Source organism: Gossypium raimondii, chromosome 10 (assembly GCF_025698545.1).
Source record: "Gossypium raimondii isolate GPD5lz chromosome 10, ASM2569854v1, whole genome shotgun sequence".
Lineage (NCBI taxonomy): Eukaryota > Viridiplantae > Streptophyta > Magnoliopsida > Malvales > Malvaceae > Gossypium > Gossypium raimondii.
In genome coordinates, this window is record NC_068574.1 from 9,954,953 (window position 1) to 10,026,037 (window position 71,085).

Sequence of the window (71,085 nt, forward strand, 5' to 3'; positions counted from 1 at the left end):
TGAGGAGGATCGAAGCATCGAGGGAAATCGCTGCAACTCTTGCGAGGTCACCGAATGTGGCATACCTGCCTGGTGGTCAGAACATGCTTCTTGCTATGAACCCATCGAGGCCTTGACAGCTGCTTGAGTGATGGTAATTTTCATACCCCATAAATGTTTTAAGTGTGTATTTGCTGACATTGTTGTCTTCATGTTGGTGGAAACCATCACTTGAACTTGCTGAAAATGTCTTGATGTTAAAACAAGGAGGTTACTTACTATTTGTCTTCCAATTTTTGTCGGAACTGTTGATTAGTTTGTTTGCTATATGACACTTTTCTGAATTGTCTCAAATCAACAAGTCTTCAGATAGACTGTTCAACAATAACTTTGCTGTGTATCAATGTCCAACCCCTACCCAAATATGATCTTCCAAAAACCACCTAAATGCATACTCACACCTACACCTAAGTCCAAGCAACATAGTTGTGCTTTATTCCTGCACATTTCAGCCTTTTTTATTATGTCATAGTGCAGAAACTAAGGTGTCATATTGATATGGTGTCTAACCAAACTTTTGAATGGCATTGCTGATTTAGCTGTTACTATGGAAAGGAATTAGATTATCTTTTATGAAGATTAATCTTAAAAAGAACTAGGCTAGAGGTCAGATCGGTGTGACCGTTAATTACCGATTCAATTGACTCAATTGGCTGTTTAAGTAAAATAATTTTAAATGTTAAATTAGTAGTGAATATAGATAATTGTTAAGAACATGCATCATCTTCGCTTGGTGGTATTGGTTTCTTATTTTTCTCCGACTTTTTACTTGCTTGAAACTAGTTCAAGCATCACCCAGTTCTGTGTTCGATTTAGGGTTTAATATTTAGATCTTTCGAGGGAAATCAATCCTAAAATTGTTTTCTATTTTGACTAAAAGTCCGAGACCCACGTCCAAACCTAAACTGATTGAAACACGAGTAAAACATTATTTTATTAATATTATTTTTTTGATAAACTATGCCTGAGGTCAACTAATAAGTATATGTTTTGATCACGAATTGAGGGGTAAAAGGTACATACTCATGTTCTACTTGATTTAACCATCAATGTTGAAGATTAGAAAAAATGATTGTTTGAATCTTGATTTATGATGTTTAAAACTGTTTCATAAAAAAAAAAGAATAGCTTACTATTGATGCAATTAATGAGACTAAATGAAAACTTGATTATTTTGTAATTTTTTTGAAATTTAGTGATCAACTAATGGCTAGTTTACCCTATCTATTTTTAATAAAACTTTGGTTATTCGGTTGTGAATTTTTATTAAAAAAATAGCAGAATTAGTATAGAATAGTGTTGACCCGCCCAAACCGAAGAAGTAATCAAAATATAGATCGCTCCTAACTATTGAAAGATGGTTTCAGTGTCATTCCTACTTTGTACCTCAATGGGACCTATAACTCCAAAAGATCCGCTAATTTTCATAATCATCAGATATCAGACTCTGCGGGTAGCAGAGCTGTCACACCAATGATGGGGTGACTCAAGGACAGTGATTCCAAAACTAAAAACTAACCTCTGGTTACTTGGTTTCATCCCCAGCTCTCCACAATAAAATGGAGTAAAATAAAATTGAATCAATCGTCCTGAAAATAAAATAAACAAAACAGTGAAAAAGCTCATGACGAGAACAATTAGATGTGCTCATTCGAGGTCCAAGGAGAGACATCCACAATCACATATCAACTCGTACAGATAAGACAATGGAGGCTGCAACTTAAAAATGATAATTGAAATTCAGTGCATAAACTAATTGAGTTTCACATGATACATCTTTTAATGAATTGCTTAATGAACCCCTTCCTCACGCGGCCGTTTCTTCTGTATATACTACTGATTTTCAAACTTCAGGCTTACACTTACTGAATATCATTTTTTCACTCACCGTCATTACATATCGGGAATTGACGTGACCCTCCAAATACAAATAAATCTTAGAAAAACAGAAACTAAACACATCCGTCTCTAACATATATCAATACACCAACGCCCAAATTTTAGTAACATAGATTTGTTACTTATATTAGACGGTTGCATTTGAAGCTCAGATAGAGAATTTTGACATCCGCATGCCAAATGCCTAAATATGAATAGAAATTTTGGTGTCTCATTGACCTACAATTGTAAGACCATTCCTCACATAAAACATTAAGGTGGTAACTAGTAACCAATCCAACCACCTCTAAAATGATTGTTGAACTTTGGCTAAAGCCCAGATATCCGGACATTGGTTTCAGCATGAAATTTTTACTCAGAGTTCCACGGGCTTGAAATATCGAAGCAAAAGGAAGCAATTATCAAACTGTAAAAAAAGAAGTTCAACAGAGCAAAACATTCACATCAAACTTTGTAGAAGTGTTAATATCCTTCACATAGAGTCACCTGTTAGTCACTGCCATTGAACAAACTTTATCATTTGATCTGACAATCAAGTTAACCGCTTCTCGAAATCTATTAATGTTGAGATCATGTGCCGAAGCTCACCTGCAGGATAAAGCTTTCAGAATCGCTGTGTAGACATGGACGGAAATCACACAGATTGAAAAAGGACAAAAAAGTGATATAAAAAGAATAAGAAGCTCACTTTTGCAGTTGTCAACTCACATTTTGAACCACTTTGGCTTGGCAGGTTTTTTCTCGGTAGGCTTGCTCTCGTGCACAGCAGGGGATGGCACTGCACTGGCAGAAGCAGGCTCAGGGGCAGATTGAAGTGACTCTGGCTGCTCAGCTCCAGCAATGACTTCCAAACCTTTCAAAGACATGATCTCTTCCTGAAGAAAGGGGCCTGAATTTGCAGCTGCAGCATCCTCACCTAAACATTTCAAAGAAAGGTGTCAGTTCAGGGATAAAAACTATGTATTCAACTATAAGAACTATGAAATTCAGTGAATATTCTCAGGGGACTTCTACAGAGTTGTATTTAGCATGTCTAGTAAGTATTTAGACAATTAGACAACCACCTTACTGTGTGGTTTATTACATGCTAAACATGAAATTAAGCCAATGTTAAATATGCCAATAACAGAAAAAATAGAAAATTTGAATGTTATACATGGTAATGACAACATAAATAAGTATTCATGGACACAACTCTGCACCAGCCAATCATAAGCTATGTTACTTGGACTTGAATGTTTGTATCGGAAAAATGTATTTGATACTATCTAATATGAGCATGTTCAATTTTTACAAGTTCTTCCATGTATTTGAAGGGTCCTATCCCCATGCCTATTCCATATATGTGTCAAACATGAGTGTAGTTCACGAAAAATGAAGTCAAGAGTAACATAAGTCATAAGTATGACAATAAGGTTAAGACTCAATGATGAGATATGACTTACTGCAGGATTAAACAATGCATACATGTGAAACCATGCACAAACCTTTTGGCAGATCATACGAAAAATACAGGATTGCACCAGGAATGAAACCGGCAGAGTAGAAATCCTGTGTCATGTCCTTTATTTGCTTCTTAGGAGGCGTAGTATCTGAAACATTAGATATTAGACGTCCAAGGTGTAGGCTTCACTCTGAAACATCCAGCTAGAATTTACATAACTGACCAAAAGTTCACTCCGAAATATGCTTACATAAGTAGAATGGCAAATCTGGTCGAGCAATCAATTTAGAAATAAGGTCAACCAAGCTTTGAAGTGTCTCGGATGGATGAAATGTAAGCTCTAATGTGTGGTTATCTGGAAAGCGAATCCTTACAACAGCCTGAACATGAACATATAAACTTAATGAAAAGTAAAGTACAACTACACCAACCCTACTCTAAGATTCACTACTCATCCTTGAAAAAGTTCTCTCATCATTGGGATCCAAGCACTCTTAACACATAAACAATGAAAAGATTCCAAAGGAGTAGCAAGTACCTTTGTTATTCTTGATCTTCGAGCAGCCTCTTCTGCTTCTCGGATTTTTCTTGTTTTCAAGTGCTTATCTGTTTATAATCATATCCACTAAGAAACATGTAAATATATTTCTAAACCCTTTCCAAAATATCCAGGTTACCATGAATTTTTACGAAATGGGAACCTTGTACAAAAAATTGTGCCTATACATGTCCTTTTCAAGACAAATACAAGCCATGGTTACTTTGACATAACTAAATCAAAACTCAATCAGTAAAAATAAATAAACCAAGTTGAGAGGATAAAACTGATTATGATTTAATATTCATCAACAAAGTACCTTCTTTTTTACTTGCCATTAGTCGATAATAATCTTCCGCGGTGAAATCATAGAAGTCATCTGGCTCCTCTGCTCAGAAAATAAATAAATAAAAACATTGCATTTATCAATTTACACAAACGAACAGGCACTTCTAGTTAATAGGAAAGTCAGAACTCCAGAAACATGTTTTGGTAGGTCATACCAGTGTTGGGCACTCCATCTTGTGTTGGAAGCAGACTAGCAGTTTCAAAAACACGAATTTCCCGTCCAAATTTCTCTTTTGCAGCAGCGAGCTTGGCCTAAAATCATTCAAAGGAAATCAGAAATAAATAACATTATACTGCATACCAAACAAGTTAAAGGAGCACAAAATCAGAAGTCATAAATAATGATATTTTCACCAATTATCAAAACCAATGACTTGGCATCTATGAAGACTATATATGATTCATAATATACAACAGTGTGTGGAGGTCGGACTTAAAATTCTCCTCTTAATGCAAGTATCATGAAGAAAAAAAATGATACAGTTGAGATCCTTTCCAATATCTACATATCTTTTCTACAAAGACCAAAAGGAGCACAAACGTGAAGTTGGACCAAATGAGAACAAGACTCCACAATTCCATGTGCACTTATATTCCTAAAATAAGGTTACTTCACTCAAAGAATTGAATCAAGTAGTAAAAATTTATAACTTCAAATTACTTGGTACTTATTCAAAGCAGTAATTGTTTTTTTTTTTTTACCCCAAGATTTCCCTTTTATCTAATTACTCATTAACTATTTAATTCAACTAAATACCAAAAAGTTATGTTGTTAAGACTAAGGGTAACTGTCGTGACTAATATGGGAATGCTCAATTTTTTCCTATGTTTTTCCAAATATTTGGATTTTGGACGATAATAACATAGCCAAAAAGGAATGATGCTACTGACCAACTATAGCTGTCCTCATCGATGCCATCATCAGTTTATGAACCCTAAACCATTCAAACTATTAATAAAGATGGCAAAAGAGACCAAATTGAAGCTTAATTCCATCACAATTTGGCTAATTTCAGTAATTTGTTTTGTTTAAGGACTTGAATTCAACTAGTACAACAGTGCGTCCTAACTAATTCACGCCACTAAAATTGCATCAGAGTGAAGCTAAATTCTCTCTCTTTTTTTCAGAGTTAAATCTTTCGTTCACTGTTCCGAAGCATCTAAATTCAAGAGATTAAAAAAAACCCAATCGAATAAATAACAAAAAGAACTAGACCCATCACACGAATCAATTATCATGGAAAAACCCAGATCGAAATATCATTAGAAACAAGATTTTGAACTCGAAAAATGAAATTAAAATCAATAAATTAATTCTTCTTTTTCATAAAAAGGAAATACCTTGGCCGATTCAGCCTCCATGGAATCAATGCTAGTGAATCTTCTCCTCTTCAAAGGCAGTGGCGACGAACCATCTACGATCATCAGCAGTGAGATAAAAGTTTTCAGATTTTGTTTTGGTGGATTGCTTCTGTATAAAGTCCTGCTTGCTTTATCTCTTACAAGTTCTTTCTGGTTTATTCCAATCCTCCTTTTATAAGCATAGCATACAATAGCATAACATAGGCATGAGACAGATCGAGAAATGAAAGGTTATTTGGGCTTTTAATTAGGATTGGGCCATTACAATTTTTTTCCTCTCATTGATTTTGGGGTATAAAAAATGGAGGCCGCCTGGTTTAGAGTTAAAATTATAGTGAAAAAGTGTTTTTCCGCTCAATTGTAATGTTGGGAGGTGATTTTGGGCTTTTAGCTTATGAAATACCCTTATTTTTATTAATTATTTAAAAGGTTTATAAAAATTAGATTAATTTATATTTTATATTAAATTATTTAAATATTTTGTTAAAAAATATTTAAAAATTCCCTTTTATCATTATATTAAAATATTTAAATATAATCTATCATTATAATAAATTATTTAAATATTATTTATTATTATATTTAAGTTTTAAAATATTTTATGTATTGTTAATTTTATAAATAATTTATATTCATTACTCAAAATGTATTTAAAATTATATACTTTTTTAGCACAATAACAAATTACTGATTTTCAGTTCAATCGGTTTAATTAATTTTTTATACAAAATACTTAAATCTACTCATAATCTCTCCTACATATATCAATGTCAATGTGCTAAACTCAATTTTTAAAATAATATACATACTTCTAAATTTTAACACTTCCATCAAATTTCAAATACAAAATATAACAACCCCCCAAATATAAGTTCGTTTACCTTTCCAAAATATTCCTCAAATATTACTTTTACCAAATCCAATATTTTTTTATCCCATCAATCTTCATTGTTTACATAGTTTATAATATTATATAAAATATTTAAATTTTGAAAAAAAATTACTTAAATATGTGGAAATGACATGATTAATTTTTGTCTACCACTTAACGGTAATTAATGGATTAGTGACTAAATTTTTATAAGTATTTAGATAGGAAAACAAATTGATATTCCGAACAAAATGATAACGAAAAACATGAGGTGTTCTAAAAACTTCCAACCAAAAGCAACCACATCTCCAAAAACAATCAATGCAAAAGAGCGATGGTTAGAGGAATAATAATGATGCTTCAAAACTCTATAGAATCCTTGTTAGTGGATTTTAGAAAGCATCACATGCTAATCAACTCAAGCTAGGCCACTTTGTAATTTATCTTTCTTTTAGAGGCAATTGCTATGCCGTCACCTTAAACCCCTCGCTAAATCATTTGATGGCTACAGAAACTTAAGAAACACAACCTCATACATGGTGAAGCTCGATCCCATGACTTTTTTAGAAGTGCAAAACATGTTTAGCTAAATATCATGTCATACTATACAAACTTACATAATTTATACATAATATATTGGTAAGGATTCCTAATGACATCTGTGAATCCATTACGTGTAAGCCTAGCAAGCGTTTTGTCCAACCCCATCAGGTTGACTCCAACAATGCCCTAAACTGACATTTGTCACCCTATCACGACACTCATGATATAGGGAATTCAATGGTTTGGACCCACGCCCAATCATTTTCCCATTATATATATCCCCTTTGCACCAAAGTAAATATAGAGACGAGCTGAATTGTATATACTCTACAAGGACTTAACCCCAAAGTAAAATCTTAGTGGATTTTTGCACCATCCACGATATGAATCGCCCCTATTTTAATGACTATCCACACCCCACATTGTGTGAATTGCCTTGTTATACCACCAAACACTTTTATATAACATTTTTTTTTGGTAGAAAAGAATAAACTTAAAAAAAGTTAAATTAGCAGCAGACTGAAGTGCTGGAAAATTTCCCAGCATCACTTGATTATCTTTTTCAAGAAACCTACGAATATAATACGGTGGAAACTCAAAGATCTGTAGCTGATTATAGCTAAGGGATCCCTTAGCAGCTTTAGCCAAGCCATCAACCCCTCTATTGTACTCGCTTGAGGAATGCTTGAAAACTACTCACCAGTTTCGCCTACACAATGAATGAATCAATCGCAGCTCCGGAACTCTGCTCTCCGCAGCAAATCCCTTGCAGATAAACTCAATTAGTATAGCATTGTCGTAGTCAACTTCAATTCGGCTAAAACCTCTCGACCACGCAAGCTTATGTCCCTCATATCAGACCCTCCAACCTTCATTGAAAAACCCGATACCCATCCACCATTCGATCCTCGAAATACCCCTCCTACAGTTGCTCAAGACAAGTGATTCAAAAAAGGCCCATCTGTATTCAGCTTAATCCAACCCTCTGTAAGCGATTCCCAAAATCCACGATTAACTTTGAAGCTTTCAAGATTTATCTTCAGCCTTGCAGACAGAAAGCTTCTAGCCCAAGCCACAACTAAACCTATTAAATCTCTACTATTACTATTCATATGATAAAAAATAGAAGCATTCCTATCTTTCCAACGAAAGCAAACAATGATGGAAAACAACGTTGGCCACTCTTCTGCAATGTCAATGTGGTCCTCATTTAGAACATTTCATCTCAACCATTCCTGAACCGAAGATGAAAATAAAAAAGCTCCAAGCACCTCTTGGGACAATGGATCTCCACACTCCTTTCGGAAAATAGCAGTCACGCATTGCATGCAAAATCGTCTCTCGTTTCCCCTCATCTTTCACAACGACTATCGTTACTAATACCTCGAACACACGTAATAACCTTTACTCGAGTTTCTACCTAAACCTGAGTAAAGAATGCTACAATTTTTAGTTAATCACTCTGCTAAAGTTTTAAATTAGTTATTCATGTTCTACTCTGCAAGAGTCACATTTTTATTCCTATTTCATTCTTTGGGATTGATAATAAAATTTCGTTTGAATTTCTTGAAACCAAACATCTCGTTATTAATATAAAAATTTTGGTAAAATTTTAAGTAGTCAATTAATATAATTTTTTCTTCAAATCTTCCCTTATTCTACTATTAAGCCGCTCTGACATTTCTCTACTAAAATTCATATAACATTGTTGCTTGTTCCTTTCGAAAATAGATGCATTAAGCTTTTATACATATAAAGTTAATCTCCTAAACATTTTGTACAATTTTTAATGATTTTTCAAAGTAAAAATAAGGAATCGAGATCAATTTCACCTTGTCTCACTTAAATTTATTTACCTCGTAATCTACAATTCTATTGTTTAAACAGTTTATTCTATAAAAAAACTAAACTCATTTAAGATTTAATATCATACTTGTTTTAAAATTTAACTCAATTTATACATTTTTTAGGAAATTTTTAAAGTTAAAACCTGATTAGAGGTGATCATGGGTTGGGCTACTCGGCCCGACTCGACGGCCCGCCTGAAAAATGAGAGGGTTCGGGTAAAAATATTGGCCCGAAATATGGGTTTGGGCAAAAAAACGAGGCCCGTTTTCCTCGAGTAAAACTTTTTTGACCTGGGCCCGGCCCAGCCCGAATCATATATTAAATATATATTTTTCATTTTTAATCAAATATACTTTTTAATCAAATATATATATTTTTTGGTGTTGTAAAATTTAATATGGGCCGGGCCGGGCTCAGACTTAGCAATTTTCTTTCGGGCCAGACTTGGACAAATTTTTAGGTCTATATTTCGGGCCGGTCTGGACCCGAGACTATAAAATGGGCATAAAATTTTGTTCGGGCCCGGCCCAAACCCAACCCGACCCGACCCATAATCACCTCTAAACCTGATAGCTGTCCAGAAAATTGTTTTAGCATAATTTCTAACATTTTAGTTTGTAGTTTCCTATCAACTTACTAACACTTATGAATCATGTACTTCCACATTATTTATCCTTTCAAGCCCTTATATGCATATAAACTTATTTATCTTTATTATTTTCTTCCTCTTCCTCTCCATTGCACATCCTATATGCATATATACATTAATTTTAGCTTCAAGCATAATATACATATATGTAATATTGAACGATAATAGATTAAAATCAAACATAGTAATTTCTTTCTCAAATAAAATCACTAAGGCTCTTACATTTCTTCAAATCTCATCTTCAAACTAATCTATTACTCCACTTCTTTTTACATCTATCTATTAATTTTTTACTTTTGATTTTCACTTTTACTCCAACACTTTTTACTTTCTTACAATTTAATCAATATCTGAAATACACATATCTTTTCAATATTTTCCGTATCCTTCTATCTTTTCTACTATCACAAATAATTCCTATTTTATTTCTTTTAAATATTCCAACACACATATTTTCTAAAATCATATTATTTACTACTAATGAGATTTTGAGATATTAAATCACATCTAACATCATTAGTACTGAGTAAACTTGAACGACATAACAACCATAGAAATGCTTTAACCTGTTGTGGATCTCTAGCCTTCCAAACTTTGAAGCCAATCCCATGAGAGCTATCATCATTATGAATAAGCAAATAGTTGTAAGTAGCAACAATAGAACACGGGCCACAAGACATCAGTCGCCATGCAAGTCGGTCCAAACCACCATCAGCCAAGGGTGGCAAGACACTAGCAATACGACTAACGATAACCTGTGGCACTCGAGATTCAAGTATATGCCAGTCCCACGTAATCTTGAGTTGTTATCAAATCAGATAATCGAAGAGTTTCATCTAATCATTCATCGCTAATATGGTACAACTTGAGAAGTTCAGCATCCGCGAGTCAATGATCATAAATAATTGACGATCGCATCCGGTCTATTGAGTTTAGCACCAACCTTATCCATAATAAACTGAAACGCTATTGTAATAATACATTTATGAAATATAAACATATCTAAGTACTTTCCTAGGTTCAGAATATACGCATACTTAGATACTTTCCCAGGTCCGTCACAATCGAGAACCCAAATCGACCACGAATATCTAATGCAACTGCTTTTGAAGTATTATGAGAGAAGAAAATTTGAGTTTTCTGTCTATTAATTTGATAGCCTGCAGCACAGCAAAAAAGTGGACAAAGCGTCGTTAGCCCACTGTGCGTGTGGGGAATTAGCCCGGCAAAGCAAAAGTAGATCATTTGCAAAAAAAAGAAGAAAAGAGATGAGAAAGAGGAGGTCCTCTATGAACAAGTGACAGGTTCCAACTTCCTCTCCTCAAAATATAACCTTTATTGTTATAACAAAAATATATAAATATTAATAAAAAAATCAAATTTTATTATTTTTAAATAATAAAACAAGGTACTAATATGCATGATTCAATTTTGGAAAAAATTACTAAAACTTTTTCCAAATTACCGCCGGTTCGATTTAATTTTTTATTCACCAGCAGACAAGCGCACATTAGCATCAACAACCCCTTTACTTGTGTCTTTCTCACTCTTAATCCCAAGTTCCAAACGGCCAAACTGACTTCCTTTGTCCCTACCCCCGGCTCTATTCCAAATTTTCAAGCCAACCCCAAATTTTCTCTAAATTAAAATCGGCCCCCGATTCAAAAAACCACCATTTCAACATTTCCACTTCTGATATTTTTCTCAAGAAAATAAATACATTTTTCCCGAGAGAGAGAGAGAGAGAGAGAGAGAGAGAGATGACAATGGACAGAGAGAAGGAGAGAGAGATAGAGCTCGAAAGCGCAATGTACACTAACTGTTTGCTATTAGGATTGGATCCGCCGATAATCGGGCTCGGAGCCTCTAACGTAACCCCTCGTGTCGGACTTTTCCGTCATTCTAACCCTAAATTAGGCGAACAGCTTCTTTACTTCATACTCTCTTCTCTTCGTGGCCCCGCTCAATCCGCCAGAGTAATAATCGTTTTCCGGTTCGGTTTACTTTCGATCTGGTCTGTATTGGTTTTGAATTTGGTTTTGGTTTTGGATCTTATAGGATTTCGATAGAGTTTGGCCAATTTTTGACTCAGCGCAATCTCGTGATTTTCGAAAGGTTGATTCTCCGATTTTTTTTTGTTTGTTTACGTTTTTCTGTTTTACTGTTTTGTCTGAATTATTGTTTGAATTTTATTTACTTGTTGATATTTTAGGTTGTCCAAGGCATAATCAGTGAGCTGGAAGCACAAGGAGCTCTACCTAGAAGTAATTCCAGGGTTTCTTCGCTTGCTACTTGCTGTGGGCCGAGGTTAGTTCTTAATTTCTGTTTGGCTGCCAAGAAAATTCTAGAAAGTTAAGCAAATGGAAAACTATGTTAGTTGGCTTTCTTAGTCCTATTTGCATTAGGCTCATTAGAGCGTATCTTTCACTGTATTTTGGCACCGATTGTCTGTGCAAGATCCAAAAAGTTAGAAGTTTTATTGAAGATCGCTGATGAAATTTGTTAATTCATCATCACATTATATTTTCTTATGTTTTTGCTTGTAGATTTGTTGAACTTCTATGGCAACTCTCATTGCATGCATTAAGAGAGGTTTATAGAAGGAATTTTGCAGCGGATGTTGCTTCTAACCCGTTGCCTGTGCCATTGACTGATGTTGCCTTTTCACATGCTGCTACATTACTTCCTATAACAAAGGTAGTGCTGCTCTGTACATTATTCATATGAAGTACAGTTATACCTATGTTAGTTGAACTTGCATGTGTGTCAGATACAGATATGTCCGACTTGGGTATACTTAATTTTGTCTAAGTTTTTCCATGCACTTGGTAGGTCTTTGTTTTCTCATGCATTTGATGGGTCTCTGGAAGATCATATCCCCATATCCACGACCTTTAAAGAAATTGAAGGGTTGGAGCAACATAGAATTATAGTCTCATATATTAGGTTCATGCTTCTTTTTCTGTGTTTCTATGTTCTATTTGCTTCTATCATAGTTCACTTCAAGCATGGTTTTGTTATTAGCTTCAAAATGTTTTTTTTTTGGTTAGACCTTCCATAGTGGTGGAGTAACATTTTTTTTGAACAGGCTAGAATAGCACTTGAACGGAGAAGATTTCTGAAAAATGCAGAAACAACAGTGCAGAGACAGGCTATGTGGTCAAATTTGGCTCATGAAATGACTGCAGAGTTTCGTGGTCTTTGTGCTGAGGAGGTAGGTAAAAACTATTTAATCACTCAATTGAACTCTTTTTGAGTATTTTTGTCATATTATCAAATATAATCCCCTTTCTCTTTTACCTTCTGCTAGGGATGACTTGATATCTTTAATGAATGACTTTCCTTGGAAAACCTTGTTAGCAGGCTTATTTGCAGCAAGAGCTGGAAAAACTACATGACTTGAGGAACAAAGTGAAGTTGGAAGGGGGGCTATGGGATGATCTTGTCTCTACTTCAAGTCAGAATTCTCATTTGGTTTCAAAGGCCACTTGCTTGTGGGAGTCTATACTATCTCGTAAAAGTAAGTACTGTACTAATGAATAAAGTGTTTTTCATTTATATCTTCATTAACTTATTTGATTTTCACACCCTTGATATTATCAACTTATTCATCCAGGTCAGCATGAAGTTCTTGCTTCAGGCCCTATTGAGGATTTGATAGCTCATCGGGAGCATAGGTGATTTGCCACCATATGTTATTTTGGATGGTAAATATGCCACACTTTGGCTCTCCTTTTTCATGTATATTCATTTTCAGGTACCGCATCTCTGGATCGTCTTTGCTTGCAGCCATGGATCAAAGTTCTCAAGCTCCTTACTCTGATGTCTTATCTGTTCAGTCTGGGGATTTGGCTAACAAAGACCAGAATGGTGGATGTAACACACAGGTCAATGAAGAGACATTCTCTCAGGTAGATGATAGAAGTGGAAGAGTAAACCAGACTGTTGATGTAGCAGAAATTATCAGACGTTGGACGCATGCGTTACAACGCATTCATAAACATTCGCTTCTGCTGGTATGCTGTTTTATGTTATTTTTGTTCACTCAGCTATGTTAGCTTGTATTAATAATTGGTCATTAGTGATATGCTGAATCTCTTATAGTTTAATGTCTATGTAGTGTATAATTATGAGTATGATATTTGTTTAAAGTTGTGGTATTGTAAATTGCATTGACCAGTTAGATATTATGCAACATGAGGTTTGACGTTGAGGCGTTGAAACTTGTATTGGGTGTTATTCTTTTTCTATGGACAAAATCTTTATTAGTCATAAACAAATCCGTTCACTTAAAAGTTTTCCATCCTTGGGAGATGTGAACAAGTTATTGGTTATGGTATAGAATCACAAACGAGCAATATTTTGTTCGCACTTTCTAAATTTTATTTAAAAAGTATTTGTAAATTCTAAATTGTGATTCACGGTTTTAAGGAACTGTGGATTGAATGTTGCTAATTATCGGTGTTCAAGTAAGGTGCTAGAATGCAATAATAGATATTACTATTGTTTTGCAGGCAAAAGCTAATGATGGAGAGGGTCCTGATATTTTACGAAGTGCACAAGATGGTAGCACAAGTGGCCATGCTGATTCATTGGCTACAACTCTTGCTGAGCATCAGCAACACCTGGCTAGCTTTCAGGTAATGTAATAGCCATTGGACATTAACTAGTTCCTTACAAATTCATACTGTTAATTTGATCATAATTTCGAGCAAATTTCAGATTTCTAGTCTGATTAACATCTGGGGCACTTGTGTCTATCTTGTTTTCTATACTCATCAGGTAGGTTCTTAATCTAGTTAATTGTTAGGCTGATGGTTATAGAAACATACTAGTACTTGGCAACATCAAGCAGGTTTTTGAAATCTTCAAGAACCTTAGATATTGCTCAGATTTCCTTAAGTTACCATTTGCTTGGTATTTGGTAAAGAATTTTGTGAGCACAAAGATGAAAATCTACCTTTCGACAGCCCCAAAATGGGAAATTCTCTTTCCAAACGCTAAAGGATGGTCAAATGTTGAAGATCTAGAACCTCAAAATCTGGAAATTTGGAGATTTGAGAACCCACTGAACAGCAATATATGAGGTTGTTCTCCTGTTTTGTGCTTTGCTTCGAACATGCATGGCTGTTGTGAGTTTACAAACATGCTACCACATATGCCTCTAGCCCTCTACTAAACCATAAATTTCTGCTATGATTTCTAAGTAATCTCTAAACAGTCACACTAAAGTATGTTCCTCATAAACCTTAATGCTGTTATAGATTCTAAGTTATCTCTAGAGGAATTCTTTTTTCAGCATCCTTGTTGATTCCTCATCGGGGATTTAAGTGGTAACCGTCACTTGACGATACAGTTGCTATTTTTCAGTTTCGGCTCTTTCTGTTGCCAATATTCATGGCCTATATTTACCCCAATTGCATTTATTATATCCACAGACTTGATAAATGTGGTAGACAATGCATTCGCGGCTACAATTTAAATCCTGCACCTGATACTAATCTTACTTTTTAGATGACATGTAGACATTTCTATTCTAATTTCTAGTACATTTCAAATGCACAGGTGCTTATTAACCAACTAAAGGAAGTTGCTCCAGCAATTCAGAAGTCAATATCGAACTGTACAGGGAAAGTAAATGGCATTTCCTCAAATTTGCCTTCCATGGCCAAGCATCATGGTCAAGCTACCTCACCTATTCAAGCTCAGAGCAGTGGAAGGACCTTGGTAAATGTTAAATTGGTGAATCATTTCTTGCAAACATTGAACACTTGTGCTTGTAGAATTTATGTCTCATTATTAAGGTATTTTCCTGGATAATGCAGGAAAGTAGCTCTGATGATGTTGGTGACATCACTCCAAAAATGTCAAAGGTTCAGCTTGACAAGATTTCACCTAGTTCTCCAGCTTTAAAGCTCCCGCAGTTATTCAGCTTAAGCCCAAATTCTTTGGTTAAAGGTGGAAACATGCAAAAGCAGCATACTTTAGCTCCGCAGACCAACCAAATTGGAACTTTGTCTGAAAGCAGCTCCCTGGACCAGCCTCTTGCAAACAACGGCCTTGATAACCCACCCCAAGGTTTGCTGCTTTTCATGTTCTGCAAACATTTAAATGAGTGCTAGTGACTCTGGTGATTTAACTCCTTTAGTGGAAGATTCTGATTCTCAAATTCACTTTGCAGATACCGATGATTCTTTCGTTCAGAACTTGAAGAGATCTGTTAGGCAAGCTGCACTATCTGTGCCATCCCACGATTCAGAGTCATCACGGGACAGTCAATCTGATGAAAGCTCGGAACATTTCTTTGTACCTGTTTCATCATTTAACTTTTATCATGGGGGACCAGAGAATAAAGTTGGCTCCATAAGGAGTAAGAAATTATTTTCAACTCAAAAAGACAATTCCTTGCTTGATAGTCGTGCAAGCGATGGTCGTATTAGGAGTAACTATGATGACGTATCACACATGTTGAACAAGTTGGATTCTCTTAATGATTATGATCCAGTAAACGTATTTCTGTCAGCTGCTGCTTCTAGTAGTTCAGCTTCTGATGGGCAGAGGTCTTTTTTTGACTTGGAAGAAGCACAGGATCAGGTCTTTTCTCCTTCTTTTCTGATGGGCGCATCCCTCTTATCCGATTCTTACGAGGATTTGCTCGGTATGTTGTTTTATTTGCAACCTATTATTATTATTATTATTATTATTATTATTCAGATATATCCACTTGCTGGGCTATTTGGCTGGCTTGACAGTCAATTTGAGCTGGACTTTGAGATAGCTTTTTAGTAATCCGAGTCAACCAATTCGGATTATCTTTTAAATAATAAATTCTTTTATGTAAATTAAAATTTGAAAATATATAAATATTAGATACAAAATTTTTAATGGTAAAATAGGTTTTGAAATTAGACTTGAGGAGGCAAATATTTTTTGTTTAGACGCCATAGATACCTCTCAGCTAAGTTAGTCGGACTTGGATATGAGTATTGGACATGGATGGGCTCTAGACCCTAAACTCTAAAGCTTTTTCATGAATTTAAAGTGATCTAGGAGTCATATATCCCTTCCCTTGGTACATGTTAGATATGAATATTTTAAAGAAAATGAAGAAGTACGAACAACTTAGCCAGCGTATAATAAGATTCTTTTAAGGGAATTTTTTCTTTTGTTTATCTATTAATTACCACATATCTGCCAAATGTATTATTATTATTTTTTGACAATTACTATTATTATTATTATTATTATTATTATTATTATTATTAAGAAGAGGGTATGTTTGTGCAGCTCCACTTTCAGAAACAGATACTGCCTTAATGGAGCATTGAGACTGGGGTTTGGACGATTTTGTTGGGATGGTTTTGCTTTCGGGTTCCCTCAGTTGGGATGTTATCTCCACCACTCTCCCATTGATCCCTAGGTTTGGAAGTAGGCCGCTGCCTCCACTGGAATCTTTGAAGTCTTCTCGGCATTATTTTGTAAGTGTAAGAAAAGTTTAATTTTGGTCACACTGAAATTATTTTAGTATCGTATTCTTTTAAATATTCTTCATAATATAGATCATTAGATTATTGATTTTTTTTTAAATTTTTAAAAAATATATATTAAAATGACCCTTTAAATAAATGAATTGAAATGTTAAAAAAAATATAAAAAGTATACCAAATTTAATTCTACAAAAAGAGTATACCAAAATTATTACTGTTGAAGGGAGTTGGGTCTCGGACCCTTAACGATGGAGGTATTATGCTCGAGATGTTTATACTCGGTTTTATTCTCGAGGTTTTGTCTTTTGATTTCGAGGATAACCCGAATAGGTTTACGGAGTTGATTGGGAATGCTTAGGGTCCACCAAGAAAATGTTGTATCATTTTGGCCTTGACGAGGTTCAAACTTGAGCCCTTAAAGGGTCTTAAAGAGTAAGAACACAACCACTTAAGGGCTTGGGTTTGAACCCCATCAAGGCCAATATGTTAAAACATTTCCTTGATGGACTTAGGTGTTCCTGATCAACTCCGTGAACCTGTTCGGGTTCTCCTTGGAGTTGGGAGACAAAATCCCAAGGCTAAAATCGAGCGTAGACAAGCACAATACCTTCATCATTGAGTGTCCTAGACCCAACTTCCCTTACCAATTACCATGAGAATACAACTATCAATAAAAGGTACTTGCTAAAAATTCAATCACAATCTTTTTATTCTGTGGTTGCATTAGATGATTAAAAGAAATTTAAGAAATGAACGTAAAATTTAATTTTGGTTACAAATGGGGGAGAATACTTAAAGTGTTGTATACAAATAAGCTATGTTACAAATGAGGGAGGGGTTGAAGACTTGAAGTCAAGTATATGGTTAAGTTGGTGTTTTTAAAATATCCCATATATCTTTATATTATACTAAAGTATTTTAGAGCTTTTTGAACAACCTGCTAGATCTTACAAGATACCAGAACAGTCAACCAATTCTACACTATCATATCACTTCTATATCACTTTTATTTTAGAGTTTTCCCACGCAATCCGTGCGGCCTTAGGCAGTTTCTCTGCTTAAAACGCCTAAGTCAGCCTAACTTGCAAAGAAAAAGGATTCAACAGCAAAAACGCCTAAGTCAACTTAACTCACAACAATAAAGGATTCAATAGAATTCCCTTCAGATTTTCGCTAAGAACAGCAGAAGAATGAAGTAAGAACGAGCCTTGAAAGATGAACAAAAGCAAGAACACTTGAGAGAAAAGTTTGAGGGAATACTCTCAAAATTCTTATTAATAACTGAGTGAATTACAATGAGTAAAGAGGTCTCTATTTATAGTTGAGCCTCAAAGTACATCAAAGGCTATAATTAAAAGCTGTATACAATTAGAACTCTAAGACATAATTAGAAACTGTATACAATTAGAACTCTAAGATTAAATAATCATATCTTCTTGGGTCTCTTCCATTATTTATCAGACTATTGGGATGGGCTTTTAATCTCTTCAGGCAACGGGCCAGTTTGGTTGGGCCAAATGACCTCCTTCAAATACGATGGATCGCACAAGTTCGTCATGGTTGCGTGTTCTCATGCGCAACCCATGACATTCTCCCCCACTTGTTGTAGCGACGCCCTCGTCGCATCTTCTTTATGGAACTGGTTAATCTTCTTTTGGAACTGCCATAATGCCTCGGCAGGTTCCCAACTTGCTTCACTATCAGGAAGTCCCTTCCATCGAACTAAGTACTCGTGCCGTGGTCGGTGGTACTTTTGTCTAATTATCCGATCTGCCTCAATGTTTTCAACTTTACGATCGTACGACACCTTTACCCCCATCGGTGCTCGTTCAGACTTGCCTTGATTTGGATCCTCTTGATCCCCATGAAACGGCTTAAGCATGCTTACATGGAAGACTGGGTGTACTTTAAGTTTTGGTGGCAACTCCAGCTTGTAGGCCACCTTGCCCACTCTCTTCACAACTTTAAACGACCCTTCATACCTTCGCACAAGACCCTTATGCAAGCCAGTATATCGTAAAATCAAGTGTAGTTTAGCAAGGACTGAGTCACCCACTTGAAATTGTACATCCCTTCGGTTCTGATCGGCCCACTTCTTGCTACGCTTACTTGCCTTATGTAAACAAGCTCTAGCCAAGTCATTCTTCTCTTGCCAATCTTTTGCGAATCGATAGGCTGCCGGATTTGGTCCTGTATAATGGGTCACAACAGCGTTGGGTGTGAGTGGCTATTGACCCGTCACTATTTCAAATGGACTTTGATTCGTGGCCCCACTTCGCTGCAAGTTGTATGAAAATTGGGCCACATCCAGCAACTTTGGCCAATCCCTTTGTGTGGCACTCACATAGTGTCGGAGATACGCCTCTAACAAAGGCATTTACTCGTTCGGTTTGCCCATCGGTTTGTGGATGCATGCTTGTGGAGAAGTTCAAATCTGAGCCCATTGACTTGAACAACTCGCCCGAACCGCCGATGAATCGCCCATCTCGATCGCTGATAATAGACAGTGGCACTCCCCAATATTTCACCACGTGTCTTAAGGAACAATCGAGCTGCTTCCTCAGCAGGGCACTCTTTGGTCGCCGGAATAAACATCGCATACTTTGAAAACCTGTCCACCACAACAAGAATACTAGCAAACCCGTCAAACTTAGGCAAACCAATAATAAAATCCATGGATAAACTCTCCCATGGCCTTTCTGGAACTGGCAAGGGTTGAAGCAAGCCGGCTGGAGTCTTTAATTCAACCTTGTCTTGTTGGCACACTAGACAAGTTTTCACATAGGTTTCTACATCAGCACCCATGTGAGGCCAGTAATAACGATCCTCCAAAAGGGCCAAAGTGCGATGCATCCCTGGATGGCCTGCCCATTTCGAGTCATAACACTCCTTCATTACTTCCTTACGGAGTTTCCCATAATGGGGCACATAGAGGCGGTGTCCATGAGTGTATAATAGCTCCCCATCAAGCTAAAATCTTCTCGTTTTTCCTTCCTTGGCAAGCTCACTCAAATTTTTGGCCGTGGGATCATAAGACAATCCCTCTCGAATGCGTTCCAGCAAAGAACCCTCAGGTTGACTAATTGCTGCAAATTCCATCTTGCGACTGAGTGCATCAGCCACAATGCTGGCACTTCCTGGTTTATATTCCATTGTAAAATCAAACTCCGCTAGTAAAACCTGCCAACGAGCCTGCTTGGGAGACAACTTTTTCTGGGTTAGGAAATAACTGTTGGCAACATTATCGGTAAGGACCACAAACCTGGAACCTAATAGATAGTGTCTCCATGTGCGCAAGCAGTGTACTACTGCAGTCATCTCTTTCTATTGGACCGTATATCTACGCTCCGTCTCATTAAGCTTTCGACTCTCGAAAGCAATTGGGTGCCCATCTTGCATCAGTACTCCCTCAATAGCATAATTTGATGCATCCGTACGTACCTCATAAGGCTTCGTAAAATCTGGCAAGGCAAGTACGGGCTCCCTCGTCATTTTTTGCTTCAATTGGTTGAAGGCCTTCTCACATTCTGGATTCCAATCCCATACCTTCCCCTTCTTCAACATGTCCGTCAAGGGAGTGGTAATTTTGGAGTAGCCTTCGACAAAGCGATGATAGTAATTTGCCAATCCAAGGAAAGATCTCAACTCTGTTACCTTGGTTGGAGGCTCCCTTTCTGAAATTGTTCGAATCTTATTCTTATCCATTCGGATCTTACTGTCTCCCACAATGTGGCCTAAGAATGACACCTCTTGTTGGGCAAATGAGCATTTCTCCTTCTTGACGAACAGCTCATTTTCCCTCAAAGTCTGGAACACCTCCCTCAAGTGTCTTATGTGCTCTTCGAGCGACTTGCTATACACCACAATATCGTCAAGGTAAACAACCACAAAACGATCAAGAAAGGGTTGAAGTACCTTATTCATTAGGGTGCAGAATGTAGCTGGAGCATTCGTGAGTCCGAAAGGCATCACAAGGAACTCATACGAACCGTACCTTGTCACACAAGCTGTCTTTGGTTCGTCCCCCTCGGCTATCCGAACTTGATGATACCCCGATCTCAAATCTAACTTGGTAAACCATCTTGCACTACCAAGCTGATCGAACAAATCTGCAATAAGAGGAATAGGGTACCTATTCTTCACAGTGATCTTGTTTAGAGCTCGATAATCAATGCACATTCTCAAAGACCCATCGTGTTTCTTTTGGAACAACACTGACGCACCATATGGGGATTTAGATGGTCTAATGAATCCCGCATCCAAAAGTTCCTTCAATTATTTTCGCAACTCTTCTAATTCTGGCGGAGACATACGATAGGGGGCCCTTGCTGGCGGCACCACATTGGACGCTAACTCGATTTTGTGGTCCACCTCCCTCTTGGGTGGCAAACGTTTAGGCAACTGAGCAGGCATTACATCTCGGAATGATTGCAACAATTGTCCCACTTCTTTCGGGGTCTCACTAACAGACTCAGCGGTCTCTTCGATCTTCAAGGTGGCTAAATATGAGACTTCATTTCTCCGTACACCTTTAGCAAACTGAATTGCGGACAGTGTTTTTCCCTCAAAGCTTCTCTTCCTTGTCACTTTCACCATGCATTGATGTTTCGCATCCGAGATCACCATGTAATTGCTCGAAGGGGCAATAAGAGCTTTAACCTGATCAAGGAAGCTTAGTCCCACCACAAAATCATAGTCATCAAGTGGTATTACCTTAATGGATACCTTCCCTGACCAATTACCGAGCTGGAGATCCACTCCCTTTGCAACCCCCTTGATTAGAACACTTTTCGAGTTCACTGTTTTGATCCGACCCCCTTCATTATCTATCTTGAGGCCCAGTTTACAAGCAGCCTCCTCAGACATGAATAAATCAGAAGTGCCTGTGTCAACAAGCGCATTCAATTTTTTGCTGGCCACAATGATGTCTACAAACATCAAATCATGGCTCATTCTATCTTCGACACCCCCTAGTATCGATCCAAGGTTATCCTCCTCATCGGACTCCCCCTTTGCTTCCATAGCCTTGAGAGCGGCCTTCTTTGGACAGTTCTTGATCATATGTGGACCCTCACAGTGGAAGCACCTTATAGGCCCATTCTTTCTCTTGTCCCAAGGCTTCTTACCGTCGCCGTTCCTAGTGGGCCTTTCTTTATCTCCCCCATTATTACCCTTTAATCTGGGTTTAGAAGAATTGGAATTGTCTTTCCTCCCACCAAATTCAAAGAAGTGATTCGCTCTCGACATAGCCTTGGTGAGTTCTTGAACTCCTCGGCGTTGCAACTCTTGCTTCGCCCACGGTTTTAATCCGTCCATAAAGGAAAAGAATGCCTCTTTCTCCCCCATATATGAGATTTGGAGCATAAGCTCGCTAAACTCCTGCACATACTCCCTCACAGTGCCTTGATGTGCAAGCCGACGCAACTTTGCCCGAGCCTTATCCTCAGCATACTCTGGGTAAAACTGTGCTTTGAACTCACATCGAAACTCCTCTCATGTTTCGATTTCAGGCCCACCACGTCTCACATCAGTGGACCTACGACGCCACCACAACAAAGCAACGTCAGATAAATACATCGCAGCAGTAGTTACCTTAGTGACATCCTCCGTGATGCCTTTGGCACAGAAGTATTGCTCGATTCCCCACAGAAAGTTGTCCACATCTCTTGCGGACCTTGTTCCCTTAAACTCCTTGGGCTTGGGAACATCAATATTGGGTTTAGGTGCGGCAGTCGCTAACCCACCATTGCCCAAGGCAACCTTGTAGATTGTGAGTTCACCCTTGAGCTCCGCAATCTCTCCCTTCAAGGCCACCACCATAGCCTCAATGGCATCATCTCTGCCAGTCAACTGTTTCATATTATCTGTCACATACTCTTTGAGTTGCTCCTGCATGGACTGCAATCCATCATGGAGCCTATCATCATCTTCAACCCTCTCCTTGATATCCCCCATGGAACTCTCGAGAGTGACGACGCGATCCTCTAAAGCTGACAATATGTCCCTTGAACGACTGGCTTTCCTAGCTCTCCCACGGGTCTCCATTCCCTCAACTTCTGTTGACATCTTTCAACGGTGGCTTTGAACCTTGGCTCGGATACCAACTGTCACGGACTTAGAGTTTTCCCATGCGATCCGTGCGGCCTTAGGCAGTTTCTCTGCTTAAAACGCCTAAGTCAGCCTAACTTGCAAAGAAAAAGGATTCAACAGCAAAAACGCCCAAGTCAACTTAACTCACAACAATAAATGATTCAATAGAATTTCCTTCAGATTTTCGCTAAGAACAGCAGAAGAATGAAGTAAGAACGAGCCTTGAAAGATGAACAAAAGCAAGAACACTTGAGAGAAAAGTTTGAGGGAATACTCTCAAAAGTCTTATTAATAACTGAGTGAATTACAATGAGTAAAGAGGTCTCTATTTATAGTTGAGCCTCAAAGTACATCAAAGGCTATAATTAAAAGCTGTATACAATTAGAACTCTAAGACATAATTAGAAACTGTATACAATTAGAACTCTAAGATTAAATAATCATATCTTCTTGGGTCTTTTCCCTTATTTATCAGACTCTTGGGATGGGCTTTTAATCTCTTCAGGCAACGGGCCAGTTTGGTTGGGCCAAATGACCTCCTTCAAATACGATGGATCGCACAAGTTCGTCATGGTTGCGTGTTCCCATGCGCAACCCATGACACTAGATCTTACAAGATACCAGAACAGTCAACCAATTCTACATTATCATATCACTTTTATATCATGATTTGAATTCTAGATAAGCAAGATAAATCTTAATATCAGTGGATATCTCCTTCTTATGTTCATGCAAAGAGTCGGTAATTTTCTGGTAAGGAGTAGACATGGTAACGTGGTCTATAAAATTGGGTTTATTGTTGGTGGTAACTAATTCATAAATCTCAGCCAAGAGTTTTCTTAATCTTTTTCGCAGCAGCCTGTGTGCATAAAAACATCCAGAAAATGAGAAAACGGAGGCAAGGCATGTAGGAACATAGGTACAACATCAAAGAAAACAGAAAATTTTCTAATTCTGGAGATGATATGTTGTGCGATAGCCAGGTTCCAGTGCGGGCACTGCAAGCCTTGTTTCAGGCTTGAACGCATCCATAATATCCTTGAATGATGATTTATCATCAGAGAAAGAATTTGCTCATTTTTATATTTGGTTTCTCCCAAAATTCGATTCTCGTGGTGGCAAAACATCAGTCGTGTAATAGAAGGAAAAACATATATATTCTATTATTTTTTATATATAAGCGTCAACTTTAAATTAGCTAATTAATATATATATATATATATAAGATTAATATATCATTTTCAAAAATAAATTTTTAGACCTCAATAATATAATGCCACAACATATTTTTTAGAATATATGAATAATATAATATATAAAAACACTAAGTAATATAATATATGAAAAACACTAACTTAACTCTTACTACTATTTTTTAACTCTAATAAACAAACTGTTGGGAATTAACCAAAATCACAGGCAAAAATATATTTCACTATAGTAAAGGAGAGTATAAAATATAGAGAGAATTAAAGGAAAACCCAAATCCTCCAAAATGAAAACCCTTCAAAACAAAAAAAACATAATTCTCTCAATCTGAATATTTCTGTTATGTGAAATTTAGAGTAACTAAGGCCAATTTATAGGTTGAAATTTGTAGCATATATGACTACAACAACCCTAGGTTAATCAAAGCTTAAGTGAGAAACTAAAAATAGAGTTTAATTGGGAGAAGAAAGCTTAGAAAACTTGGACTGCATGTTGCCACGTCATGACGTGGCTTAATGTGTTGCTGGGACGTGAAAGACTTTTGCGTCGTCGAGACAAAGTTTTGTTGCTTGTTGGGATGAGATGACCATTGCGTCGTCGGGACGAAAGAGTGCTGCTTGTCGGGATGTCACATACTGTTTGGTCAAAATAAGAGACATTTTCCAAAAGATCTTCACATTGACTCATATTTAGACCAACTCTCTTGCCAAACCCTATTATGGGCCTAATTTGATCTTTGTCGGATACTCACCAAATCCAAGCAATGCTCAAACTTTGAAACAAGAAGGCTCTCTGTCAACATGTCGGCTGGATTGTGTTGTGTGCCAATTTTAAGAATCTAAACATCCCCTTGAATGATCACCTCTCGGACAAAGTGATAACAAATGTCTATGTGCTTTGTTCTTTCATGATGCATTTGATCTTTGGTGAGATGTATAACACTTTGAATATCACAATTTACGACAGTTGCCCTTTTTTCACTTACCAGTTCACTAAACAGTCCTCTTAACAAAATTGCTTCTTTTACTGCTTCAGTAATTGTCATGTATTCTGCTTCAGTAGTCGACAAAACCACTGTAGCTTGAAGTGTAGCTTTCCAGCTAATGACACAATTCCCAAAAGCAAATAGGTAACTTGTGAGAGACCTTCTTTGACTTTAAGTCTCCTACATAATCAGAATCAACATATCTGACTAAACCTTTTTGAGTTCTTCCGAACTCTAAGTACATGTTAAAAGTACCCCGCAAATATTTGAAAACCCACTTAACTGCATGCTAGCGTAACTTACCGGAATTGACCATGTATCGACTAACAACACTGACAACATGTGAAATATCGAGACGAGTGTATACTATTGCATACATCAAACTTCTGACTGCGCTTGAGTAAAGTACTTTTGACATGTACATTTCATCTTTTTCATTGTAACACTCTTTACCCGTCTCCATCACCGGATTAGGGTTACAAGATGCTACCAAACAAAACCAAACAGAAATGAATTGTCACAATTAAATTTTCTTTAAAGATAATTTATTAATCAAACATATAATCAAAATCATGATAATCATACATTATCAGAGTTAATTTGAGTTTACGGAAGTCTTAAAACAATTCAAAATGAAGTAGAGACTAATTTGAAACATTTAACAAAAATATAGCAGGAATACAAAATAGGGGTCACATGGCCGTATGACAGCATGAGGCCGTGTAGTGTTAGGCTACACACTCGTGTCCTCAAATCATGTATGGCACACGGCCGTGTGATAGACCGTTTCACGGTTTGTGTGTGTGCCTAAATACCTTCAACAATAAGCCAAATTTGACCAAAGATCTCTTAAACCACAAGCCAATGCATTAAACCCTTGAACAACATGATACAAGACACCAAAACATACCAAATTCAACTTAATTTACCCAACCTAAGTGTCTAACCAATATGTCTCAATTGGCACCACAATTCAATCATGAACAACAACCATTCATTACCATTCACGCCAAGATTTTTCATTCCTAAATATACTCATACAATCATTATTTCTTTAACTAAAATATCAATAAGCAAAGTTCAATAAGTGACATAAAACATAAGAATCTATTTTCACAATTTAAGTATGCCTTATTTAACCATGCCTTTAACTATTTCATATCATTCAAGCCATTCACTCCAAACATCAACAATTACCAACATTCAATATCAAGTCATGCTATTACCTAAACATACATATAATGCCATTCAAATATTGGCTAACAACTTCAACTTACTAAGTGTAAATTAGATACCAAACACTTGACACATCAAGGTTACTTATAATCTTATTTATAATCAAAGTACCAAAACATGATCATTAGCTTGCAAATTGAACATCCTATATACATGTCAAAATATCATATATCTCCCTTTCAACTAGCTAATCTAACTTTCCACAATTTATCATCAAAATATTTCAAATTTACTTAAATAAACCCAACTTTATCAACCAAGTCTTTTATCCATACCATGGCATTATATTACCTATGTAATTGCATTTTCTAAATGCCATTTCAAATACCAAATGCACAATTTAATCCATCCATTATATGCATATGTTTTAAACTAAGCATATTCCTTGCCATACTTAAGCCAACAATATTTTCAAGTCATATCAATATACTAGTGAACCAAAACAACTCCTAAGTACATGCCACACATAACTAAGCCTAATACGATCAAAAGACTACCAAACCAATACCGGGATAGTGTGAGTTTCTTGACGATCCGTTTGACACGTTCCGCAAGTTGACACTACAGGGAAAAAGAAAACAAGGGAGTAAGCATTACAAATGCTTAGTTAATTTATAGATATTTAAAACCAAATAACTTACCTCAAGTTATAATTATACCCTACATGTTACTTAGCTTGATAAAGTTTGCCTATCATGGCAATTCAAATATAAAAAAGGTGAGTTCAACATTAATCATACTATATATTAATTCAATCATATAACATTTCAATTCACTTAATTCGACATTTCATTATCATTCATAAAACAAACAATCATTTAATCAATTCACTATCTTAATCATATCATACCACCTATTTACCGTAATACATCCCATTTCAAATTAATGTCAAACATTATTTTTCATTTCATAATTTGAATTCTCAATCAAATTCATATTAAATTGTATAAACTTCATTCCCATTTCATATCAATTCATCTTTATACCAAATATATGTATATATATATCAATTGTCAATTTAATGTCAATTATTATTTCATTTCAGAATACGAATTACGAATCACATTCCATTTCAATTTCCAAATTTATGGGTTTATTAAACATAATCAATCAATGTTCCCAACTTATTTCACAGTTTCATATTACATTTCATGTCATTTGCCATTTCAAATATCAAATATTTCGCTTTTACCATTTATTTCTCTATTAACACGATTCAAACTCGGACAGATACACAGATTCAACCAACACACCAGTTTGACACCAGTGCCTCATCGGATAAATCCGAAGCAAATTGGCACCCAGTGCCTCATCGACTCATAGTCGAAATAACCTTGAACTCTTCATATGCTATAACTTGCCAACTATATCCGACTCTACCCGAACAGTTAATAGGGTATTTATTATCAATCAACATATCAATTCACATATATTTTCATCATTGAATCAATCAAGTAAACATATATACATACATACATACATACATACATACATACACATTTTTCATATATATTCAATTTAGTCCTTATCACTATCAGCCAGTCTAAATCAAATCAGTTAAGTTCATTTCATCTCATCATCTCATAATTATTTCAATTTGCAATTCATTGTATTCAATTTAATCCTCTCACTCACCCTTTTGTACCGAATTATAAACAATTAAAATTTCAATTAAATATAATTACAATTATAATTCTAAATACATAACCATTTAACAAAAACATATCATACGAACTTACTTGGTTAAGACAACAACAACAACTCTTTAAAAGGACTAATCAACAATTTTGTCATTTCCGATTTTCTTTAATTTGGTCCAATTTTCGATCTATTCAATAATTCAATTCAATTTATCAATTCCAAACATCTTATATCATCCTATTATAAGTATATACCGTTTTAATTTTATTATTTGAATGCCCCTAAGCTTTTGTATTTTATTCAATTTAGTCTCTAAAACCGAACTTATCATATCTTCCGAATTTGAACTCCAAATTTTAAACCCACTTCAATTATGTCCATATGCAACCTCCTATTATCATAATTTATGAAATTTCATACCAATTTCAATATATTCACAATTTAGTTCCTAACTCAAATCTAACAAAATTTACTTTCATTTTAAGTTTCCAAATCTACCATTTTCTATTAAAAATATCTAAAATTCATCAATGACAAGTTTTAAAATCGTTAACATATTTGAAAATGAAGATACAAATTAACCGAATCTAGTTGCAATTATATCAAAAACATAAAATTACGAAAAGCAGACCTCAAAAATACTTACATGACTCGTTGAAAGCTTGTCGAAGCTCTCTAATCTAAAAAGTGGTGTTCTTCGATTGGAAGTAAAGAAAATGAAAGAAGATGATTATATTTTTTTGCTTTTATTAACTTTAACCTTTTATTATTTTATTATAACTTAATATAATATAATATAATTAAGAAAAATGTGAGCACTAACCGTACAAACATTTAAAAGATGTTAAATTACTACATTAGGACTTAATTAATTATTAATTAAGTCATTTAACTATTATAAATCAATAGCGATACGCTTTTATGATTTTTACGATTTAGTTCTTTTTCCTTAATTAACTATCAAAACATTAAAATTTTCAGACCAAATTTCAATTCACCTATATAATAGCTCTATAAATATTTAATAAAAATATTTACGGGCTCGGTTTACAGAAACGAGGTCCCAATACTTCATTTTTCAAAACCACTTGACTTTTAGTACGCACTACTTATACCTTGACTAACAGACTAATTAATAAAATCTATTAAATCACGATTCACTGTTACACTATATTTAACTCATAAATATTAATTAAATATATCTATAGACTCTTTCGTCAGAATTGTGGTCCCGAAACCAAACACTATTAAAAACCAGGCTGTTACATTCATTCTGTGGGGAGTCTGAAATTAAAAGTTTAAAGTGTGCAGCTAAATGAGCACTTACTAATTTTGAATCTTGCATCTTAAATCGCTCAAGTATCTTAATGATGTACTTTTGTTGCGATAAAAACAATTTCCCGAAATGTCTATCTCTCGAAATTTTCATCCCAAAAATTTTTTTACTGCACCTAAATCCTTCATCTTGAACTCAGAGTTAAATATAGTTTTAAGACGATCAATTTCAGATGGATTCTTAGCTGCAATCAATATATCATCAACATAAAACAAAAAATATATAAAAGAACCATCATAAAGACATTGTAGGTAAACACAACTGTCATACTTACTTCGAGAAAACCTAATACTCTATGAAAGAGTTGAACTTTTTATACCACTACCGAGGAGACTGCTTCAAATCGTACAAAGACTTTTGTAAGAGACAAACATGATCTTCTTTACCATCAAATTTTATTAAAATTTAATAAAATCAATCTATTTTTATATTACAACTAAATTTTAACTGTTGATTTTTGTGTGTGTATGTGTGGGAAGTTTAAGATTGAGATTTAATAAAATCATTCTATTTTTATAAAATTCTAAAACCTTACATCTAAAACTATAAAATCCTAAACCTTTCTCCTCAAAAAATTCAAACCTCTCTTAAACCTTAAACCCTAATATACCATTTTCCCTAAAATAATAATTTTTTAGTGTCAAACCCACTATATCATAAACCATAAACCCAATTGGAAAAAATGGATAATATCACATTTGGTATTTATACTTTCATATAATGTTTAATGCGATACTTGTACTTTGAAAATGTCTAATATTGTATCCGAGCTATCAATATGTATTTTATTATGGTACATGTACTTTCATAAAATGTCCAATATAATACTTGTACTTTGAAAATGTCAATGTGGTACTTAAACTATCAATATGTGTTTTATTTTAGTACTTGGTTTTAACACCGTTAGTGAATTGCTAAACCAACCATAAAAATTCAACATGTAGAAATTTTTTTCCCAAATCAAGTCCACATAAATAATATAACATTATGTGAAAATTTTAAAAAAATCAAATTAAATTAAAGAACAAATGACTCGATTAATAAAAAGAAGTAAATATTTTAATCAAATTTTAAAGAATATTTTTATTACCTATGAAAATGTATTTTCATGTAAGTTTAATATTTACTTCTTTTTTATTAAATATGTTTAGTTATTTATTTTAATTTATTTTTTCGTATAATGTTTATAATCCATGTGTACTTGATGATTTAGAAAAAAGATCTCTATGTCAAATTTTATCGGCTAATTTAGCATTTCATTAACGTTGTTAGCAACAAGTACCATAACAAAACATATATTGATAGTTCGTATCACATTAGACATTTTCAAAGTACAATTAGTATTATATTGAATATTTTATGAAAGTACAAGAACCAAATGTCACATTATCCCAAAACCATAAACCTTAAAACTGGCTATTATCATTTATTAATTTTATTTGAATTTGTTACATTTACAAAGTTATAAAGCAAGCTAAATCTAATAAAACAATCACTTCTAAGGCAATTAGTTGAATTCAATAAAGTTATAAAGCAGACACCTCAAGAGAAAATTGCTCGCTAAGTCTAACACAGTTAGCTAAATTTTACAAAGTTACAAAGCAGATATTCCAAAGTGGATATTACTCATTTAGTATATTCATACACTTCCAACGGTACCGAACATGTGTAATTTGATGATTGACACTTCTTGCCAACCTTTCACCCATTTATTAATAATATGAGCGTACTTATATTTTAATTTTAAATTGCAATGTATCTTGCCAGTGCCTCGCTCATATGCGAGTGATCTTATAACTCCTCACAAGTACGAAATTAGTAATAAATAAATAAATGAAAAAGAAAGAAAAAAAAGACACTCCAAGCATACAATATAGAGATATCTAACTCATTTTTTTATTTCGAATACGACCACTTTATAACCTTTCCCTCGATCGCGGGGACAATTGTTATGTATATATATAATATTATTATACATATTAAGTCTCATAAAAGAAAAACCACCAATCACATCGTAATAATCCTATGACAACCTAACTAAACTAAACCATCATGACCAAGGGTTAGGGGATAAAAAGAAGAAGAAGAAAACAACAGAGAAGGAGACTCTTCTTCCCCAAGCTTCATCTATTCCTAATCTTTCTCTCAAGTCTCATACATTGGCTCTTCACTCTTTCTTAAACGAAGTGAATCGACAAACATCATTACAACCTCAATCTTATCTGATATTTACATCAACATAATTAATCAACACTATCATAAATCATAAATCTATTTGAACAAAATATGGTTATTATTATTGTTTGTTATTTTTATTTAATTAATAACACTAATTATGATTAAATTTTTATTAAAGAGAATTAATATGGTGTTAGAAAATACAAAATAAAGATACATAATTTTAGTGAAATCATCTTACAGTACAACAGCCTTTCACTAAAGAGACACGTTAAAAATTCGCTAGATTTTTTTAGGTTTAATCACAAATTTGGTTACTAGCGTTTACATTTTTTTGTCAAAATGGTCCTAATTGTACTTTTGAGTCTTTTTTTGACCATCAACTTTTGTTTTTTTTTTCCAAATTGTTTCTTTTAACAAATTTGATGAAAGTACCGTTCAAAAGTTAACTGGATGATGTTGAATTTCATATGTAGAATATTTTAATGAGATATAATTTATTATTTAGAACCCAATAAAATAATTACATGTTGATTTATTAATTATCTTTTAACACCTCCTAGTAAACAGATGAATGTATTTATTTTGAAACTTCTTTTAGATAATTATATTTATTTTCTTTAAATTAAGAGTTAATTTTTAATTTCATGTATGATTTATTTATTTTATTATTTTCATATATAATTATCTTATTGGGTTACCCGAGTAATAAATTATATCTCATTAAAAATTTCTACATCATCCTTGTTAATTTTTTAATGGTACTTTCATCAAATTTGTTAGAAAAAACAGTTTCAAAAAAAAAAAAACAAAGGTTGAAGGCCAAAAAATCTCAAAAAATAAAATTAGGGTCATTTTGATAAAATATGTAAATATTAGTGGCTAAATTTGTCATTAAGCCTTTTATTTGTTAAATAATAAAGTTGGCAGTTGCATGCATGCATGCTAGCCAAGTGCAAAACCCCATCATCCACCTCAGGCGCGCTTCTGCCCTTCCTTTCTTTCCTTAATTCTTTCTCCTCTAATTTGCCATTGAAGGGGGAAAAAAAAAACCTGAGATTTCAAGCAAGACCTCCCCAGATTTTATGAGCCCTAATTACTCAATTCCCCTGTGGAAATTTCAATTATAATTAAACATTTTCAAGTTTCAAACTTTCCCCTTCCAAAACCATTAATTTACCTCAATATTAAGTCTTAACCAAAAAGAACAAAGAAGTGTAAACCGAGCAAGAAAACCCCTGAAAAATCAATACCCAGAATTGCCTTTCTTAATAAAAACCATAAAATAAGTTTTTTTTTTTTCATTTTGTTGGTTGTAAAACCGAGACATTTGAGGGAAATGCCAAGCTTGGCTGTAAAACTAAACAGTGTATTCTTCAAGTTCCTTTTCAAACAGCGTTTGCAGAATCGGATCCAAACCCCTCTCAACGAATCCCCCAATCAATACGGTATTACAACCCGACCCGAAGAATCCGTTTCCGCCTCCAACCCTTCTTTCACCGACGGTGTCGCCACTAAAGACATCCACATCGACCCTTTTACTGCCCTTTCTATTCGGATCTTCCTCCCTGAATCCTCCCTTTCCCCTCCCGAGCAAACCGGCCCGAAAACCAAGCCTAAATCTTCCCAACAAGTTTACCCCATTTCCCTTATTCAACGGAGGAAGAGTTACGGCCTGCTTAATATGGAAGCTCCGAGAAATGATATGAGAAGAAGCAGCTTCGAAGGTTTAGATTTAAGATCCGATAATAATGCTTATCAAGGTTACGCACCATCACCTCAAAACTGTAAAAAATTACCAATAATGTTGCAGTTTCACGGCGGCGGTTGGGTAAGTGGAAGCAATGATTCAGTAGCTAACGATTTCTTCTGTCGGAGGATAGCAAAATTATGTGATGTTATAGTTGTGGCGGTCGGTTATCGGTTGGCGCCGGAGAATAAGTATCCGGCGGCGTTTGAGGACGGATTGAAGGTGTTGCATTGGCTAGGGAAGCAAGCGAATTTAGCAGAGTGTAGTAAGTCGATGGGGAGTGGGGCTCGTGGTGTTGGAGCTGAGTTTACAAAGGCCGAAGTTCAAAGACATATTGTGGATGCCATTGGGGCTTCCGTGGTTGAGCCATGGTTGGCAGCTCATGGAGATCTTTCAAGGTTTTAAATTCCTTTTTTTTTTGTACTTATATAAAATTTTGATCTCGGTTGCATTTGTTCTTGCTACTGATTGATTTGGTTGAAAAAGTAGGAATTTGTCAAGTATAATTTGATGGTGGCATGAATGAGATGTTTTGATCATTGGTTGTGCTTGTTTTTGTTATATTTTATGTGTTTGATGTCATTTTAACTACTGATTTGATATGAATTTGTTGTTGTTCAATTTATTGATTGCTGTGGTTAAAGATATGTATAATTTGATCTGAGAAGTTTGAGTTTATAACCTCAAATTTGTTGGTAGTTTTGATCTATATCACTCAAATTCGTGTGTGTGTCAGAGATAGATATTTGTTCGACTTGGTTATAATTATCTCTTCCTCAAGATTTTCATGTATTTGGAGGGTTTTAAGACCATATCCCCATTCTTATGTTTGGATATGTGTCGGATGAGGGTCTCAAATCAGGTTCTTTAAGAGAAATGAAGAGTCAGATTTATTAAGGTGATCGGTTGTAGATGTGACACGCATTCACTTGCTTTCATTATGGAAATGTGCCTTATAAGCTTGAATTTGAAATGAGGTTTGGATTATAAATCTTTTGAAAGTAATTTAGATTGGTTTTGTAGGGACCTTGTGGGGTCAGATTCCCATATCCATATTTAGATATATGTCAAACACGGATATCAGACATGGATACTTCAAAAAAAAGAGTATCAGAAAGAGAATAGATACCTTAAGCATCTGCCATTGGTTTTTGGCTAGAGTTATTTCTTCCATTAGGTTGGGTGCTGGTTGCTCAATTTCTTATCTAAGGGACCTCTTTCGTTAATAGCTACGATTTCTAACTAGACTTTCATGTTTTTATCCTCTCATATTGTTCATGCATTTGAGTCTTCTTGAATTGTGAGCAGATTCATATACTTACCTTTGCTTGAACATGATATTCAATACTTTTTGTTGTGTCATTTATGCCTAAAGTTTCTAATTTGCATTGTAAATTGCCATATCTTTCTTTTCACATGTTATTATTAAAGTCCTTCAAGAGAGTATATGGTCAAGAGTTTGAGTTAGCTCTTAATGTCTTGTTGACAGTAGATTGTATTGTTTTCTCTATTGTGTCTTTTGAGTGATGTTATTCGGATTTAAGCATGAGTGTCAAATATGGATATGTTCCAGACATAGCTATGTAAATTTTTCTAAGTTTTTCACATATTTGTGAAGTTCTTGGTACGTCATATCCTTATGCATGTATTTTGATAAACATCTGACATGGGTGTTGGATACTAGTACTTTATGAAAAATGAAAGTTTGAAATAACAGATCTGATCAATAAACTTCTGATCATAATCTCTGGCATTAGTCTAGTATGTAGTTGTCATGCAGGATGGAGGCATCCAAATAATGAAAATTCATCGTTGAGGTTTAGGATGAATCTATCTGAAGGAGCCAAGTTTGAATGAGATAAAATATTTGCAAATTGTGTTTGCGCTGCTTTTCTCTAATGTATTTTATCCCTCTTTTCTATCTTGCATACATACATTATATTTTTATTTTACCTAATCTTGAATTGTGACATTGTTGAAACAGATGTGTTCTACTTGGGTTAAGTTGTGGAGCGAACATTGCAGATTATGTGGCTCGGAAAGCGGTCGAGGCAGGCAAGCTTTTCGACCCTGTCAAGGTTGTAGCACAGGTCCTTATGTACCCATTCTTCATTGGCAGTGTTCCAACAGAGTCTGAAAAAAAGTTGGCCAACACTTACTTCTATGACAAGGAAATGTGCACGCTTGCATGGAAACTCTTTCTTCCTGAGGAAGAGCTAAGCCTGGACCACCCAGCTGGCAATCCGCTCATCCTGGATAGGAGTCCACCACTGAAGCTCATGCCTCCGACACTGACCATTGTAGCAGAACATGACTGGATGAGAGACCGGGCTATTGCTTACTCAGAGGCTCTGCGGAATGTAAATGTCGTTGCACCTGTGTTGGAGTATAAGGATGCGGTTCATGAATTTGCAAACCTTGACATACTTCTAAAGACCCCTCAGGCTCAGGCTTGTGCCGAGGACATTGTAATATGGGTTAAGAAGTACATCTCACGTCGAGATAATGAGTTCTCGTATTAATTCAGAGGTTTCAAGTGAAGGGAAAATAAATTGTGGCAGTGTTACAGTTGAGAAAGAAAATGATGCATGATTGCCTGACAGTTGGTCGGTCGGTCACAAGATTGGCTTAATGTATTGCATTTTTTTTTTCTTTTACTATCCCTGCTGATAGAATGTACCTCCGTCCCGGAGTTTATTGGATGGTCTATTTTGTTGTTTTTGTATGATACAAAACTTTTCCGACGGTGGGGATGCGATTACTTATTTTGGAGTGCTGCACAACACGTAGGGATGTCTGTAGTCAGGTAATTTCTTTTCCCCTGTGAATTAAGGTGTAACTATTTACTCCTCATTTGATTGTATAACAGTGGGAACTTCTCCTTGCAACCATCAAACTTGTGACATATAGATCTCTTTGTTACACTTAACCTTTATCTCTTGCTAGTGGAAAACTGGAATAGTCATCCAAACTCCTTTAAATTGTGGATTTCTTAATTGATTCATATTCTTTATTTCTTGTAAAGCATTTAGATTTTGACGCATATTCAAATACGTGTAAAATCACGTTTTACATGCATGCGTAGGATTAGTAGAAAATTAAACATATCTTCGTCAGATCCAAATGTGTAGGCAACACTTTCGTAGCATGATGCCTTTGCAAATTATACCTAGTGGTCTCCAAACAGTAATGTTAGTTTAGATGATGGATGATTAATTAAGGGTAAGGGCAGACCAATAAGTTTGTTCCTTAATATCAAACCTACCTACGTTATCCTGATTATTACAATAGTAACTGTCAGCTAAGGATTTAGACGTATATAATTTTTTATATAATAACTTTTAAAAGTAACTTCTAAAAGATCTCTCTTATAAAACAAAGACAAAAATAAAATAAATAAAAATCTGGGAAGGGTCAAACCCCCAAAACAAAACAGCCAATTTCAATATGAAAAAAAAAAAAAAAATAATAATAATAAAGGCTAGAAAATCCAATCTCTCACCTCTTCTCTTTGCTCAAATTGAAATGCCAAAACTAGGTTTGATCATGGCAGTCACAAAAAATAGGGCCCTGCCGTTTTAATATTACAACAAAAGAGTCCCTTCTTCCCCGCCAAAAGCTCATTTGCAAAATGGATGAGGGATTGGATGTACCTGTAACTCCATTTTTGAGGACTCGACAATGTCAGCTCATGTAGCGTTAATGGTGTTTAGTAAGTTTTCGAAATGTGAGTTCAATTTTAGTGTCTGTGCCAATGCCTTCGTCTTCCAAACCGAGTTGCTCCTGTCCATGCTTGTAAGATACTCAATGCAAAGGAAATGATCCCGATGGCACCCATGGCGTACAATACTTTATAGGGTGCCAGTTCCATACCAGAGAGATAGGAGTAAATTCCGGTAATTAGGTAGATCAAATTCAGTCTCACTTCCTTACCCATGATGCGTGGAAGGGGCACTTCGGAATTTAACAATGACTCCGAACTGAAGATACCGTGAAGAATCAAACAAATGCAAAGGAACGAATCTAGGAACCTTGGGAAGCTCTGATGCATCCCTATTCTCTGCAATCGCAAAACAGGTCCCATAAGATAAAAGAAATTTAAATGGATGCATTTTTGTGAAAACTCAAAAGGGAAAGGCATAACAATTGGGCAAATCCGATACCTGCAACCAAGACACCAGAGAGGGAACAAACATTAGTGTAGCCAAAATATGCAGCACCAGTAAGCCATGCCGAAGGTGGAAGATATCTTCTTGTGTCTGAATATAACTTGAGCTGTTTTCTTTTGAAGGGGAACCGGGTTTGGCTTTGAGTTGCTGAGACAAATAATTGCCTTCAGTTTTGTAATCGGATTCCTTTTTTCGTGCATGGCTGCGCAATGAGGCTGTCAAAGAACTGTTACCAAAAAAAGGAGTAACACTTAGTATCACCTTAAGCATGCCTACAAATGCATTCAGTATATACCAAAAGATGCAAAATAAAATGCATACAGAAGCTAGTGGGTTGTAAATGCTAAAGTCCCGACAATCCAGAGTATGTTCAAATCTATGGAAGAAGCTTTTGAATACTACATTGAAAAGGAACCAATACAATGGGAAGGATAGAGTTAACAGTAACTTACTTGCACAGCGAACTATGACAACACAAAGCATGATATAAGAGCAGTATGAATAGGCCAAGTGCGGGATGTACGAACATAGACAAAACAATTGCCGCAGATATTGGAACAAATAACGGATTGGCTCTTAGAATCCTTACAACCTATTTCCAAAGTAAATCAAGATCAAAATAGTATTTATGTAAAGTATTGACTGTGCACATAAAATTAAGACAAATGGCAATAAATCTTTAACTACCAGAAATACTCGTAATCAATATATATGAATTCAATTACCCATGCTTACAAGTCTCATATACAAGTGGTACCTTTCCATTGTGAAAATTTGAAAGAACAATGATTCACGCAGGGTTGGAACTTGGAAGTGGAATGGTTGACATGGTCCCCATTTAGAGTCACAGAAAAGCAAATATACTATTTAACCAGAATTATACTTCTAAAAGTTTTGGTATATGCAATATGATATTAAATCCAAATAATTTGAGAGATTGGAGCCAGAGAAACTAAGTCGGTATAGATAGTTGAGGTGAAGAGTTTACCTTCAATGAAAAGAACCTCGAAGAAAGATTCATAAACCAGTGAAGAAACAAAAAGCCAAAGTTTCCTTCCCATAGTTGCCACCTGGAATCAATTAAACCTTTTATATAACTACAAGGTAGTAAATCAAAATAGCAATGAATCTTATATGATTTCTATCTATGAGAAATCCCACAACTCTATCAAAAAGAGAGAATTCCAAAAAATTATAACAGAAATTGGAAGTAAAATAAAAGATAAACATGTTTAACTTTTCATTCTTTTTTTTTCAAATATATAAAATATTTGTTTGTTCACAAAATATATCAACTTGACATTCAGGTGATGGTACAACAAGAAAGGTAGAGTTCACCAACCTTGTTTTTATGAAAACATGTAAATATGCAGCCACGTAGAAGACCAACTGGGATACCAATATCAGTAGAATAACAATCCCATTCGCCAATAGGTAGCAAATTATCAACACAATGGTGAAGCTAGAGAATGGAGGAAATGGTTGAGATACTAGAAAGGAAAAGGACAAGGAAAGCAAAATGGGGACAGCAACAAAAGGCAAAAACGGGAATGGCATTCTTAAATTGGACTCCACAGCTTTCAGTATAGAAGGAATCGGCCTTGCATGTGCTTGTCGCATCAGAGCAAAAAATACAACAGCAACACAGAAGCCAGCTATCTGTATGAGGGGTTCAATATCATATAAATATCATGGAGTGCAAATAGAATATAAATCAAAACAACAGTTGATGATGGTGCATATGCCTGAAAATCCACTACTATTATATAACATGCTTCCAATAATTCATTTCATGCACAGATCTCTCGGACATCTAATTCTCTTGAGAATCTCACCATGAACAGCTTCTAGTTACAGCTCCACATTGTTACATTATACTATTTTCATAAGAATCTATAGGAAACATTTGCATTTACAATTGTTATAGATAGAAGACTACAGCACAAAATTTCAGTGCCAAGGAACACACCGTGACTTATCAAAAGTAAAGAACCAGGTAATATCATTTGAAATACCAATATGTTCATATTGCACAATATCTTCACCCAAATGAACTCAACTAGAGGTCATAGCATTTCAAAGCATCATTCAAAAGATTACTTTTTTTTAATCATCTTTGGAACTAATAGAAGCTAGCATCTAAATCCAAAACCAGGAAAGAAAACAATTAGCATGAGGATTAGATTGGAGAACCTGTGAAAAATATAGAAGCCAAAATCTGCTAGCCGCAGAGGTTACAGAAACAGCTATGCTTGCCTTATATGCACAATGAGGGTCAAGCTGCAGTGGTATCAGGAAGAAAAAGAGCTTTGAATTTTAAGAACAGAACAACTGAATTTTGAAATGAAAGTAACACTTGTATGCAAGAAAAGATATGGCTCATACCAGTAAAAAAACAGTAGTTTTCTCTGCCCCAGTAGAAGTCCGAAGTGCTGGGGAAGAATCAACAACAAGAGTCTCACTGTACAAATTAGGAAATACATGAAGACCTGATGTAGGATCCCAAGCAAGTGCTACAGGTGGAAAACAGCGCAGTTTGCACAGCTCTGGATGGTTCAGCAGAAAAGAGAGGAAAACTAATGAGTACAGAATCATGAATGGAAAAGAATAAGAAACACTAAACTATTTAAAAGCCAACATGAAAACATTAACAATAGAGTATATCCAGCAATCATAAACCATATCAAAAGTTTGCTGGCTTAATAGGTGGCATAAGAATCGGTGACCAAACAAGCTTCTATAATCTCAGGATTGCATTTAAAACAAAAAGACGTTAAGATTCTTACTAGTGTTTCCATTATCACCAGCTTCATCAAGAAGTCCAGAATCTTTTATTCCACAGCCTGCAGTTTTCAAAGAAAAAGTAACAGGCAAAAGGCCTAAACTAATTGCAAATGACAGATTGAAAGCAAGGGGGTGGTCCTCCTTCAAGAAGATATCCTGCACATTGTTGAAATAATAGACCAAACAATTTTCAGTTGTCTTTGAGGGTGAAACTACGGTAAACAGGTTTTGTTCAGGTTTCCAAACCCTAGAAAGCTATATGGCTGCATTTCAGATATTCACCTTATGGGAGTGTATTGATAGAAGCATCGATACAGGAGTAAAGTCTATTTCCCCTTCATCTGGATTAAAGAACTGCCCAACTGCCATGGAAGTGGCTGGTGGAGGCCTGCCTGAAATAGTCTGAGCACCACAAAGTCACTGCACACAATTACTCAAATTATTCTGCACTATACGTTAAATGAGAGAGCAGCACAACCATTTAGAAGTCCAGGAACAGAAAAGAAAATATGAAAAGCCTAACATTTTGGCATACAAAAAAATATGCATCATTCACATGCATACTAAGATTTGGTCTTCTGAATTGGCTCAAGTTTGATAGGCTCCACCATAGGTTGAAAACTGGAAAAGAAAGAAAATAGTAATGACTAAAAGGTGTTGCCACACATCCATCCTTTTAGATTTCACAGTTTAGCTTTCTATTCCTTGACTGTAAGGGAAAATGCTTTTCAAATATAGATAGCTAAGCACAAACTATCAAAAGTATCTGACGGTTTCATGATGTATTCTCATAGAGGTGAATCCTTAAGATGAATAAGCATAAAGAGACAAACAAATTTCCAGAAACAACCCTAGTCCATATATAGTTGATGTTGTAAAAGGAATGTTACCGGACGAGGTGCAACTGAGATAGTTAGGAATCTGAAGCCATGCATTTCCTCAGGACCCAAATGAAGTACAGCAGATGGAGGTGCTTGCTCAGTCTGACTTCCAGGCTCAACCTGGTAGCAATGAATTTAAAAAAGAGTGACAATGTCTACCAAATTACTGTTAAAACCAGAAGGCTCAATAAGTTGTTACTCCTACGCCAACAAATTTAACAACAAAATCTGCTATTAAAACTTTGAACTTCCCTAAGACTATTTCAGTTTTACATATAAAAGAAGCAAGAAACCTGCAACAAACTCGCAATAAGTTCACAGAACAAACAGCAGCCAGCGCAAGCGATAATATATTTCACCATACCTGCCGTGGTGCTGGTCCTGCAGGAATTTGAACCATCTTTGACGTCACTTCCAGAACCCTTTTACCGGCAGGCAAGTCTGAAGAAGATTTCCCTTTTTGGGGCCATAGATGAATTCGGACTCCAGAACAAGGGGCAAGGTTCGTCACAAATATGAAGTGGCTTTTTCCATTTGACCCCTACATATAGAAGTAAAAGTAAATGTAAGTGAAAGCATTGTCTATAAAGACATAAAATACAGGAAAAAGTGCAAATTATTATTTTTTTGCCTTTTTTGGGGTGGGGGAGGAGGATTGTCAGGGTGTCAACAGATTACTAAGCTGAGGCTAAACAAGCAACAGTGGAGCAGTTTAGTAAAGTTTTGCATCTTAGAAGTAATTTCTGCCTCCAGGAAATAAAAATTTGGGCAATAGAAGGGTAGACATTGCTTATGCAAAAATGCATTCAGAAAAAAATCTAAACATTTTTTGGATGTGATATAAAGCTCACCAATTTCTGTATGTCCAACCACCGCCTTCTCCCATCCATGGCCAATATGGTAACAGTGGTTGTCTGAATATACAAATCCCTCTCAAGGATATCATCATTCCAGTGAAAACTGCTAGGACAGTCAGACAAGGTATGCACTTGTGAAACTGCAACATGACATAACATGTCATAAATTACAATCATCAGGAATCATATTTTAACTATCATTTCAAGAAGCAGTTCTTGTTCAACCAAATGTTAGTAAATTCTTCTCTAGGATAATTATCATGCAGATATATTTCAAGAAAAGAATTCCTAAGTTTTCATAAAAAAATAAAACTGTAACATTTATGTCCTAATAGAAAGTTAATACCAGCAGTGTCTTTTACGTCCTTAGCAAGAACATGAGCTGACCAAGGTGACTGAGGTTGCATCTTCCAATTGAAACTTTGTGGTATTCCACTATGAAGCATCTTTGTGAATATGGCGAGTCTTTTTTGAGTATCAGGAAAAGGCTGACCTGTTCTGGAGTCTACCAAACTAAGCAGGGTATGTGAAACCTAGATGAAACATTTACATTCAAATGTCAAGAACAGAAGTGCTATGAATGGCTGAAGCAATGTGACAATTTTGGTCACACATCATACCAAAATGGAGGTTCCTAGTTCAAATCCCTCTCCCAGCCTAACTATCCAAGAGAAGAGAAAGAAATAAGAAGTGTAGAAAGAGATATTCAACTTACTTGCACAACGAGTTGATTACACCATAAAATAGTTTGATGTTCCATGGATAGCCATACATTTTTCATGCTTGTACTGCTCATCATAAATCCATGAGTGGGAGGAACAATACCATCAAGGGATTCTAATTTTGAGCGAACCTGCAGTCAGAAACGAAAACAGGATACACACATGCACTAGCAGTCAAGATTCAACATTTCAAACAAGATACAGTTACAGTGAAGTCATAAAGCACCCTTTCTTTTTATTCAAGCAAAAATGTGATCCAAACTACACAGCAGAACAGAAATTGGAGACATACTTGATAATCATTAAAACCACCAGAAACGGAAACAACGACAACATTAGATAGTTTTGGGCCAGATACATAACGCCCTGTCCGAGTTGTTTGAACCTCATATCCCTTTCTCCATTCTTGATTTATACTTTTATAATAGTCACCCAGGGATGGTTGCAAAGCCAGAGGAGGTGATCTGGATGGAAATAGCAGATTATTAAAGGAAAAAACAATAAAATTTATACAAAATGATAGACACGAATCCCAAAGATCTCACTGGTGAGGGCTTGAAAGAGTCAGAATAGTCTCAACAGCTGATCTCCTGAGACGGGGGTGGATTGTTGCAGCTCTAGCAACAAAACCACCCATTGAGTGGCCAATCAATATGACACTTCTAGGCAAGCTACCAGTTGTTGCAGCACCATCACTTTCCCGGGCATCATGGGATTCTTTGTATTGGTCCAAAATCTGCAAGGATAGACTTATCGTCAATGACCCTTCAATGATAAAATTAAGCAAAATAATTCAATTCTTCTATGGCCTGGTAAGACAGTTTCAAACAAACAAGTATGTCAATATTTGATGTAATATAACATATTGCTTCACCATTTTACTCTCAAAATAACATTTTTCTTTGCTCTCATTCCATATATATATATATATATTATATTATATAAAAGAACCAGGCATACTTACATCTTTCGCTCATGCAACAAAGATTCAGTCAATTTATCCTGTCAAGGAATTTATCACTCCGAATTACTGTGACCTCACATAGCTATGTACAAAACATTCAAGGTTCTGTGCCAAATGGCCATACTTAAAACTAAAACTGAGTTCACGCACTCAGTCAAATAAGGAAGTTCAAATGATAAAAGTGATACCCTGTGTATAGCATATACTACATATTCAGTGTGCTCTTCGAGTATCCGACCATCCATTGCAGAATGTTCACCTTCAAGATCCACAGCAAACCAGTCTAGCCTGTTAGCATATTGATTCGGTAATTGAATGTCAGCAATTTCCGCATTCCCTCCCTCCTTATAAGCTAGATAAGCTTCTCTATAGAATGTACGTTCAAGAGGACCTCCTTGATAAGCTCTATCACATTCAGCTGCCAAAGACCTCACCTGAAAGACAGACCAAAACTTATGAATTATACACCAGTTGAAGCCATTCACAAACGGAATAACATACTTATGAGTTCTTTTTGCATCGACAACTACAAAGCACGCTAATACTAATGACAGTGGTAAAAGAAGGACCTTGCCTGTTTGTAGCTACCACCATTGCCCGGAATAAAAAGAACGGGAATTCCATTCAGCTTCTTTAAGTGTTCTGTAAAGTCAATCTTTTTCCAACCTTCATGGTACAAATACAATCCATATTTCGCAGATGACACACCCTCCGTGGTGGAAATCGGGATATAAGTAGGATACATATAGGTCATAATACAACCATTTGATATGGGCTTCAATAAACCATACAAAGCAGCTACACCAATCCATATCACCGCAACCACAAGCATCATTCCTCTCAAACTAGGCCTAAACCCTCGCATTCTTGAATCCTCGTTCTTATTATTATTCCTTCTTTCATTTTCCATGTCATTCAACATTCACTTCTCACCAAAAAAAACAAAATCTATATACAAATGTTAAAAAATAATCAGCCTTTAGAACACCAAATTTTAATAAACATGCAAAATTTAAACTAGAAACAATTAAATATTTTTATTCAGCTTAACTATCGGCAGATCTACTTCATAAAACAACTTTTCAACTAAATTAAGCTACTTAATTAACTTAACTGAAGCTAATTTGAAGAAAATAAAAAGTTAGAAAAACTAGTTTGGAAAGCTAAAGATTGTAAAAGCTAAAAGAAGCTTTAAGAAAATTAAGTAAAAGTTGATCTGATTTGAAGATAGAAAGTTGATGAAAGCTTTGGAGAAGTTGAACGTGAAGGGAAAACCTGATCGGAGAAGACGAAAGTGAACGTCGTCGTTTAACCTTCGAAGTGTGACGAGAGAAGATCGTGAAGTTGAAGCGAGTCAAAGACAAAGAGAGAGAGAGAGCGCGTGGGCACTGCGCGATTGCTTTATGTTGAAACGAGACGAAAATGGAAAGGTGTTTCTGAAATGTTTATTTGAGAATTTCCGATCTCGCAGGGTTGGTTTTTGGGTCTGGGCCCCGTTTAAGTGCCGGCGGATCTGGTTATTTCGGTTTGATCCGGATAAAAGGTTGAACTGTGCTGGGTTAATTGTTGGATTGGGGCTGGTGAATCACAAAATCTTTGTAAAAAGTAATTAATAATATTCTATCCAAAAAATTAAATTTCATGAACGGAGTTAAAATATTCTAAAAATTTTCATCTCCAGATATTAACTCACTAGTTTCTTAAACCTTGTCCCTTAATTTTTTTTTTTTAATTTCAATTGTGGGGATAAGGATGGAAAAAAAGACAAACTGTTTATAAAGCAAACATGGGGGGTTAATCCTTGGATTCTTACAAAGAGCGCAATTCTAACAATCGTGATTAAAACTCATTATGAAATTAGCTAAAAGATTTCGGTCTCAAATCACATCAAATATATATACTAAAGTAATATTAGGGTACAGATTTAGAAATTTAGGTTAGTGTCATAGTTTACTACATGTGTATATACTTTATTTAGGTTAAAGTTGAGAGAGTGTAATTTGGGGAAAAATTATATAAATTCTTTAAAAGATTTAAATTATTATGTTAAAGTTCGTACGTTAAAAATGTAAAATTGATGAAAGATTATACAATTTATTTATAAGATATAATTAGGTTAAAGTTTTGGTTGATTTCAGGGAAAATATCTTTGCTTGTAATGACCTTTTAGTTGCCTAGGGAGTATTACTTTTACACTGATAATACATGGCTCATATTCCCTTGAATATTCGGATGTATGATTTGACAGAAATCGTTCAAGATGTATGGGATGTTAAATTTATTGTCCACATTCTGATAATTTCTCGTAAGACAACTGATAGATTAATTTGAAACTTCGATAAGAAAGGGGTTTATTAAGTTAAATCAGGATATCATGTTGCCAATCGGCTATTTACAATGTGCTCCTACTCTCAATTGGAAGCTTCTTTGGAAGTTAAAAATTCCGCCGAAGGTTAAAGAATTTATGTGGCGGGTTTTACAGGATGTTCTTCTAAGGCTAGGCTTTGTGCTAAGGGAGTGGATATTTATGTCAATTGTTCTAAATGCTCTAGTGTGGGGGATCCTTCTCATGCTTTACTGTCATGTCCTAATGCTGTAAATTGTTGGTCTCTTTGGCACCGTATGGATTCCATACGTGATTTTTCTTTGATCACTTTTTTTTTTTTTAAAGGATTGGTTGAACATTATCTGAAGGTTGTAGTGGAAGAGTTCTTGGTGAGAGATGAATTGATTTGGAACAATGTTGTTGTGCCTCCATCGACCATCATGTACAAAGCTCATAGTTTCTTGGTTGACTGGCGAGAGGCTCAAACAGTTTGTACAGGTTCTCAACGTATTATGGATGGCACCGTTGATAACTCTAGCCAGCCCCAAGGAATGTGACGTTGTTGGGTTGACGCTGCAATTTTTGAGTGCGAGAAAAACGAGGTGTTGGTATTGTTGTTTGCACCATGGGTGGAAAGTTCATCATAGCTATTGTGGAATCGACAGAGGGCTTCTTTTCGCCGAGGGCCGCTGAAGGTCTTGCACTTAGAGAGGTTTTGAGTGGGTTGTTGCTAATAGGGTGGATGGAGGTATTGTTTTCACTGATGCAAAGGAGGTGTATGTTGCCATGAACTACACAGAGGAGTGCACTTAGGAGGTTTTGAGGTGGGTTCCATATCTTCATGGTTGAAACATCATTGCAAACACCATCCTCAGAGTCGGCTTCCCTCAAGTCGATGCCCACTTTAGCATTTCCAGATGCATGCTTTTCATACAACCTAGAAATGATATCCATTGGATTCAGTCCAGCATTCTCTGCCAAGGTTCTTGGTACCAATTCAAAACTTTCACCAAACTTAGCAATGGCATACTGATCCAATCCTGTTAAAGGATAACTCTTTCGGTCTTCTCGCCAACTCAATTTCAGTAGCAGCAGCTCCAAGTACTATATGACTATCCCTGCACATTGCCTTACATGTATTCACACAATCATCAACGGCTGTTTCAAGATCATCCAATAAACTATCAGTACTTCCTCGCAAAACCACGCCGACAACTTTGTTACCACCTTCTTCACTTCTTACAACAATGACCTGAGAACCATCGATTCCCTCAACCAATATCACTAATTAAGGGTGAGTATCAAGCAAAAAGCGATTTAGCTTTCTTTGCTTTATGATAAGAGGCATCCCTTCCATCAACATCAGAATCAAGTGGGGTAGTAATGGTAACCTTCCTGCTCAAGTCGTGACCATCAGAAATATCATCTTCTGCGTTTGCATCTACTACAATAATTTCTTCATTTAAACTCTTTGCTTCATTCATACTCACCCTTAATTAGTTATAATATATCAATCTCAACTTTCTTATTTCTCTATATAAATCATGTTTAATTGAAGAAACCTTACAGCAACTAAGAAGAGGCTAACCCTAATTTTTGCATATAATGAAAACAATACTGGCAAAAAGAAACAACAGTAAGGGTTTCTTTCATCATAATTTTTTATAATCCATTCTAAATACCTTAAAATTATGTATTTTCTTCATGCTGAATGTGCAAATGCAATGAAGAAATGTGGAGATCAAGCCAAGGAAAACTTAAATATGAAATTACAAATTACAAAAAAAAATATATATATATATATATATATAGAGAGAGAGAGAGAGAGAGTAGCTATTTTCATGTTTTTTCCATTTTAGATATTATATTTAATTTAAAATAAGACAAAGGCGTATTACATATTGTACATTCTTCTTTTTTATTCTTTTGTGTTTGAAATATCAAAATTTTATTTCAATTTTCTATTTAGACTTTTTCATATTTACTATGTTATTCCTTTTTAGATGCTTTAATTATTAAATCACTATTTCACTTTCAAATTTAATTTTTTTATGCACTTTTGTTATGTATTTATGATTCGACAATTTAAAATTCAAATGTGGTTCAAATCGCCTAATCCAATAAGGCCCTATCAGTGAGATGCGTACAGGTCTCGTAGAAGGAGTTTGTTAGGAGAGCTTGCCAATGCGTGCAAGTATCATAGAGGGAGTTTGCCAAGAGAACTCGCAAGAATGGTTCGCAATCCCAATTTGCATATGCAAGGAGTACATAGGCGAGGGCCACGAAGTGTAGCTGGCAGAAATAGCAGTACATGTGTCCAACATGTCCAGGGCTCGCTTAGAACGTCAATTCCATGAACAGTGGAGTCAATTCCATGAATATTAATATATATAAATACTCGATTGTTCTCTTCAATTAAACACAACATAAATTTACTCAACAACTTTATAAACCATTGTTCTAAATTATTTGTATACAAACTTAAATATATTATTATGCCTTCCATTAACCATTGTTTTATTCACTATACAATCGTGGCATGGCACGTCAAATGTAACCTCTATTCGAAAAATTATTCCTTACTGGATAAGAGAGAAAAATTATTTTTGTTTTAGAGATTCTAAGTGTAATTTTACAACAAGAATCATAAGTTTGCTGTGGAAATGACAGAAAAAATGCAATGTTGAATTAATTTAGTATACATCAATTTTTACAATAATGATCTTTTTGGGGTAATTTACCAAAAAAAGTCTATTTTTTTAAAATTATCGAAATGGGCCCGATATTTTATTATTTACCGGAATGGGCCTTTTTCGACAAATCGTAATCACGTCGGTAGCGCTTTTGACGTGGCAACAATCAGCGTCCATGAGGGGTGATTTGTTGCCACGTCAACAAAAGCGCTGACGTGGCCACATCCCCCAACGGTCCAAAAAAATATATATAAATACTCCCACCATTTTTTTTCACAAACTAATACTGTCTCAAATTTCCTCTCAAGTTCCTCTCAATTTTGGTGTTGAGAGGAAGCACTGCAAATAATTAAATAAGATATTTCGAAAGAAGGTGGAAAGGAAGACTAAAGCATATTGACGATAAAGTTAAAAATAAATAAATTGAGAGAAATTTAAAAAAATTAGAGTCAAAATTTTAAAGGGTCAAAAGTTCTTTCACAATTATTCATAGTGATTTAAAAATAAGAATTTCAAAATTAGCAATTAATAAAAATAATGAAATAAATTTTAATTATAATGACATTAATGATTAAAAACGGATGATAAAAATTTTCTATTGGTGATGGTTAATAGCAAAAAGGAATTCTTTTTAAGGAAAAAAAAAAGAAAAAGAAAAGCATTCAAACAATAGGTTAAAAGATCAACAAGAAAGTACAAATTGAACGAACTTCCGATTATTGACCTGATCATGGCTCGAGTTGTCTAGCTTGGGTCGAAGGTCCGCCCAAAAAATAGTAGGACTTGAATAAAAATATAAATTCGAAAAATGTGTTTGAATAAAAAATGAGGCCCGTTTTCTAAACAGATCGAGCCTCGAGTAAAAGTTTTTGGCTAGGGCCCGACCCAAATAAATTAATTATTTTTTAATAAAAATTATCTTGTTGTTCCTAGTGTTTTGGTGCTGTTATTTTTCTGCTGTTTTTGTTGTTATTTTTGCTATTGTTTTTGTTATTGGTACTGGCCAATTTACCAACAAAAGCTTAATTTTTTATAATTTTTTATAAAATAGCGGCCACGTCAGCAAAGCGCGCTGGCATGGCCGAGATTTTCTGGCACGTCCCCTGACATCGCGCTGACGTGGACGCGATTTGCCGAAAAATGGCCCATTCCGGTAAATAATAAAATACCGGGCTCATTTCGATAAATTTATAAAAAAAATAAGCTTTTATTGGTAAATTGGCCATCTTTTAGTATATTTTATTTAAATTGTTCATTTTTTCTTAATTTAAAAAAAATATTTTCCATTTGATTTATAATATTTATAATATTGAATAATTATTATTTTATTAGAATTTATAAATGCAATATATATAAATCAATTCTAAATATAACTACGGGAAAAAACTATCGGTTACATAGTATTGAAACTACATTTAAATTTTTTTTAAATAACTAATTTATTTAATTGTAGAAAAGTGGGAAAAAAAGTTTAGAAAAGTGAGAAAATGAGTAATCAAGCTTTTTTTCCTTTTTATTTGCTCAGATCTTAAGACTCTCCATTTTTCTGTTCATTTCTGATCAAACGAAACAACATAAGGAAAAAGGGAATGGGAGATCAATTGGCGAGAGGAGAAGAATTCGAGCAAAAAGCAGAGAAAAAGTTAAGCGGGTGGGGTTTGTTTGGCTCCAAACATGAAGACGCCGCCGAGCTATTTGATAAAGCTGCCAATTGCTTCAAGCTCGCCAAATCATGTAATTCTTTGCAAAGCCTTTCTGTAACTTTAAAAAAAAAAATCATGTTTGTTTTCTTAAGAGAATGATGGATTAAACTTTATCTAAGAAAATGGAAATTTCGAGATTTTCTGATTAGTTTTGCGATTCCGAAACTTTAATATAAAATTTATAGTTATTTCCTTTTAACAAAATTTTTCTGTTTGTTTATTGAGAAAATGTTGGACGGAGAATGGTTGGAAAGAAATGAATTATTCGAGATCTTTTGATTAATGTCGCTATTTGGGCGACCGGAATTAGGATTTGGTCGCAATCGATGATATTTATATTATTATTCTGCGTAATTTTTAATTGTTATTTCTATTGTATTTATTGATTAACTCCGATTGGGTCATTGCTTTAGTTCAGTTCAGAAAACGTGAAAATTAAGGTTACTTTAAGATTGGAGTATTGATTAATTACTTTATAATTCAATTTAATTCCGATTGCGTCACTGTTTTGGTTCAGTTAGAAAATGTGAGAGTTTGGATTTCTTTAACATCGGATTATTTATTAGTTACTTTATAATTCAATAGGTATTTGAAATGTGATGAAACTGTATACTTGTCTCTAATTCTTATCCTCTTTTATGTTTTCTTTTTCTCAAGGGGACAAAGCTGGATCAACTTATGTAAAGTTAGCAAATTGTAACTTGAAAGTAAGCCCTTCGGTTCAGTTCTTAGTAATTAACTGTTATTTAAGATTTAGTTTAACTCCTTTGTTTTACATATCTATAGCTAGAAAGCAAACATGAAGCTGCTCAAGCTTATGTTGATGCTGCTCATTGCTATAAGAAGACAAATGTAAAGGGTGAGTCTGGAGTGCATGGTTTGATCTAAAAGTTCTGGAATTTTGACTTGATTAATCTGTGACTCAATTTTGTTCCTATGCAGAGGCTATATCCTGCCTGAAAGAGGCAGTGAACATGTTCTGTGATATTGGAAGGCTCAGCATGGCTGCCAAGTATTATAAGGTGTTTTTTATCCATTAATATGCGAGTCTTTCAAGGGAAAAAGGAGTTTGTCATTCATTGTAATTGGTTATGTATATGTGGTTGCCTTTCATTTTGATTGGGTTCATAATTTTTTCCTAATTGTTCATTAGCAATGTTGCCACTAGAGTTAAAGCTCCCAAGCATCTGTGCTTCTCATAAGTCTCGTTTAGCATTCTTGTTGGTACAACTTACAATGCCAGAAGTTATGTTTCACTGCAAATTTGATGCTAAATGGTAAAAAGTTTTGGCTTCTGTGTTTTAAATCTTGGTTTGACAATTCAAACTAACATGCTTAGAAAAACGAAGCTTTTTTGGTTTGGAAGCTGGATTTCGAATAAATTGATTATTATCTTTACATCTCTAAACCCATATTTGTTTTTGACATTTTGATTCCTTACAACACTTTTTCATTGCAATAGTGAACACTTGGTAGTTTCTAAATCAAAATGTTTCACCTCATGTTTTAACACCTTTTCCAACACATGGTTTTATAATCTAAGGTTTTTTTCCCCCACAGTGGTATTAAACTAGCCCGTAGTATCGTTGAACATCCATAACCATAACTTTTCATGATGTTATTTACTGTTATTCATAGACATGGGTGCTTCTTTTATGTGCAGGAAATTGCTGAATTATATGAGTCTGAACAGAACACTGAGCAGGCCATTGATTATTATGAAAAGGCAGCTGATTTCTTCCAAAATGAAGATATATCAACCTCTGCCAACCAATGCAAGCAGAAAGTTGCACAATTTGCTGCTCAGATAGAACAGTAAGCATGCTCAACTTCTTGTAGACACTGTTCTTGCAAGTTTTAGTCTTCTACCGTTGTCAATGGTTTGTAATCATTGATGGTGTTTTAATTTGCTAATGGCTAGATTAGCATTGTTATTGAAAAATGCTTTTAAAAGTGCTGTGGAAAGTTAAAAGATCCATTTTAGACATGGTATTATAAAGTAAAAATAAGTTAATTCAAATTCCTTAATTATACATGAAATATTAATTTTACATACTTTTAAGCAATTATTATAAATTGTTTGTAAAATCTAATTTGAATATGTAAATTATATTTTAGATATTAAAATAACATATAATCATAATTCTTATTAATAAAAATTTCACGGAATTATTGACTTAAATGTAAAATATCCTTATTTCCATATATATTATTATTATTACCACGATGCCATGTTTCCATTATTTTGGTACTAACAAATGTTATATAGTACAAATATAAGAAATTTATGGTAACTCATTGTTAATATTATGACATACGAAAAATAAATTTTAGATACTTTTTAAGTACTGTACTTAAATTGTTTATAAAATTTAATTTGAATAAATAAATCATATTTAGAATTTATAGTTAATATAAATTAGGGACAAAATTATATTTTGACACCTAAATTGGCTTTTGAAAAGCCAAAACTTAGAAAAAAAAAATTGGCTTAGCTTGAAAAGCTTTGTTAGTATTGCTTTTAACTTGAAAAGCTGGTTTGGGTTGAAAAGTGCTTTTTAACTTCAATGCTAAAGACATCCTAAGACAGTTGCATAAATACAGAATGACAATTTTCTTAACAGCTCTGCTTATGATATATCTCCAGATACCAGAAAGCTGTTGAGATCTATGAAGATATAGCACGGCAGTCACTTTCCAATAACTTGCTGAAGTATGGAGCAAAAGGACATCTTCTAAATGCTGGCATTTGTCAACTGTGCAAAGGTGATGTTGTTGCAATCACCAATGCATTAGAGCGGTATCAGGTTGAATTTTGGCCCTTTAGAAATGATAAAACCTTAACCTTTTAAACATAGTTTGGTTATATTAAACTTATGTATTTTATGCATTTCATTTCTTCAGGAACTGGATCCAACTTTTTCTGGAACACGAGAATATAAATTTTTAGCTGTAAGTTATCCCAAGGAAATGCTTATTTCAGTTTATAATTTGTTATTGTATCACAAAAATCTGATTCTGTTCTGTTCTTTTGCTGCTTAAATATGATTGATCAGTGGTAGCATGTTTTACCGGTTGTTTTATTTTTCCTCTTACCATCCTTAATGTGCATTGACTAATGATATATCCTATCACTGCCTTACCTCTGGACAAAAAAATTGTTAAGTGTATTATATAATTAATTTTCTTTAAATGATAATAATTTTTCAGAATCTAGTTATTACTCCAAAATAGAGGTCTTACAATACTGAGCTTCTTCTTTTTGTTACAGGACATTGCTTCTTCCATTGATGAGGAAGATGTCACGAAGTTTACAGATGTTGTCAAGGAATTTGACAGCATGACTCCATTGGTATGTCAATTTCCATTTCAAATGTTTCTTGGATGAACTAGTGGGCTGGAGGTCAAACGAGTTAGACCTTCAGTGGTGACTGAACTGGTTGAACTTGCTTGTTCGCTTAAATGGGATTTTAAATATTTTTAAAAAATGATTTTAATGCTAAATGAAAATTAAATATAGTAAATAATTAATAAAGATGTATATTTGACTTAGTGGTATTTTCTTTAATATAAACTAAAAGGTTCAAATCTCATCATTTAAAAATGAAAATAAAAATATATTCTAAACTAGTTCTTTACCGTTTTCTTTTGCTTGATTTTTACCTGTTGAACTTTCTTTTTACTGTTTCAGCTTGTGGATGGTTTCACAATGTACTGGACCATTGGTTCTTGGTCCAACTGGTTCAACAGGCTGGTCCATCCAAACAACTCTGGGTTGGAGTAATGTTCAACCCATTGGGTTCTGGTTGTGACCCCTGAGATTACAAACTCTAATGTGCTTACTGTTTCCTTGAAATATGCTACAGGATTCTTGGAAGACAACCCTTCTACTCCGTGTGAAGGAAAAGCTGAAAGCTAAAGAAATGGAAGAAGATGATCTTACCTAAAAGAGGTTCATGTAATAACAGTTTTGTTTTTTTTCTTTCTTTTTTTCTTTTTCAAAATTGATGATTGCTTTGTGTTATGGAGTCTTTATCTAGTTATACTCTTAACAGTCCCATGTGACAATCTGTTTATGAGATCTTTTTCTTGTTTGGCTTTAAATTTGAGAACTATTATGCTGATGATTGGGTGAAGTTGGGGTTTGTAATCAAAATACTGCTGATCTTTGCTTTGATGTGTGAAAGTAGGGAATCTAAATGAAGAATAATTTTGAAAGTATATAAGCTGGTTTTCTGGAAATATGAAAGAGCTAGGTAACCCTTTTGGATCAAACTACCCTTCGATGTCATTGAAACGAATTATCATTGTCCTAGAGAAAAACCATGAATCCTACATCAACTGTGTACTAAATTTCGGTCGACTTTTTTGCATATAGATTGTAAAGCTTAATGAGACAAAACAAGTGATACTTTGCAGGCAGGTTGGTGTGGATTATGATGGAGTACTAGCAATGTGTTATTGAGAACAGTGGGTCTTCTTGGTCTTAGGAAGGAGCTGTGAATTTCACATTTTCTATGACTCGAGTTTAATTGGGTAAATACGAAGGTTCACATTAGTTTTAACTTGTGAAAAGCCATTTGTGGACAAGATCACTACGCTTGATAATTTGAAATAGACAACATCATTAGACATGGTAATTCAAAATAGACAATATCCTGCAAATTGGTGTGGTATAATTCACAAATCATGCAAGTACAGCATGCTGTGTTGTACATATGTATGAAGTTCTTTTTGTCCTCTAGCTAACCAAAAGTCTACAGTTTGATAAATTTCAATATGCAAAAGATTATGGATTTACCATTTATGAGCATGCTGCTTAATTTCTAAGTTACGTTCGGGAAGCATAAACTCTCTCGAGCCAGGACGTTCTACAAAAGGAGGGATGCGAGGTTGTAACAGATATTGGCAATTCTGAAATGTATGCTAATCCTACGATAGAGAGGAAAAGAAGAGGACATAAAAGAACTAGTAATGAAAAATCAAACTGGATTGAGCAATCAAATTGGTTCGAGATTAATTTGTTCAGTTTGGCAAATACTAAAAAACTAAAAAAGAACAAATCCTTTTCAAATTTCGAGTCTCGCAATTTACATGCATTGTTCAACTAAATTGATTAAAAAGTTAATCTCAGTTAGTTTATGATATGAGCCTCCTATGGATGACTATGTGCTAGTGTCACAGGTCAAAGTGCAAAGCCCGTGACTATGGCACAAGATGCGCCCCATGGAGGTCTATCGATTAGATGGGGAACATTTAGCCCACAAGAACTGGCCCGATTCAAAGGACTGTTGGAGAAGCCTGTCACATTGAAGCCTGGTTAGCCTGATAATGAAGATATGACAACTTAGGCTTTTTTTAATAACTAGGGGAATCATATCTTGTAGATTTGATATGATATGATGTAATCTTGTAAATCCCTAAAATTAAAGGATAGGCTAATCTCGTCCATCGATGTAATTTAACTTGACCGTCGATTTTGGGGAGCTCAACTATCAAAAGAGAGCCTCCCCTTACTTGTAAATCATTCCATTGTACTTGAATTCTTAAGAGTAATAGAATTCCGAGAGTATCTTGTGTGCGTTCTTTTCTGTGGCTTTTTGTTGTTTTTTGTGGCCTCTTTTGGCATAAGTTTGCTTCCGCTATACAAATTGGTGCCTTGGAGGACTTCTAAAGGAATTCTCACTTGAGTAAAGGCTGACTTAGGCGAGTTTGGACGAACGGATCGCCTAAGATTGCACGGATCGCGAGACGAAAGATCTAACCCTGTGACACTAAGACTTCAGATCACCCTAAAAGTAACGGTCCTAAAAAAATTATCAAGTTTGAGTATTCTAATACTTGATTTAAGTAACTTGAGTTTAATCTTCTTTAATTATTATCAAAAAATTTTAATCAAACTCGAGTAAAAAATTGATTTTGAAGTCTAGTATAGTACACAAATTTTGTATTGAAAATATTACTTGAAAATTTTGAAGACAAATCAAATAATTTATCAAAATTAAGTTGTAGGATGTACTTTTCTTACAAAGGAATCATTTGATTCTCCTTCTTAACGAAGTTTTGATCGAAAGGTCATTGAGACTTAAAATTCTAAATGAGTTTAAAGAGATTCTTAATTGAAATTGCTTTGAGATATAATTTGGTTCAATTTCAAGCATCTTTGAGATTTGATCTTAAATTGACAAATTTGCTTTAGGGCCGTTGAGACTTTAACTTGAAAATGAAATTGAAAAGATGCTTTGTTACAAGCCAAAATATAGTTGTGGCAAACATATAAATCGTGTAAGATTCCTAAAAAAAATCTAATTTCTTCTTCTTATTCCCTTTTTATTCATTGTTAGTTGTTTATTCTTTTTGTTACTAAATAATTTCAGGTTAGCTTGTAACATTGGTATCAGAGTCTTGATCTTAGCTTATGTCACTGAAACAATGATATTTATCGAAGAGGATGTTATCAAGATGCAAAAAAATATTTCACTAATTTAAAGTTAAGTTAGATATATCATTTTTAATCAATGGAGAATTGAGTAGAGAGATGATTTGGGTGCAGTGCAACAAAATTAAGAAAATAAGAAAACCAAGGCAACCCAAGTGTTTGATGAAATGCCAATAAAATAGTGAATGAATTAACCATTATTGAGAAGCTGTTTGAGAGGATCAAAAGATCATGTGATCCTATCCATATGTTCAAAGAAAAGTTCAACATAGATTTTGATGAAATTGATACATAAGCTATAACAATTCCCCCGTGAGCAAAGCTACCCGAAGCATTAGATCACGTCCGAAATAATGAGAGTACGAGAAAACCTAGTCAAGAGGTTGTTGGAGTGTCCTAGAAGATTCTAAAAGTTCAAATAAGGGATTGGATCCTTGTAGAACCGCGTATAAGATTCCGGATGCTATTGAACTCTCCACACTTGTATAGCATTTAATGGGGTAGTTGGGAAAGCTCTAGAGGATATTGAGATGAATCGTAACCGTCGGATCAAAAGAGACTTACCTATATAAGTAGGGGCTCCATTCCTCATTTGTACAAGTTAGCTTTTCTTGAGTAATATACTTTATCATTCTCCTACATTTTCTCTTATTCTTCTAACTGCTCTTTTCTTTGTGTGCTTGTCCAAGCAAGAATTTAAGGCTGACTTAGGCCTTTCATGAACAATTAAGGAAGTTCTTTTGAGCAACAAGAAGTTGAAGGAGTGCTCGTCCCACAGTCAGATTTGATTAAAGTAGACCTGGATGAGGTAGTCAATCTCGATATTAAAGGTAAAAACATCTTACCTCTAACTTCTATTAATATCATGAATATCGTTTTTGTTACTACTGTAATACCTATAGCCCGGCTCGGTCGCCGAACCCAAACAATGGGATGTTATGAAAAAAAAGACACACTTAAATGACACAATTATAAATAATCACAAATATGGTAGAAATTTCATCAGATATATATGTTCAAATAATCCAAATAAAATAACTAGTATAGATTGCATAATCACTAGAGTTCTCCAAAAATAAAAATAATAATACCTGAATATTCAGTTTGATAGCTTGCTACTAATTCTTCTTCCCTTTCTGGTAAATCAAAAAGGTAATCTCACCCATTCTGTTAGTAATGGCTTTATTTATTAGTTCCACTCACAATAAGTCATATATTTTAGAGTTGTGATCTGTATATTAAATATTGGCAAAGAAAAACAAAACAAAGAACTACTGGTAAAGAAAAAGTTATTTGCTATGTTAAAAAAGATGGAAAATAAGCAAATGACAGTAAAACAAACAAAATAAAATAAAAACACGATTTATAAAACTGATAACAAGAGCTTTATTTTCCGCCTGATCTAAGAACAGTGAACGAATGAAAACAGATTTGCATGCAGTACATTACATGCATGCAAAACCATTAAAACCCTCCATGAAAGGGCATGTCATTTGTCGAAGCTTAAAAGAGGAAGCATCCGGCGACGGCGGCTACACCACCAACGACGGCTGAGGCCTTGACAATAGCGGCACCGGAAGTACCTGGTTCTGGTGCGAAATCGCTGGCTGGAGCGTCGGATAGAGAGCTATCTTTATTAGGGACCTCAGCTTCTGGTATGGGAGGGGATTTGGAGGCATTGGGGGATTCAGAAGGGGACTCCTCTTCGTCGCTGCTGGTTGGGGCGGAGCTTCCGTGGCTTTTGCTGGAGCTGGATGGGGCAGGAGCGGGAGGAGATTTGGAGCTGCTTGAGGATCCACCGGAGGATGACTTGGGTGCGTCGGAGGATTTCGTTGGTGATGGTGGCGAAGGAGGGGAGCTGCTGCTGCTACTAGAGCTGTTGTTTTTGCTGGAGCCGCCGCCGGAGGAGGGAGATGGGGAGGATGCAGAGGAGTTCTTGGAGGAAGGAGGAGAGGGAGAAGGTGACTTGGAAGGCGGAGACGCCCCCCCTTTAGATGGCGATGAACTTTTAGGGGACGGCGACGGCGCTGAATCCCCCGCAAACGCCACAACAACCGCCATGAAAACGAGGGCAACAACGAGAACTTGACCTGCCATTGTTATTTCTTTATCAGTTGCAACTATTGGTTTCTTTTTTTTTTCTGGGAAACCAAATTTAGGGTGTTATTGAAAAGCAAATGCAGTAGTGTCCCTAAAATTTAAATATAGGAAAAGAAAAACACTTAAATAAAAAGCTTAAATCTTATGAATTATTTCAATGGTGATCTGATTTATTTGGTATAAAGTCAGTGATATATATACTAGCTTGGAGAGCTTAGCAATGGCTTAGAAATGCAACACTTTGTTTCAGTTCAGTTGATACTTGACCGAGTTTCATGGGTGTTTTTGTGGTGGGAGGGGGGAACTGAACTTTGCCAAAAAACAAGCATTTACTTTTGAACTGTTTCTATAGGTTATAAAAATAAAATAAAAATTTAAAAAAGAGAGAGAATTTAATCTTATATGATTTTATAATTTTTTATATAATTTATATGTGCTTAATCGAGTTTGGTAGGAATTAAAAAAATATTTATTTATTTAATATATAAAAATAATTATTAAAAAAATCTATTTTCATAGCTTAAATTTTTTTTCTTATCCAACTTTTTTAAATTATTTCATTAAATATTAAAATATATTTTATATTAATATATTTAAGTAAATTTAAATAAACTCTTTCTTAATTACTAAATCCTAATTTCGATGCTTAATATGAGATTAAATTTAATTAGATCAATCTATTGATGTTTGGTTAAAAAGTTATTAATGAGTGGAATGCTTCCTACGGTGGATTTTGCGGTGGGTGCCAATAGCTCAGGTTCGATCAGAGGTGTCGGAAAGGCTACGAAGAAAGTTCGCACTAGACTGGAAGTACAGTTAGAACTTGATGACCCGACTGTGGATAATAACGGCCAGAGAATTTAGTCAGAAATTCTGAAAGCGTCGTACAAATCAACCCTCTTAGGGGCTTCATCAGAGAAGAATCATGATGGTTTTTTGGAAGAGGATTTTACACTTTTGGATGGCGATGCTGTTACTGAAGTGATTGAGGGTGTTCCGACGATTACGTTCTCTAATAGAATGCAGGAGTATATCCAACAACGAATGGCCAACACAATTATTGTGAAATTGTTGAGGGAAGGATTGGTTTTAATGTTTTGTTGAATAAAATCAATTTCCTGTGGAATCCTCAGTGTCAGATCCAACTCATGGATCTTGAGAATTATTTTTATCTGGTTCGTTTTCAGGATGAATCTGACTATAATAAGGTATTAGTAGGAGGACTGTGGGTGATTTTTGGCAGATACCTGACTGTTCAACCATGGTCACCGGATTTTACAACATGTCAGAATGATTTTGAGTCGCAGGTTGTTTGGATTAGGTTACCCAGACTGCTTGAAGGTTATTATTTGAATTGTCTCCTAAGGGTGATTGGTCAGACGGTAGGTCCGATGGTGCAGCTAGATGTTCATACGGACTATGCTCGTAGGGGACGATTTACGCGGTTGGCAGTCTGTGTTGATTTGAGGAAGCCATTGGTGTCGAAACTTCGAATTAGTGGTCGTCTTCAACGTATTGAATACGAAGCTTTACCAAATATCTGCTTCCAATGTGGTATGTACGGACATGCAGTGGACGTTTGCCCCAAGATTACGACGACTTCACCTGTGGAGGAGTCAGGTTGTGCTCGACTGGTCATAGAGAAATCGAGTATCGAAAAGAAGGTAGAGGATGAACCCTATGGGTCGTGGATGGTGGTGGAGAGACGGGGAAGGCGTAGTCTGGCTTCTGGTAAGGGAAGAAACGATATTTTTTGGGGTTTTGCTGGGGGATCTCGCTTTGCGGCGCTGGGTGTTAATGAAGGAGAGATTTTTGCAATGATTAATGACGAGATTAATAGGAATGATAAGGTAATGGTTGAGGATAAGACTAATGGTGAGGGGGATATGGGGATAGGGTTTCTAGGAAAAGGTATTGAGATGAAAGAGAAACACGCCAAGCTAAGGGCTAAGGGGAAAAAGTGGTGATGGGGAGTGGGCTAAAGTTGGCCTTAAAGGTTTTAAAGCCCAATAACGGAAGACTGGGTACGAATATGAAAATTGAAAGGGGTGCTTTTGATAATGGATCGAAATTGTCCCATGTGGGTGACACTGACAGAGGGAAAGCTATAGTGATGAAAAAAGTGGAAATTTTGGCTAATTTAAATAAGAAGAAACATACAACAATTCGTATTTTGAAGAAAGAAAAAATGGGAGTTAATACTGACAAAGAGAATGAGATTTTTATATTTGGTAAAATGAGCTCTCTTATAGAGCAACAGTTGCGTGCTAACACTACTCGCTATAGACAGTGAGGAAAACCACCTGATGAGACTCTCGGGGTCTAGGAGCAGCAATCGGTTGATCTCCAATTAGCAATAGAAGGGTTGGTTGGTGAGCTCGAAAGGAATACATAAAAAGATGTTATGGTGTCGGATTCTCAAGTTGTTGAAGAAGTTATCATTATGGACAACACTGATGGTGTTGAGGTAAATTGTCATAATTTATTGTAGTCTTATTTCAGGTTTAGTTTATAAATTTCCTTACTTTTATGAACATTAAAATAATTTATTAGAATTACTAAGGAGCGAGACACCCTCGTTTTTATAGTTTTGTTAAAGAATACAGGAAGTAGTTTTTGCTAGATTTGTTTTGTCTATTTTAAAGCCAGATTAGTAGAGCCAGGGCTGATGGTATAATTGCGAAAATTGGATATTCGAATTCTTTTAGGGTGGAAACAAATGGTTTTGCTGGGGGAATTTGGTTATGTTGGAATGAGGATTTAATGGTGGATATTTTGAATATTCATGCTCAGGTGGTGCATGTTAAAATCCGTAGTACGATAAGCTCGGATCATTTCTTTTGTTCTATTATCTATGCTAGCCCTTATATTGTAAAGAGAAGGGAGTTGTGGCATTTTCTCAACTCTTTGGTTGTTTCGGTAGAGGGACCTTAGATGCTTGCCAGTGATTTTAATGCTATTATTGATAGAGGTGAAAGAACAAGTGGGGCTTCTATTTCACGTGTAGGTTGCAAATGATTTAGAGAGTTTTTGTTCAACAATGCTTTGCGAGATTTGGGTGCTAGTGGTGCCAAGTTTATATGGTGTAGAGGGTTTGTCACAAAGACTTGACAGGGCTATCTGTAATTCGGAGTGGGATTCGTTTTCACCAGATTGTTCAGTGAGGAACCTTCACAGACTGAAATCTGATCATAGACTGATATTAATTTCTTTTAAGTTGAACGTTAGCAAAGGTTTAAGGCATTTTCGTTGTCTTGCTAGTTGGATGTCTCATGTGGATTTTGGCAACTTTGTTAATAGTAGTTGGAATACTGAGTTAGTACTTGGTGATAATCTAGAATGCTTCCAAGAGTCTGTTAGGGAATGGAACAAACAGGTTTATGGGAATATTTTTGTACGCAAAAGAAAGATGATTTCTGATTGGAAAGGGTTCAAAAAGTCCTTGAGGTTCGTTCTTCTCAATCACTTTATAGACAGGAGCATGAACTGCGACAGGAAATTGAGGAAGTTTTAGCTCATGAGGAGTTATCGTGGTTTCAAAAATCCAAAATAAAATGGTTAAAAAATAGGGATAGGAATACATCATATTTTCATAATTGTACGTTGGCAAGACGAAAGCAAAATAAAGTCGAGGGTCTTCTGGTGGATAATGAATGGTGTTTAGATGAGGATGTGTTAAAACAGCATGTGGTGCAATTCTTTAAGGAACTCTACACCATGGATTATGTTACCAGTGGTGTTTCCTCTTGTCGAGGTAAATTTCCTGTGTTATCTTGTGATAAGACAAGGGCTCTTATTTCAGTGGCTTCAGATAAGGAAGTACGTAGAGTAGTTTTTAGTATGGCTCCTTTAAAGTCCCTCGGTGTTGATGGTTTTTAGGTTAGTTTCTTTTAGGCTCAATGGGAAATTGTGAGACCATCGATGTGTTCTTTTGTGAGACATAGTTTGGGTGGGCTGTTGTTGGATTCGAAATTGAACAGAACGTTACTAGTTCGTATCCCGAATATGTGGACTCTGGAAAGAATCATTCAATTTCGATCTATAAGCTTGTGTTCAGTGGTGTATAAGATTCTTACAAAGACGATTGTTAACAGGCTGAGACCTATGATGGTGAAATTGATAAGTCAGAACCAACAGTGGAGCAGGAGGTGGTGCACTCTTTGAAGAACTTTTGAGGTAACAAATGTGGTATCATCATGAAGATAGACCTAAAAAAGGCTTATGATAGAATCAATTGGGAATTCCTACGAGATACTTTGTTAATGGCAGGAATTCCTGAGCAGTTAATTGGTGTCATATTTCATTGTGTTTCCTCTTCTTTACTCCAGGTATTATGGAATGGGACTTTAACTGACACTTTCCAACCGTCACGTGGTATAAGGTAAGGAAACCCTTTATCACCCTATCTTTTTTTCCTTTGCATGGAGAGACTTGGGCACCTTATTGACAAGGGCGAAGCTAGAACAATTTTTTAGGGGGGCCGAATGAAATTTTAATTTTTTATAGTCTATATCTTTATAAATTTTAAAGGATTAAATCAAATTTTTATAATTTTAGGGGAGGCCAAAGTGGAATTTTACCTTTACTAATTTAAATTTTTTTTAAAAAATTAGAGGGCCTAAATAACAATTTTTCATTTTAGGGGGGCTGGGGCCCATGCCAACCCCCTAGAATTGCCTCTGCTTATTGAGGAGGCGGCTGTGAATGGGAGTTGGAAGCCTTTGTTCCTCTCAAGAAGAAGGCCCGCTTTGTCTCATATTTTCTTTACTGATGACCTTATGTTGTTCTGTGAAGCTAGTAGGGATCAAGCTGTTGTGGTGAGTAGTATTCTGGAAACTTTCTGTTACTTTTCTAGGCAAAAGGTTAACAAGTCCAAGTCGCAGGTGTTTTTCTCCCCTAATACTCCTAGTGTGATTTGCGATAATATGGGATTCAACCGAGTGGATGATCTTAGATGTTACCTTGGCATACCATTGTTTCATAATAGAGTTACTGTGCATACTTTCGACTTTGTTGAAGGAAGGTTAGAAAATTTTCTGGATGGGATGCGAGGAAACTTTCTTTAGAAAGACAAATAACTTTGGTTCGATTAGTTTTTTTTGCTATTCCTAACTACTTTATGTATACTGCTCGAGTGCCTCTTTCTGTGTGCAATGAAATTGAGAGACTTGTTCGTAATTTCATTTGGGGAACAACTAATAGTACAAGGAAAGCTACGCTTCTTTCTTGGGAAGATTGTTGTCGGCCTTTGGTTAGTAGTGGATCGGGTTTACAGAAATTATGTGATCAGAATATGATTTTCTTAATGAAACTTGGTTACGGTCTGCTTGTGAATACCAATTCTTTATGGGTTCGGGTGTTAAGGAAGAAATATAATGTACAAGGGGCGCTTCCAAACTCTATCTCTCGAAGTAATTGTTTATTCATATGGTAGTCGTTAACTCGGGTTTGGCCAAAAATTATGGATAATATTTTTTGGTCAATTGGCGATGGCCGTATAATAAATTTTTGGAATGATGTATGGGTTAGGCAGATGGGTCCCTTACGAGATATTCTTGGAGGATTGGATCAACCTGATAACATGTTACGCGTTTGTGACTTAGTGACTAAAAATGATCTTGGGATTAGGATCGTCTTACTAATCTCGTTCCACGTCACATTATTCAATAGATTGCAACAATCATACCTCCATCTGATGTGGTAGAACAAGATTGCTTGGCTTGGAAATGGATGGAAAAGGATGGGTTCTCATCATCTACAACTTACAAGAATCTTTTTAGTTTAGTTTCTGATGATGCTACTATTTGAAAGATAATTTGGAGAGTTCGGGCGCCTCAAAGGGTACGTGTTTTCTTATGGATTTTATGGCATGATAGATTATTGACAAATAATGAGAGAAGATGTAAGCATATGAAGATGATGGTCATTGTCCTTTGTGTATTGATATTTTAGAGACAAGGATTCATGCTTTTCGAGATTGTGCTTTTGCTAAGACTGTATGGCGAATAGTGGTTCCCTGGTAAGCCCATGCTATTTTTTTCTTTGTCAATGAGGGAATGGTTAATTTGGAATTTGCAGGATCAAGGTAATCTTAATTGCGATGAAATGGAGTGCCAAACACTGTTTATAATCTTGTGTTGGCTACTTTGGAAGAATAGAAATGAGTCTGTGTTTTCTAATAGTCACAGGAATATCGAGGCTATTGTGGATACATGCTACATGTGGGCTAGGAGTTATCAAAATTTGGATGTGCAAATGAAATCTTTGGGGACTATGAGGAGCCTTTCGAGTTAGACTCCTCCTGCAATGGGTTGGATAAAACTCAATTCAAATGGGGCTGTGTCGAATTTGGAACGAAGGGCTTCTTTGGGGGTGTTCTTAGATATTCAAATACAAATTGGTTATAGGGCTATATGATGAGTTTCGGTAACGAGCCATCCTTTAAAGTTGAAACAAGAGCGATGTTGGAAGGATTATTCTTAACTTGGGATAAAGGATTTCACAAAGTTGAAGTTGACTGTGATAATGCTTTGTTGGTTGAAGTACTTTTGTCTGGTGGAGGAGATAGTAGTAATTTATTGGAACTACAACTGCTACATCAAGTATTGCGTCGAAAATAGGAGATTCGTATCCGACATATCCCAAGAACTCTTAATGGTGTTGTTGATCACATGACTAAATGTGCTGATATAGGTAGTTCTTTGATACGTTTATTTAGAGCCCCACCGACTTCGATCATGAACTTGTTGGGAAGAGATCGCAACGATTTTATTTCCTCTTGATTATAGTTTATGTAATGTAATCGCTTAATGTTGTCTTTTTCTACCAAAAAAATCTTATTTTCGATAATTCTAGTTACAATAGACCTGGGTCAACTTTAGTTACAACAAACATTGTCTAAAGGTAATTTTGTGGGCAATATGATCAACAGTGTCAATTGCATTTGGCACTATGCATGTGACATAAGCTCCCTTTATTGCCAATTTTTTTGAAACAAAATATTTGGATTGTGATATTTGCTGATAGTTTATATATATTGGTTCATTTTTAAAGATTAATCCATTTAAAATAACATGTATTGAAGATTAGATTAATTGGATCAAGTAATTGGATTTTTTATTTAAGTAGATTGGGTCGGATAACATGGAAATATATCTTAAATATTTGTGACTTATCTTGGACTTCATTAGGATATTATTGTTGTTGTTTTTATTGCTACTTTGTTAGGGAGAGCGATTATAATTGATCTAGTATGTTAGCAAGTCAAAAATGCATATATTCATGAAACTTGTATAGGGTTTGTACTGAAAGTGTTAGCACTTATCTGTTCACTTAGGAATCTTGCTTTATGAGTGCATTTTTGCAAGTAAACAAGTGAGTCACTTGGTTTACAAACTAAGTTTTTCATGATAAAACATAGAGGAGAGAAATTTGGATCTTAGATACAAATGAGGTTGTTATAGTATAGTGTGATGGGACTTAAATCATTGAGTGTACATGGTTAAAAGATAGTGAATTATCTCTCTAGGCAAGTTCTTACAGACATAGGGAACAAAAACTGCGTAAATAATTGCATTGTGTTTATTGTTGTTCTTTCATAGTACCAATCACATTTGTCATTGCTCTTAGCATTGCTCTCTTATTCTTGCAACTACCGACTGTGTTTTTCAAATTGGTATCAGAACCTCTCACTTAACATAACAAGTGGTTTTCCTGGTGTCGATACTTGCTTGAAATGGAATGATCGTCTATGTTTCATCTTTTTATGTTGGATAGTACTAATTATAACAACCAGAAAATCCTCTTAGTTGTAATAGTGTTATTTTGGGTAAATATGAGTGAATTTTTAGAATAAATAAATTATGAAATATTAAAATTAGTAGAGAAAGTAATAAGATACTAGAGAAATGTGAAAAGAGTGATAAATTGAGAGATAGTAATCTGGGATATAGACTAAATCGTAAGATTTTGCAAAGTGTATGTGTCAAAGTGAGAAATTTAAACTATGAAATGATTAAATTGAATTCATAGGTAGATGTGGAATGCAATTTTTACCAAAAATGAGTGAATAATTATTGATATTTTTAATGAAAATGTTGTCCCTATGAGAGGCATTAGATCACATGGGAAATTGAAGATTGAATCCTAGCCCTTGAAAGTGGGATTTGATGGAGAGATTTTTTTTATGCCATCATACTTTTATTTTATATCATAAAGAAATATTGACAAAAACTTATAATCCTTAGATTTGCTTGAATATATAGAATCAATACTAAACATAGAAAAAAAAGGTGATGGATAGGTTTTCATTATTATGTTATAATATTTTATCTTATATTGTTAAATTTGAAAATAACATAAAAGTTATCAATATCTCCACCCTCGGATTAAAATCATTAAAGTTAGATTATTATATTATATTAAAATATTCTATTTATTATTTTAATTAGATATTATATTCAGAAAGATGAAGAACTTTCTTCATCATTCATTTTCCCTCTTTCTTGCTACTTCTATTTTCATGGAAGGAATCTTTTTTTTCTTTACAAATTAGTCCTCCATCACCATTAGTACCCATAACCTAGTAAACTTAATTTTTAATATTGAAATGGTGTGCTCACGATAGAGGAGAGAGAAAATCAAGCTTAGGTGGAACCCAAAAGATACAAGAAAGAGGTAAAAAAGTGGAATCAAGTGGTGTAGACAAAGGTAAACAAGTAGCAAAAGATTGAAGAGAGGTAGGAGAAGGCATAAGAAGTTCAATCAAGTAAGTACTCCTAGATTTCTATCTTACCAAATAAAATTTAAGTGTGAATTATGTTAAAATAGTTAAATTGATTTTTATATGTTTAATTCATACATGATTATGATACTAATTAATGTGATAGAGATTAAGAGAAGTGATAACATGATTTGAAAATTATTTACAAAGTGAAGATGTTATGTGTGTGACTTGACGTCAAATGTAATAGTAATTATGGCATATTTCTGCATTTAAGGAGCTTGTTTTCTAGCACTTTATTATTAATTATTGCATTTTCAATAGTTAGTAGTTAGGTAGTAAAAGTTAATAAAATAAGTGTTTTAAACACATTTTATGAGTGTTGGTGACCTATTAGGCCGACACTGAAACAGCCCAATTTTTAGTGGTGTCAGAAATAGTGGTTCAAGACCACTAAATCCGACGAGTGAGTTAAAAAATTATATTATTTAGTATTTATGAGCCAAATGTGATTTTAGGAAGACTTTTGAATTAGTGAATTGTGTTTTAGAAGAATTTATTAGGATAATTGGTTTTGAAAACGAGGTATCGAGACCTCATTTTTATAAATCGAGCCATGAACATTTTATAAATATTTGTGGAGTGTCATTAGTATATTATTAAAGTTTTGTTAGAAAATTTTAACGTTTTGATAGTTAATTAATTAAAAATGACTAGATTGAAAAATATGCAAAACTTGTTAATTAAAGAAATAATGATTAAATGGCTCAAGTGATAAATAAGGGAGGACTAAAAGGGCAAATTATCCCAAAGAGGATGGTTGGGGTGACATAAACAGAGAAAAATCTTGAAATTAGGTGAAACAAGGGCAAAATTGGAAATTTTGGAAAAATTAAACAAATAAACAAGCAATTAAAAGAGTTTCTAGAAATTTCGTCACAATTCTTCAGCTAAAAATGCCATAGGAGGTTTCCAAAACCTGATTTTCATATTTTTATTTCATGTAAGTTTAATTCTTGCTCATTTCTTGAAATTTTTGTGTTTGTAAGACTTTTACAATTAGGTCCAACTATTTATGTCATTAGTTTTTGATTTTATGGGTAATTTTGAAAGTTACCATTGATGAGTGTTGGATATTTGTGATGAATTAACATGGATTTAGAGCTTTAATCTTATTATATGATGATTTTATCAAGTGATTTCAATTGAAATTGATTTTAGGACCAAATTGTGAAAAGATTAAATATTAGGGTTTGATACTAAAATTTTGTTGATCAAAGGTTGTATGATAGTTTAGAATATTTAGATAAATTGTCAATTGAGAAAATTTAGCTCATTTGATAGGTTAATTGGAGAGGACTAAATTATAAAAATTTAAAAGTTAGGGTAACTATGTAATTTTGAAAATTGAGGGGTATCAATTGTGAAGTGAATTGAACTGAAATAAATGCTAATGAATGAATAATTTCACATTTTAGATCAAGAGCCCGTAGACAAACGTGAAAAAAGAAAAATAATATAATAGTCCCTAAACTACTACAAAACTCACAAATTTAACCCAAGTAAGTTCGCATGGTTAAACTTTAATATTTATATTGGATTGATGAATGATATTATGTATTTAGTATATTGTTGAAAATAAAATTATTGTTAAATTATGAAATTGAATTGATTGTTCAAGACGAGTGGAATGCGGGATTGAGTACAGTCGTTCTGTGCAAAGGATGAATTGATGGCAAATTACCCAAGTAAACCGAGGTTCAACATTTTTTGCGAACTTTCGTGTTGACTCATATGAGTTTCAGTTTAACCCTATTGGTTTTCGTTCAGCTCTCTTGAGCTTCAGTTTAACCTTTTTGGGTTTCCATTCAGCTCTTATGAGCTTCCGTTCAACCCTTATGGGTTTCTGTTTAGCACTTATGTGCTTCTATGCAGCCTTCGGGTTTCTGTACACGATATACTCATATTCGTAAGACGTTCTCTGATTTGACAAGGGTTGGTAAGTGACATATGAAATTAATGTTTGAAGACTCAAATTTATTATTGATATTGATCTGAAATATGTGAATTCATCGATGGAAATTGTGTTTGGCAGGAATTGTATATTGAATAATTTATTTAAATGAATTGTTATAGTATGTTCAGTAAGTTTTATGTTTAAAGCCAATGAACTTACTAAGCTTCATTAAGCTTACTTGTATTGTTTAATGTTCTTTGTAGATTTTCGAGAAGTCGGGAGACTGGATCAATACATCGAGCCACACTATCCAACTTGTTCCGGTAGATCTTGAAATACATATTATGGTTTATATTGCATGTATAGAGATTGAAATGGTTGTGTAAATGTCAAGAATTACATTTTTTTTATGTTGCAAGTTAACTTATATATGTACGGTTTTATCATGTTTGGTATAAATACTAGTGTGGTTAATGGATGGATAGTTCCTAGGCATAGTAATGAATAAATTGGTAAAACATGTTGATATAGATAGTTACATGTGTGAATTGATTTATGTTCTAATTAGAAAGTTAGAATATATGTGATATTATAACCATATTAAAGTTAGGAATTGGTTGTTTTGGTGACCTTGTTATGGCCTATATGTATGAAATTTGAAGGGTGCAGGTTGAAGTCAAGAATGGGTGAGAAAAGAGGCCAAAAAATAGCCTATTTTTGTCCACACGGGCGTGTGTCTCAGCCGCGTGTGACACACGGCCAGGCACATGGGTTTGTGCTCTGGCCGTGTGTCCTCTGCATCTTAAAATTTTAAAACAGAATGCTTAGGTTTTTACACACGGCCTAGCACATGGGCGTGTGGCTTGGTCGTGTGACCCCTGCACCTTACAGACGGCCTAGCACACAGGCGCGTGGTTGGCCGTGTGACCCAAGTCAGAGAGTTACACAGGTATGGACACGGGTTGGGACAGGGTCGTTTGTCTCACATCGAATGCCCACACGACCTATGACACTGGCTTGTCTCCTGGCCGTGTGAGCCACACTACCGGCCATACGGGCGTGTGTCCCCTATTTCTAAGAAAAATTTTAAAAATTTGTAAAAAAAATTTTGAGCTTCCGGTTTAGTCCCGATTTATTTCTAACGCATATTTTGGGCCTCGATAACTCATATAAGAGACAATATGAGTGTTTTATAACTGGTTTCTGATATGTATATTAAATGTTATGAAATATTCGTATTTAATCTTAAAGTCAGGTAATGCTCCATAACCTTGTACCGGTGACGGATAAAGGTTAAGGGTGTTACATTTAGTGG

The 71,085-nt window shown here is 35.0% G+C and overlaps 7 protein-coding genes across 11 annotated transcripts in view; 4 read left to right on the forward strand and 3 right to left on the reverse strand.

The window, feature by feature from the left end:
* LOC105775836 (prohibitin-3, mitochondrial) overlaps positions 1–272 on the forward strand; it is a 1,373-nt gene extending 1,101 nt beyond the window's left edge. Inside the window, exon 2 of the mRNA XM_012598349.2 lies at positions 1–272. This exon is cut by the window's left edge and continues 415 nt beyond it. Within this exon, the coding sequence (XP_012453803.1) occupies positions 1–116 (116 nt within the window). The 3' untranslated portion in view covers positions 117–272.
* A 1,487-nt stretch (positions 273–1,759) lies between these two features.
* Positions 1,760–5,790, reverse strand: LOC105775838 (plant UBX domain-containing protein 1). 2 transcript variants are annotated; one of them, XM_012598350.2, is made up of 8 exons: positions 5,610–5,790; positions 4,424–4,520; positions 4,240–4,308; positions 3,921–3,988; positions 3,633–3,762; positions 3,426–3,530; positions 2,647–2,854; positions 1,760–2,526 (listed from the first exon to the last, which is right to left on the reverse strand). In XM_012598350.2, the coding sequence occupies exons 1-8, from the start codon at positions 5,691–5,693 to the stop codon at positions 2,523–2,525; spliced, it is 765 nt and encodes a 254-aa protein (XP_012453804.1). In that variant the 5' UTR covers positions 5,694–5,790; the 3' UTR covers positions 1,760–2,522. The 2 variants fall into 2 exon arrangements, with proteins under 2 accessions (XP_012453804.1, XP_012453805.1); XM_012598351.2 differs by having other exon boundaries at positions 2,627–2,854.
* Positions 5,791–11,134: 5,344 nt separating this feature from the next.
* On the forward strand, positions 11,135–17,112 carry LOC105775833 (AUGMIN subunit 6). Its single transcript, XM_012598345.2, has 13 exons — positions 11,135–11,517; positions 11,600–11,656; positions 11,754–11,848; positions 12,088–12,238; positions 12,630–12,755; positions 12,905–13,061; positions 13,158–13,218; positions 13,299–13,557; positions 14,056–14,181; positions 15,107–15,268; positions 15,367–15,619; positions 15,723–16,199; positions 16,829–17,112. The coding sequence occupies exons 1-13, from the start codon at positions 11,302–11,304 to the stop codon at positions 16,867–16,869; spliced, it is 2,181 nt and encodes a 726-aa protein (XP_012453799.1). The 5' UTR covers positions 11,135–11,301; the 3' UTR covers positions 16,870–17,112.
* A 15,530-nt stretch (positions 17,113–32,642) lies between these two features.
* LOC105775834 (probable carboxylesterase 11) lies at positions 32,643–36,382 on the forward strand. The gene is made up of 2 exons (XM_012598347.2): positions 32,643–33,851; positions 35,438–36,382. Exons 1-2 carry the CDS (start codon positions 33,043–33,045, stop codon positions 35,973–35,975), a joined length of 1,347 nt encoding a protein of 448 aa, XP_012453801.1. The 5' UTR covers positions 32,643–33,042; the 3' UTR covers positions 35,976–36,382.
* A 379-nt stretch (positions 36,383–36,761) lies between these two features.
* On the reverse strand, positions 36,762–45,321 carry LOC105775832 (uncharacterized). Of its 4 annotated transcripts, none has more exons than XM_052621944.1 (19): positions 45,106–45,312; positions 44,400–44,778; positions 44,019–44,259; positions 43,412–43,602; positions 43,159–43,330; positions 42,860–42,997; positions 42,491–42,677; positions 42,139–42,284; positions 41,652–41,828; positions 41,297–41,407; positions 40,689–40,808; positions 40,409–40,562; positions 40,008–40,168; positions 39,816–39,902; positions 38,965–39,281; positions 38,611–38,692; positions 38,075–38,214; positions 37,617–37,848; positions 36,762–37,513 (listed from the first exon to the last, which is right to left on the reverse strand). In XM_052621944.1, the coding sequence occupies exons 2-19, from the start codon at positions 44,750–44,752 to the stop codon at positions 37,193–37,195; spliced, it is 3,330 nt and encodes a 1,109-aa protein (XP_052477904.1). In that variant the 5' UTR covers positions 44,753–44,778; positions 45,106–45,312; the 3' UTR covers positions 36,762–37,192. The 4 variants fall into 4 exon arrangements, with proteins under 4 accessions (XP_052477904.1, XP_012453797.1, XP_012453798.1 ...); XM_012598343.2 differs by having other exon boundaries at positions 44,019–44,264; positions 44,405–44,778; positions 45,106–45,311; XM_012598344.2 differs by lacking the exon at positions 45,106–45,312 and having other exon boundaries at positions 44,019–44,264; positions 44,400–44,547.
* Positions 45,322–50,299: 4,978 nt separating this feature from the next.
* Positions 50,300–54,688, forward strand: LOC105775835 (alpha-soluble NSF attachment protein). Its single transcript, XM_012598348.2, has 9 exons — positions 50,300–50,583; positions 51,210–51,259; positions 51,339–51,411; positions 51,495–51,574; positions 52,216–52,367; positions 53,200–53,359; positions 53,457–53,504; positions 53,824–53,904; positions 54,419–54,688. The coding sequence occupies exons 1-9, from the start codon at positions 50,439–50,441 to the stop codon at positions 54,497–54,499; spliced, it is 870 nt and encodes a 289-aa protein (XP_012453802.1). The 5' UTR covers positions 50,300–50,438; the 3' UTR covers positions 54,500–54,688.
* Positions 54,689–58,494: 3,806 nt separating this feature from the next.
* Positions 58,495–59,088, reverse strand: LOC105775249 (uncharacterized). The gene has a single exon (XM_012597779.1). It carries the CDS (start codon positions 59,086–59,088, stop codon positions 58,495–58,497), a length of 594 nt encoding a protein of 197 aa, XP_012453233.1.
* Positions 59,089–71,085: the final 11,997 nt, after the last annotated feature.

What these genes read in the sequence shown, in the direction of transcription:
- LOC105775838 (XM_012598350.2), bottom strand. Translation starts at nt 5,693, where the DNA reads ATGATCGTAGATGGTTCGTCGCCACTGCCTTTGAAGAGGAGAAGATTC. An exon ending in TGGAGGCTGAATCGGCCAAG is followed by an intron (nt 4,521 to 5,609) that starts GTATTTCCTTTT and finishes GAATGATTTTAG; the next exon opens with GCCAAGCTCGCTGCTGCAAA. An exon ending in AGATTTGCCATTCTACTTAT is followed by an intron (nt 3,531 to 3,632) that starts GTAAGCATATTT and finishes CTAATGTTTCAG; the next exon opens with ATACTACGCCTCCTAAGAAG.
- LOC105775833 (XM_012598345.2), top strand. Translation starts at nt 11,302, where the DNA reads ATGACAATGGACAGAGAGAAGGAGAGAGAGATAGAGCTCGAAAGCGCA. An exon ending in GCTACTTGCTGTGGGCCGAG is followed by an intron (nt 11,849 to 12,087) that starts GTTAGTTCTTAA and finishes TTTTGCTTGTAG; the next exon opens with ATTTGTTGAACTTCTATGGC. An exon ending in GTGGTCTTTGTGCTGAGGAG is followed by an intron (nt 12,756 to 12,904) that starts GTAGGTAAAAAC and finishes CCTTGTTAGCAG; the next exon opens with GCTTATTTGCAGCAAGAGCT.
- LOC105775834 (XM_012598347.2), top strand. Translation starts at nt 33,043, where the DNA reads ATGCCAAGCTTGGCTGTAAAACTAAACAGTGTATTCTTCAAGTTCCTT. An exon ending in GCTCATGGAGATCTTTCAAG is followed by an intron (nt 33,852 to 35,437) that starts GTTTTAAATTCC and finishes TTGTTGAAACAG; the next exon opens with ATGTGTTCTACTTGGGTTAA.
- LOC105775832 (XM_052621944.1), bottom strand. Translation starts at nt 44,752, where the DNA reads ATGTTGAATGACATGGAAAATGAAAGAAGGAATAATAATAAGAACGAG. An exon ending in CAGGACCAGCACCACGGCAG is followed by an intron (nt 41,408 to 41,651) that starts GTATGGTGAAAT and finishes CATTGCTACCAG; the next exon opens with GTTGAGCCTGGAAGTCAGAC. An exon ending in TGGTGATAATGGAAACACTA is followed by an intron (nt 40,169 to 40,408) that starts GTAAGAATCTTA and finishes TGAACCATCCAG; the next exon opens with AGCTGTGCAAACTGCGCTGT.
- LOC105775835 (XM_012598348.2), top strand. Translation starts at nt 50,439, where the DNA reads ATGGGAGATCAATTGGCGAGAGGAGAAGAATTCGAGCAAAAAGCAGAG. An exon ending in TAAGAAGACAAATGTAAAGG is followed by an intron (nt 51,412 to 51,494) that starts GTGAGTCTGGAG and finishes GTTCCTATGCAG; the next exon opens with AGGCTATATCCTGCCTGAAA. An exon ending in TTGACAGCATGACTCCATTG is followed by an intron (nt 53,905 to 54,418) that starts GTATGTCAATTT and finishes AATATGCTACAG; the next exon opens with GATTCTTGGAAGACAACCCT.
- LOC105775249 (XM_012597779.1), bottom strand. Translation starts at nt 59,088, where the DNA reads ATGGCAGGTCAAGTTCTCGTTGTTGCCCTCGTTTTCATGGCGGTTGTT.